The sequence below is a fragment of the Vombatus ursinus genome, unplaced genomic scaffold, assembly GCF_900497805.2.
Source record: "Vombatus ursinus unplaced genomic scaffold, bare-nosed wombat genome assembly UNPS02014818.1, whole genome shotgun sequence".
In the NCBI taxonomy this organism is placed as follows: Eukaryota; Metazoa; Chordata; class Mammalia; order Diprotodontia; family Vombatidae; genus Vombatus; species Vombatus ursinus.
In genome coordinates this window covers 57,419,653-57,491,741 of record NW_020954596.1, presented here as the reverse complement: position 1 = coordinate 57,491,741, position 72,089 = coordinate 57,419,653, and the positions used below count along the sequence as shown (strand labels likewise).

The following is a 72,089-nucleotide window of genomic DNA, read 5'->3' as shown; positions in this document are numbered from 1 at the left end:
CCTAGTATCCTTGCCCCACTTTCCAACTCTAGCTCCTTTTTACAAGGTTGAGAGCAGGGTCTGTCTTATTTATATTTGTATCCCCAGAGCTTAGCACAGTAAGTGCTTAATAAATGCTTTTTCTTTTATTCATTCACATTGGGAAGTGGGTTCCCCTTTCCCCTCTCCTTCAGCTGGCATGAGCAGAAACCACCCTCACCCCCTTAGTCCATGAAAAAGGTCTTCTCTCTTTTCTTGGGATGGTTACCCACCCAAGGATGTGGAGGCCACACATGACCACAGGCAAAGTAGCACCTCCCCCTACTTCTCAGAGGAAGCGCTGTCCTGGAAGTGACACCCTCACCTCAGCTGGCCCAGGCCCAAGACAAGCCACCTCATCACCACCCCGCTCCCCTTTCACATCCGCTATTACTGCTAACATTCAAACTCTCAAGAAAATCCAATTTCTCCTAGTCTCTTCTAGACCTCGATAAACTTTGTTAATAAGATCATTTTCTAGGAAGATTTGTAAATCAGTTTCTTAAAGAGATGATAATTGCTTCTGCTTCAAAGCAGTTCATAGGTAATCCTTGGATAAGAGTCTGAGAGTTAAGTCAATTTTTTAACAAAGGCTAACGTTTTATAACCTGCTTTTACAGTTGCTGGTATCTTGGGATTTGGCTTGGGAAAGGTGTCATACATAGGAGCATGCCAGAAGAAATTTCACACCATAGAATTTGAACTCCGTGGGGCAGGTTTTGGTCCAGGCCATAATAGGTAAGTGGTCCATCCCACTGAGGGAAGGTACTGGAAGAGAGGAGTGATGGGGTGGCAAGAATTGAATAAGAACTCACTGATCTTTTGCAGCCACCCAAATAGTTCCCCAAAACCATTTGTTCTCCCCTCTCCCCAAGATCTGGCCAAATCTAGATTGATCTAGCCCACATTTTCTGATAAGACCTCTTCTAGCCCTGTCCGCCCTCCCTTAATAGTTCCCTTCCTGCTAGAAAAGCAGGAGCCTCTATTTGTGACAATAATACCCTTCCAGCTACTTGAATTTATATTTATTTCATTTGATTCTTTATATGAACTCTATAAGGTAGGCAGACAATTTTAATTTCCCCCTTTTACAGATGTGGAAACTGAAACTAAGAAGCTGTCACTTGTCCGTGGTCACACTAACAAACCAGAGCCCAGAAATTCTGACTTCTAGCACAGTAGTTTTTTTTTTTCAAACTTTGTTAATTTTTTGGTTTTGTTTTTGAGATTGGATATCCCTATCTTGTCAAGGCTGGAAGTTCAGCAGCCACACATAGACTGATCCCATCTCTGATTAACACTAGAACTTTGATCTACTCATTTTTCCAATCTGGGTTGGTTCACCCTTCCTTAGGCCACCTGGTGGCCCTCTGCTCCTGGGGATTCACCATATGTATCACAGCTGGTCGTAGTGTGGACCCCTGATACGAGGCAGCTTGGCATTCCTGAGCTTGTGCAATGCACCAGCCTTACCTCCCCCATAGCAGGGATTACAGGTGTACACCAGCCTGCTTTGCTACAGTCCTTGTTCTCAAGGAGCCTACATTCTATCATGAGACATGTATATACATGTATAGGCATATGCAAAATACACATTTAAGCATGTATAAAATATGCATATAGGCATATACAAAGTGAACATGTGGGCACATACGAGGTAACCTTGGAGAAGGGGTTGCTAGCAGCAGTGTGGACCAGGAAACCACCCGGATATCTAGCAGTTGGAAGCTCTGTATTGGCACAGAGTAGAAATGAAAGAACTACAGACAAGTATGGAAAGTAACACATTGTGCACATATACACATACCTGCATTAACTTCAGATAACTTTTGAACTGACATTTTTCCTCTTAGAAGAATCATTACTAAATAAGTAGCATTGTTTTTTGGTACATGGCATAGCATTATTAAGAATATCATATGTAACATCCTCAGTGTTACTTTGTATGTTGGGGAAGCTTGTTTTACACACACACACACACACACACACACACACACACACACACACAGAGCAGCCAGGTAGCACATGGATAGAGCACCGGGCCTAAAGTCAGGAAGACTCATCTTCTTCAGTTCAAATCTGGCCTCAGACACTTACTAGCTGTGTGATCCTGGGCAAGTCACTTAACCCTGTTTGCCTTAGTTTCTTCATCTGTAAAATGAGCTGGAGAAGGAAATGGCAAACCACTTCACTATCTTTGCCAAGAAAACTGCAAATGGGGTCATGAAGAGTCAGGCATGACTGAAATAACTGAACACACACATACTTACATATATAATACATGTATTGATTTATGGGTGTATACTGACATACATATATACTGTACATATATATGTATAAGCAGCGTTATATGTGTGTGTAAAATATGTATATATATATATATTTTCTGTATAATGTAGAAATGATTGCAGTTGTCTCAAAATAATTGGACAAGGATGGAATTAGAAGTGAGTTTTTTATTTTATTAATTTGGGTTTATTTTTATTGTATTATAAAGTTGATTAAATATAAATAGGAAAGTACAGCATTATTTAATACATATTTATAGTTCCTGGTTTTAGCAGGAGTTCTTAAAAATGTGAAAGGCCAGAGCATGTCCCTTAATGGTTTGTCAGAAGCAGAGGCTCCTGAAAGAAAGCTTGGACAATCTCTCTTTGTGCTTTCTGATTACAGGCATTGCCTCTACACCTGTGAAGACTGCAAAATCAAGCATGAATTGAGTCAGAAGGGTGGTTCACAGGCCTCTGCTTCCTAAACTGGTACCTGTGCCTTTAAAGCCTTCCAGGCCTTTGCATTTGTATTTCATCTTTTCTTTGCACTTCACATAACAGTGTATTCCAGACTGGAATGAAATGTATGCTATACTTGTCAATACTCTTGTCCTATACATTTAACCATGATATTAAATCTTAATCTAGTGAGACTTTCAGCTTAAGCTTTATAACTTTTCATCTGAGTGTTGTGGTTTTTCTGTTATCTAAAAGCACGTTGGACCAGAATTTACTGAGATAAGATCTTCTCAAGCTTTCCTTGAATAACGTTATCTGACTTCTGTCTGTCCCATGTTACTCCAGTGCTCAAGTACTCTGATAAAATGGGGATGAAGACGAGATATATAAAGATGTATAAAGATGTATAAAGAAATGTACCGGGGTGAGGGTGGTAATAAGGCAGGAAAAGGAAAAGGTTGGGAGGTACCTTGTAAAGTGTGAGAGCCTGAAGTTTTTATTTAAACCAATGAGCATGCTCTGTTGGAAAATTATAGTATAAAAACAGTGTACTCTGGACTGTTTAGAAGATTTTATGGCAAGATACTAGGATAGTATTTTCCTTCCTGACTTGAACTTCTAAAAATGTTTGTTCTCTTTGGTAGCCTGCTTAATGACTTTATGTCCTATCCAGCACTTGAGTTGCTATCTATCTTAGTAAACTATTATTTTGTTGCACTGCTAATGGACGGGGTTAAAAATAATTTCCAAAATATTTAGCTTATTTCCAAGGAAGTAGTTTAGGTCCTGGAAGAACTATGTACTGATTATGTGTGTATACTCACATACATATATACTGTACTTATATATGTGTGTGTATATATATGTATATATAATACATTGTATATGTGTATAAAGTATATGTATGTCTTTGCTGAAAAAGTCGCTTCCTTCCTCCAAGCTTCTTTAGACTCCTCTGCTGGGTTCTTAGTACATACAAAATAAACTGGCCTCTGGGAGATATTTTAGCTTATGACCAGCATCTCGTAGTTGTGATTCTTCACAAAAGGTTAAGTTTTTCATGTTAGTATCTGTAATAATGCATCTTGATAGCTTCACCACAAAGACAGAAAAATTTTATTAAGCTTTAATGAACTGTTTAATAGGGTATTTTAGAACAGAGGAAAAAATGTTGAACAGATATTTTTAAAAAAACGAGCCTCTTTAGACTGTAACCTGTTTTTCAGTAAATAAAGCTCTCTAAATCAGAACATGGAGCCAATCTCTTTCTTGCTTCTTGGATGCCACTTAGGACTTGGCACTGATAACTTGCACAGTGAGTCAATGGCAACTGACAACTCTATCTCTGGGCTGTTGGCACAGCACAGCATGTAGAACACAGTGTAGAACTGGGCATATTTTGTCTCCTCCTCCATAGAAAATAAGTACACAGGGACCAGAAATACTTAACACTGTTAAATAGCACCTCCAAGTCATGGGGCTAAAATTGGATAGGGGCATGTGGAGCACCAGGCAGATGAGACAGTTGGAAAAAGTGTCCTTTGCTAAAGAGATGTGACATCTTAATAGCTCTTCTCAATCAAATTCAGTTCTATTTTTGAACTGCCCTCTGTCCCCACATAGCCATGGTATTAAAGTAAACCTGGCATGGTGATTAGTTCTAGAATAGGAGTTCTTAATATGGGATCTGTAGACTCCCAAGGAATCCTGGTAGATTTCAGGGGATCTGTGCAATTGGATGGGGAAAAAAAAATCACATCTTTTTTTTAAGTTACTTAAATTTAACTTATTTCCAAGTTATTGGAACTTGTAACTTATTTCTCTGTTATTCCAAGAAGAGGTCCATAGGCTTCTTCAGATTGCCAAAGGAGTTCATGGCACACACACATACACACAAAAAAAGACCAAGAACTCCTGCTCTTAAGGATGACAGTCTAAAGAAGAGAAAAGGTGGAAAATATCCATGATTTTTTCTTTTGGAGGGGGGGATGTATTATGAATAACATCTTTCTACAAAAAGGCAACCTATATCATTTGTGTGGAGAAACACATACACACACATTCACTTTAAATGTATATAATTATATGTATGGTGCTAAGAGCCAAGCATCTCTTTTAGCATTTGGAAATTAACGCTCTTGCCTGAAAACCGGCCATGAACCTGGGAAACCAGCAGCTTCATGCTAAAGAAAACAAAAACAAAAACCAGGCAAAGAGCAGTAGACTATTACTGTAGATAATACTTACAAGAAGGAAAGGAAAATCTAAAGGAAGCAGTGAGGGAAAGGGTTCTAGCTGGTTTCTAGGAGGACCTACTGAAACCAACGATTCAATGTGCTCTTTGGTCTGTGATTATTCAAAATCATAGCTCATGAGCAGCTCTATCTAGTGTTTCCCATTTTTCAGACCAGAGGTCACATTTAATAGAAAGCAAAGGCATTTAAACAGAACAGCAAAGTGAGGAAGAAAATTACTTTCTCTTTCGCCGTTCCTGCTTCACCATATCCATAGGGACAGATTCTCATAAATGATGCCCATACCAACAGGGAGAAAGGAAGCTTATGTGGCCTTGGTATTTTTCCTAGTCTGAACACATTTTCCAAAGCTGCGACTTGCTTCTTCCTCAGAGTTGATGATATATTCTGCTAAATTACAACTACGAGGCAGCCTCTGTGCCACAGTGGTATGTTGACTACTCTTATGAGTTAGCCTATAATATGGGGGCACGCTATAATCATCTGAGCAGACTCACAGCCATACCCACCTTTCATATCAAGAGTCCCTCAGTTCAAAGATCTGACTTTTTACTGACTTTGCTTCACTCTCAAGGGGAAATCACTCAGGTCCAGTTGATATTTAGTTTGAGGTAAGTAAACTTTCAACTCCCATTATGCCTCTGGCTGCTAACATACTGAACAAATAGAACAAAATAATAGAGTTGATAAACAAAATAGATCATTTCAGTTACATAAAATTATAATTTTGGACAAACAAAATCAGTTCAGAGGGAGTAAGAAGAAAAATTGTCTAACGGGGAAAATTGTTTCATCAAATATCACTGATAAAAATCTGACATCTCAAGATAAATAGAATGACACAAATATATAAGACAAAGAGCCATTCTCCCTTCCCTGATAGTCAAGTGGTCAATGGCTATGAATAGTTTTCAAAAGCAGGATTACAGATTATCAACTGCCATATGAAAAGCATGTTCCAAATCTGTAATAATTAAGAGAAATGCAAATTAAAACAATTCTGAGGTTTCAGCTCACAGCACATCCTGTGGGCAAAAATGGCAAAAAAAAAAAAAGATGGGAAGAATCAGTGTTGGAAGAACTATGGAAGACAGGCACACTAATTCACTATTGGAACTGTGAATTGGTACAAATGTTCTGGATAGCACTTTTACTCAAGAAAAGTGACGACTGTTCAAACCTTTTAACCCAAACAATCTCATTACTGGATGTCTCAGAAAGTCAAAGACAGAAACAAAGTCCCAACATAGACCAAAATAGTCATAGTATCACTTTTTGTGGTAGCGAAGACCTGAAAACAAAATGGGTGCCTATCAATTAGAGAATGACTGAACAAACTGGGACATATGAATGGAATGGAATGTTATTGTGCAGTAAGAAACTATGACCATATGGAAGGGAAATGTGGGATGATTTGTATGAACGTATCCAGACTAAAATAAATAGAATTAGACGAATATATACTATCAATATAATAATGTAAATGAGAAGATCATTGAAAGGAAAGCAAACTGAATAATTCCTGAGAAATATATGTCTGCAGACCTGGAAGTAACCTTGTGATTTTGAGAGGTCAAATTTGTGAGTCAGGTCTTAGCTACCCTGTGGAAAGTTGTCATTAAAACAGCACCGCGTTTCTGAGGAAAAAGGAGAATGTCAGTGGTGGAAAGGTTGAAAAAAAGTCCCAAAGCATGCCATGGTGTGGTTGGGTTGGATATTTAGACCTTGTGAATTACTGTAGTTGTGGAGTGGGGATGGGAAGAATTGATCTGGACCCCTTAGATCGATGATTCTTTCCCATGAATGACTGAAGAGGTGAAAAAGCATTATTAAGTGTTTATTATGCCACTCATTGTGCTAAGTGCAGCAGATACAGACAGTGCCCTCAACGAGTTTATATTCTAATTTGGGAAGAGAACACCTATTATATTTTATTTTAGTTTGGAAAATTTCATGGATGGTGAGTGGAGCCATAGAGGTATAAATTAACCTGCTCATTCCAAGAATGATGATAAAATATTGGTTTGACCATCATTCTAGAACTGGAAAGTTCTGGAGGGAACTGGGAAAGGTAGAGGTGGCCACAGGCAGGGTGAAAGGGTTAAGTGCTCCAGGATGATTTCTGGTCCAAGGTGTCAAAGTAAGTGGTGCAGAAGTGTCAGGAGGAGTAAATTAAAGCATGAATGGAGCCCTAATCCTAAACCCCAGCCTAGTTAATGAAATTACAGAAGGGGCAAATAACAGAGACAATATATGTGTTACAGTCTTAACAAATGAAACTGAATCAAAACTGAGTTTTATGGGTTTAAAGGGTTGCTTGGGTAATTGTTAAATAATGTTTGTTTTAAGTGTATGTACAGCATCAATAAATTGTACTTTCCCTAGTTGTTATGTAATTTATATCAAAATTCAATTTATTACTGAAAAGGTCCGAATTTTGGAAGCAAAATTTCCTTTCCTCCCCCAGCCCAATAAGGAAATTGAAAACTGAAATGGAAAATGACATACATGGGTACTATTTGTATTCCAAAAAAAGTTAATCTCCCAGAAAACTTGTCAGTCCTTTTGGATTGTAATTTATTACTGTGTTTTTAATTATTTCAAATATTATAATTATGTCCACTTGAAAGTTCACTGTACCAAATGAAGACTCCACAGCATTTGTTTCTTATCATGAACTCTGAATCATTTACCATAGTGAAGAATTAGATGAATCACATGACTAGTTTCTTTTTAATTTTTATTTTAGAGTCCAGTAACTTTTTATTTTTTAATAGTAGGAAATAACATTTATTTAACATCAGGTGATTACCACATCAAACATTTTTACAGTCACCTAAAAAAGTAGCAATCATCTATAATTCTATAGTGTTATTTTGTTATTGAATATATAGAGAAGTAGGAATAAGAAGCGGTAGATATTAAGTATATCTTTAGAAAAGTTATTTGAAGGGCAGTGAATAGAGCAGTGGCCCTGGAGTCAGGAGGACCTCAGTTCAAATCCAGCCTCAGACACTTGCGACTTAATAGCTATGTGATTCTGGGCAAGTCACTTAACCCTGATTACCTTACCAAAAAACAAAACAAAACAAAACAACAATTAAAAAACTATTTGGAGAAAGAGAATTTAAGTTATGATTGATCAGTGTTCATGTGTGATTACAAACAACTTGATATGTTTAATTTCACTTTTTACATATGCCTTTATTCCTGCAACTTGAACATTAATAGCATAGTGTTTGGGGATGTTAAAGTGTTCTTTTGGGATATGTTTTATTTCACCCATGCTATGTGCATACATATCTGAGACTGAGGCTTGGAGAACCAAACTGCAGATAAACAAGAATGTTACTCATGCTTGAAACTATGACCCACAGGATTGTGTCTGTATTTCTCAGAGGCAGTTGATGTTCACAGTCAGGTTATATGTTGTTCAAATATTAGTAAACGTAAGGAGCTTCAAAAATTCTGCAACCCATGAGTATTTTTGCAGGCAAATGTTTTTGCAATTGATATTAGAATCAATGTCACTGAAAGTCATTTTGAGAAAGTAAATGGCTAATCACCTTGCCAAGTCCTATTAACTGTATGTCTTCAGCATCTCCAATCTGTTTTATCTTTTCCACTCCAATTGCTACCACCCAGATTGCTTTCTGAGTGTATTGGATTTGAGGGGTTTGTTGCACTGCTACTACCTTTCCTCTGACTTTTTAACTGTTTCTTGTATATGCTGCTACATTCTTTGTCTCTGTGTACTAGCAGTCACCCATGCCTGTCTTGTACTTTCTCCTCATCTCACTCTTAGTCTGCTTTGAGACTCTGCTCAAGCACTACTTTCTACATGAAGCCTTTTTCTGATTCTTCCAACTGATGGAGCCCACCTTGGATTTGCTTTGTATAATTTACATCTGTGTGAATCTAATCTCACATGGTAGAAAGTAAGCTTCTTGGAGTCAGGAGGTTTTTTTCCCCACTTTTATTCCTGAATCCCTAGCACATAGCGTAAAGCAGTGATTACTATACTAGTTTGCTTAAATTCTTCTGAGATTAGATTTTTAGGATCTCTAATTTGAGTATTTTGTGGTTTTGTAGGCACATTAATCTATTTTCTTTAAATTCTCATTATCTCAGACATAATCTGTTATTGTATTTATTTTCTCTTTTTTATGCATTTACTTTTTTCACTATTTTTGCAATTTACTTTTCCTCTCTTTAAAAAAAAATCAAATTAATGGTTTACCAATTTTCTTAGCCTTTAAAAAATCCCAAATGCTTTCTTTACCTTACCAGTTAATCTTTTTGATTTTTATTTCTGCTTTTATTTTCAATTTTTCTTGAGTTTAATATTATTAATTTGATGATTTTCTAATTTTTAATTGCATGCTAACTTCATTACTCCTTCTTGTCTTTTTTGTTAATGTATGTTTTCAGGGATAAAGTTTTTTTCCCCCAAGGACTACTTTAGGTACATGGTACATATTTTGGTATGTTGTCTCACTGATACTCTCTTTAATATGACTATGTATTGTTTCAAAGATTGTTCAGTGACCCACTCATTATTTAGAATATAATCACTTACTCGCCATTTAGAGATAGACATTTTATTATTTTCTTCACAGATTATGTTATTTCTGTTATGATTTCTATTAATGTTGTTTTTCTATTATATTATGATTAATAAAGGATGTGTTTAATCCTCCTCTCATTTTACCTTTACTCCTTGCACTGACTTTACGTTCCTTCCTACCCAAATCCAACTTAATAGCTTACCAGGGTCAACTCCACAGTCCTCCACTTTCACTCATCTTTTATCACTTTTCCACTCACTCCTCATGCCTTGCCAAATCCCAACGCTGTATCACTCCCATCATCTACGTCTTTGTTCTTACACATGCTGCTGAATAGAACTTGAGGAAGTAGCCCAACCAGGCTGACTGAGGACACTATGAATTTATGTAATCTAATCTCAAGGCTTTTGGCTCAAAGGCCATCTCCTACATAACAAAACAATGATTTTATAGCTGAAGAGTTTAAGAAAAGCTTTCAACATGGAGACTGATACTTGAACTGGGTTTTAAATGGAGGGGATTTCAGCAAGATGTTTGAAGAAAGTCTATTTTAGGTGTTTTCATGGGAGGAAGAAAATAAGCCAGTGAAGACGCCTAAGCAGGTGGACAGGTACGAGTAGAATCACTAGAGCCTATTCAGAGGCCATTAGAGGAAAGTCTAAAGATGGTTGTGGGCAAGGGGAGTGACTGAGCTGCGCAAAAGTTGCTGCAAGGTTGAAGATGAACAAAAACGCCAATCTGATTTGGCAAGTAAGAGGTCATCAGGACCTTGGAGAGCAGTTTCAGTTGAACAAAGGTAAAACAGATTGTAAGAGAAGTTTGAAATACTTTAAAGAGCACTTTATTTAGAGTTAGAAATAGTTCTTCCATTTAGCTAACTTTTCTTCCTTTCTTTTCTTATTTGTTAGAACAGATGGGTCACTAGGCAGAGGAGGGTGAGGGATATATTCAGAAATTAGGGTAATGTTTAATAGGTTAAATAAAATCAATAAAACAAAATGAGGGTTTTGCACTAAATTTCCACAATGATATAGTGCTGGATGTGTTCTGCTTTGCAACATCTATGAGACCTTGGTCAAATCAATCTGTTACTCCAGGCCTGAGTTTTGTCATCTGTAAAATAAGAGGGTTAAGGTAAATGATTTTTAAGTTCCTTCTATTTCCAAATTCAATGATTTATCTCCAACTTCCAATCTAATTCTAAAATATTATAGTCCTGCGTGTGACATAGAAGTGAAATTAGTAGTTGACTGTTCTAAAACTTTGGCAAGAAATAAAATGTTGAATACTACTTGAGTGAGTCAATCAAGTCAAAATTAAGTTTTTAGCATGGGGAAACTGGTCATGCTTGTAAGCAGAAGGGAAAAAAAGAGGTAGTGGAGAGATGGAAAATGAGAGAAAGGAATGCTCTACAGAACAAGGTCCCTGGGGGAGAAATAAGAGAACCAAAGGTATAAGTGGAAGGGGATAGCCTTGACAAGGAGAACCACCAGAGGGAAAGACAGGATAGATGGAGATAGAGTTTTAAGGTATAGAGAAAGAAAGATGAAGGAACTGGAGATATTCTCAAATTTCTCAGTAAAGCAGGTCATCACCTGAAAGAGAAAGGGTGAGGTTAAGTCAGGAGCTTCAGAAGGGAAGTTTGGAACAGTTCATGTGGGTAATGTGATAGGGAGTCAATCCAACATAAGATATTGTCTGGGCCTGATTGAAAATCAGAAGAAAACTCATGAATTTGCATGAATTCTTTTCCTTTCCCCCAAATCAGGCTATAAACTCCTTATAGTATATGTCTTACTTCATCTTTATGTCTCTAGTAGACTATGTTGGACAAAGAGCTGAAACTATATATTGACTTCAATTATGCCATACAACATAATCATCATGTTATCTTACTATAAGAAAGGCATTCAGAATTCCAACTGGAGATACCCAAAGAACAGCACATCCTACTGAAACCCTGAGATGGCAGGAATGAGTACAAGCACTTTTTAACATTCATTTTTGTAAGATTTTGAGTTCCAAAGTTTTCTTCTTCCCTTCCTTCACTTCCCTCTCCCCAAGACAGCAAGCAATCTGATATAGGTTATACATGTACAATCATATTAAACATATTTCCACATTAGTCATGTTATGAAAAAAGAATTGGAACAAAAGAGAAAAACCACAAGAAAGAAAAACAAAAAAAAGTGAAAATAATATATTTTGATCTGCATTCAGACTCCATAGTTCTTTCTCTGGATGTGGATAGCATTTTCCATCATGAGTCTTTTGGAATTGTCTCCGATCATTGTATTTCTGAGAAGAGTTAAGTCCATCATAGTTGATCATTGTACAATGTTGCTATTACTGTGTGTACAATGTTCTCCTGGTTCTGCTTAGAATACAAGCACTTTTAAAAAACTGCTAGTAATGCTAGAAAAAGGACAGAGTGGGTTAAAGACTACCTCCTTCACTTTTCATCCTTAACCTTTTTTTTTTTTTACTTAGTTTCTATAAGAAAAATTGCAACAGGTGCCAATTGGGTCTTTGGGTAGATAGTGGAAAAGGTTCATGTTCAATTTAAAAATAAAAGATTCACCGTGCGTGGTATTGATGAAGAAAGATTTGGTGACAGGGACAAGGAATAAGTGAGGAATTGTGCCTTGGCCAGAAGATTAGTTCTAAGAAGTGGTGGAGTATAACCTGGAATACTATCAGGTACTCATTATCCACCAAAAGAAAACTTCCTCAAACCCCAGTAGCACCTGGTTGAGGGAAACAGACTTCCATAGCCCTCAGGTCACCTGGCTGGGCTAGTTATTCCAAAATTAAGTTCACGTAAAAATACATCTCAAACTGCCTATACAATTTCCCCTGCCATCAAAGTTTTGGGGGTAATTCCCACCTCCTCTAATACATGACAGGTAGGATCTCCAAAGATTTCTCAATTAGGCTTTGCCAGAACACATCAGCTTCTTTACTGCATTATCATTATTACTGGAACATTTATGCAGAAATCAAAAGTTGTATTCTATGTGGTAGTTATACATGATCAACAATAGGGTGTGGTAAAACCATAAGAACATTTTTATCTGCCCTGAAACAGGATCACAAATTGGGTTTACAGCAAAGAATACGAGTGTGCCAAATTATTGTTCCCAAAGGACCTGTAAAACGTAGAGGGTTTTATTTCTAAAATATGCTTGCTTGGCCTTTTCTTTTAGCCATTTCTTTCCAATCAATATACTGCATAAAGATTTGTCAGAGCAGTCATTTGATGATAAGTCACATTTACTCTTAAAATTATTAAAAATGTTCTAAGATCAAGGGAGGTAACTTAGTCATCTAGTCAAACCCCATCATTTTATGGATAAGGAAATTGAGGCCTTTAAAGAGGATATGACTTTCCCAAGGAAATACAAGTAATCCAGTTGATGTTTCAACCTAGGTCTCCTTATCCCAAAGTCAATACTCTTAATAAAATAGATGACCAGAAGTTCTATTTCCTATCCTGGTGCAACTCTATCTGCCTGTAAATATATGCTCACAAGTTCACTATAAGCTAGGACAGAACCACAAATTCAATAAATACAGGAATGGCTGCATATTGTTTTCAACTTTAATTGACAGGATATACATGAAGACATAGCAAACTTTTTAGGAAAAAAAAAGTAAATTTTTTCACATGAGGTTTTAATACTTAACATTTTGGTTGCTTTGCCCATATGTGCACAAACACACATTATAGTACTTGATCTGTCTATGCCCATTCCAGTCCATCAGAGTCTTTTGATGATACTTTAAGAGTAATTTAACCAATTTTTGTAAACGATTTTATCAACTCTATAAAATCATAATCCAGTACCTTCATTCATCTAGTTTCCTAAGCAGTGTATGTACACTGATACAATATTAACCATAAAGTCCACAATTAATTTTAAACTTTCTGTTAAACCACACTACTAAAACCCAAGTTTCTTCTTTTAAATATGCTTGTGGAGGCTGCTTCTGCACTTTCCTGAAGACGCTCATGACCACCTAGATGATGGTGGTTAGCTGAAATTCTCTCCAGTAGACTCAACACAAACTTTCTTCAGTAGACAACAAATTTTTCACTCATCCCAAGTATCTCCATATTGGTTTACTTTCCCTAGGGAATTAAGCACACAGTCAAGACTTCTAAATAAAGAATTACATTTTTACAATACCATTTAAAAAATCTGCTAATAAAGAAAAGCCATGTTTTTTTCCCCCTCTTTTGTCCAGAAGCACAAGAAAATCTAGTAATTACATCTAATATTAAACATGAAATGTTTTATTAGTCTTAACTTGCCACTGAGCTGCATTCCAAAAGTTTATTCTTAAGTCACTTGTTTGAAATTTTAAAAAAACAAGCAAAAAAACCCCCCAAAAAACCAAAACAAAACATTTTCACACAGAAACAATGTCATAAAGACAAGGTTAGGTTTTTGGTCCATAAAAGCCTGTTTAACCTGTAACATTACATAAGCAACATAACAGAATAGAAAGAACATTGGATTTGGAGTGAGAGGAACTGGGTTCAAATCCTAGTTCTGTACCTGTGGGACTTTGGGCAAATCTCTCACCTCCTCTATGTAAAATAAGGAGGTTGGAGAGGATGCTCTCTAAGGTTCATCCCAGCTGTATCAATGTTCTATTCTTACATGTGCTCATGTGGTCTCCCCTAAAATGAACTGTAAGCTCCTTGAGAACAAGGACTACTTCCTTTTTGTTCCAGCATCCCTAGAATCTAAGATAGTTCCTGGCAACTAAGTAGATGCTTAAAAAATGCTTGTTAATGTAGGTAGTTAAATAACATTAGTTGATGTAAGGCCTGACTTGGGAGTCAGGAAGAGTTAAATCCTGCCTTAAACACTAGCTGTGTGACCCTGGACAAGTCACTTAACCTTTGAGTCTCAGTTTCCTCATCTGTAAAATTAAAGAGTTGGACTCAATGGCCTCTAAGCTTCTTTCCACCTCTAAATCTATGATCCTATGATGGCTATGATTCCAAATTATAGTATTACTCATATGCCTTCACTAATTGGATTATAGTTTCCCAAGGGACATGTTGGGGGTAGAAGGCTCTCGTCAGAGAAGGGTCTCAAGATTGGGAGAGGAGGGAAAGTAGACACAATGTAACAGTGTCCTTTCAGTTTCTATAACAATCATTTCCATTGAGTGGGATGGGGTAAGATAAGGACTTAGGGAAGAGGGTAAAAGGTCATATTCACTATCAAGTAGTATTGAAGAAATAAAAAGTATTCATTTTCAATGATTCTCAAAATAAAAAAGCTTAAATAAGATTAGGAAAAAGTACAATGAGACAAGAAGACAAGGAAAAAAGATGAGCTAGTTCTTGAAATGGCTAGCTGGCATATAATCATATCACAATAACTCAATGTCTTACATCTCCAACAAAACTGTATTACAACAATATATACTATGAAACCACAAATATTTTGTGTTATCATAGAAAGACAAATTGCTTTGAGTGTGTGTGTATATATATGTGTACATATATATACACATATATATAAAGACATATATATATGTTGTATTAGTAAATGAAAGTAAAATCCCTTTTTAAAGACAGTTACATATCACTTTACACAACAGACTTTACATAACATATATTACTGAAAAGCTGCATGAAAATAATACTTTAAGAAATTATTCATATGTGAAATGCATTAGAGACCTTTCTATTTAAAATAACTAAATCCTCTTACAAAGGGAGGAATCCTTTTGTAATGTGAATTATCACTCTCTAATTTATCTGTTTTATAAATCTGGATAGTGCCTTGCACATATATAGAAAACACCAAATAAGCATTAGTTGAATTGAATAATAAAACTGTCTTAAACTGGGGACAAGCCTGTACTTAGATGATGACAATTTTAAAGAACTAACGGAAAACAAGAGTGCTGATGTTTTATAACTGTTTGGAAATCTCTGCTATGAAGTTTTGTTTGCCCATCGAGAAATGACTTCTAAGTTCAGTGCCAAGGACCTCTTCCTTCCTTTCTTTAATTTATAAAACAGAATAGTAAACTTCTGAAAACAATGACACATCCTTTTAAATTCCACAACTTAAAAAACACTGAATTCTACACTGTGAAAACAACTCAAGAAAATAGCAATGCCATTCTATTTTGAGAGAACAATGCTATTTAAAATATGCCCCAAATAAGGACTAACTTGTTTTGACCAGAAAGTTTGATTGTTTCATGTGCTTTGTGCAATGCCCAAATGCTAGAGGAAGAACTAAAGGCTAAAATAAACTGGAAACAAAGTTTGTCCAATTGTGTCTAAAATGAAGAACTAGATGACATATTGAAGTTATAGAAATTGTAGCTTATTAGATATGACTATGACTAAAAGATCTATATTAGAATGAACATATCCAGCAAAGTCTTGTCCTTTTAAAATCATCACAGGACGCCATATATATTTCTCCATGTCATTGCCATTGCTCAAAACATCTTTAGAATTCCAGCCAAACTGATTATGGTCATGAACTGGCTGTGTCCAGGGTTCTCATTCATCTCAGCTAGGCTTAACTCCAAATGAGCAATTTTTAAAAAATCATATCCACTCAAAGGATAAACAACTCTGAGAACATGCAAAAGAATGTGCTGTGGGCACTAAAAAAAAGTTAAGAAACAATCAAAACAAAAGGCTTTGTACAACAGTCACAATCAATTTAACTCCTTCAATCTCCTTCCTGATGAAATGGCATTCTTAGTTACCCCCTCTGAGGAGAGAGCACACTTTCACTCATACTCCAACTCACTGCTCATGGTGGAGGAGTTAAAATACTCCACGCTCCCCAATGCTACTTCCAGACTCTCCATCTACCTCTACCTAGGAGGAGGTAACCTCCTCCTTCTCTTCAGAGGATCAATCCATATTTCTCACCCAATCAAGATTCTGGTAGTTGTTATATATCAATGCCCAGGACATTCTTCTTCTTTCCTTCATGAGTTCAGTGTCTGGCTCACAAGACTTTCTCTCCTCCCAAACTCTTGCACGTTGTTACTCCCTCAAGCACCTTAACTTTCCAGGTCCTCAATTTACTCACTTTCAATGACCTACTTCTCTGCCCCACCTCACAGCTATACAGAGATGGTTACACATCCTTAATCTTGCTATTACCTACAAATGCTTCCATGTTCAAGAACCCTAAAATTCCTTTATCTCATAGTATTTTATTATTCTGTCTTTCCCTGCCTTATAGCCCCTAATCCTATTCTTTCTTCTCACTATTACCTCCAGCCCCTCCACCTCTCCATCTTTTCCAAGCCATCACCCCTTAATTGGCTACACTCTCTTCCCTTCTCCATCTTGACCCTTTGGTGAACCAGTTGAACTCTACACTAACCTCCCTACTCTTGAATACCTTGCTACTGATCCCATTGCCAATCCTGACCTGCCAAGTCACAGTCTTGGATTACTTCCACCAGTTGCTGCTGTGTCTGCTGTTCATGTGCTCCTGAATGAAGCGAGGGAAAAAATCACAAAACCATGCTAACTGGGTCCACTACAAATTCTTGTTTCATCTCAACTGGGTCCTCACTGCAGCAAAATGATTCTTCACAGACTCCTAACCAATTCGTTAATAACTCTTACCATAGCAACTTTACCAAACGTCCCATGGGTCTCCCTCTACCCACACTCCCAGCTCGTATTTGCTTCATATTTCACTGGGAAAACTGAAGTCATTTACTGAGAGTTCCCTTTTCTCCCCTCCTCATCTCATACTACGAGCTTGACTTCTGCCATTATTTCTTCCCTCACCCCTCTCATGTTATAGAGGCGACTATTCTCCTTGCTAAGGCAAATCCCTCTCTCTGTACATGCAAGTAATCCCTTTCCATCCTGTCTTCTCTAGCAGATCGAACCCCATATCAACTCATCTCTCTCACTTATCTTCAATTTCTCTTTGTCTACTGGCTGTCTCCCTACTACCAATGAACATGCCCTTGTCTTCCCAACCTCAAAAAACCCTCACTTGATCCATCCATCCCCTCTATCATCCTCTATCTCTCTTGTGGATAAACTCCTTGAAAAAACTATCTACAGTAAGTACCTCCCCTTCTTTTCTTCTCACTCTTTTTAACTCTTTATAGTTTGGCTTCTAACTTCACCATTCAAAAGAAATTGCTAGCAATCTTCAAAGTTACTAACAATCTCTTAGTTGCCAAATCTAGTGGTCTTTTCTCCATCATCATCCTTGTTGAACAGCCTCTCTCATTGTGAATCACCCGATTCTCCCTCATATTCCTTTTCTTTCCAGGTTTTCAGGAGACCGTCCTTTCCTGGTTCTCCTCCTCTTTCATGGACCACTCCCCTTCTGTCTCCATTGCTGGAGCTTCATCTAGGTCACACTTGTTAACTATGGGTGTCCGACAGGGCTCTGTCCTGAGCCCGCTTTTCTTCTCCCTCTGTACTAGTTCACTTGATGACCTCACCAGCTTCCATGGACTCAATTATCATCTCTTTTTACATGATTCTGGATCTTTTTATACAGTCCCAACCTCTCTCAGGACCCTTCTCAGATCTGCCACTTGTTATTAAATTCAATATGTCACAAACTGAACTCATTATCTCCTACCCCTCCCCTTCAACCAAATCCTCTCATCTTTTAAAACTTCTTTATTACTGTCAAGGGCACCACCATCCTCCAGTCTCCTAGGCTTACAACCTAGGTGTCATCCTTAACTTCTCACTCAGTCTCACCCCTTATCCAATTTGTTGCCAAGGCTTATTGATTCTACTTCTATAACATCTCTTACATATGCCTCCTTCTTTCCACTGACACTGTCTCTACCCTTGTACAGGCCCCATCACCTCACGCCTGGACTATTACAAGAGGCTTCTGGTTAGCCATCCTGCTTTAAATCTCTGCCCACTTCAGTCTATTCTCTACTTAGCTATCAAAATAATCTTCCTAAAGTACAGGTGGGACCACAGATGTCAAAACCCCTGAAATCCTGTTTTTGGCTTTTAAAGCCTTCCAGAAACTGGACCCTTCCTATCTATCTAGCCTACTTATACTTTATTCCTCTCCACATACTCTACAATCCAGTGACACACACCTCCTGGCTCTTCTGCTACAAGACGCTCCATTTCCCAATATTTTCACTGGTTGTCTGTCTGGAGTTCTCTCCCCCCTGATCTTTGCCTCCTTCCTTTAAGCCTTAGCTAAAATCCCACTCTCTGCAAAGCTTTTCTCAGTGTCCCTTAATGCTTGTACCTTCCCTCTCAGATTACCTCTAACTAATCCTGTACAGTGTTATTTATATGTTCTCTCCCCCATTAGAATGTGAGCTCTTTGAGGGCAGGGACTGTTTTTGCTTTTCTTTGTATCCCCAGTGCCTGGTACATAGTAAGCACAACAAGCAACAAATGTTTGTTGAAATAAGCATGTAGACTTCTAAGGTGATTACACTGAAGAAGACAACTGTCATTTGTATTTCTAAGTTCTGCTATGGCATAGACATATAATTTCTACAGTTGTGGAAACTCCTATTGTAGAAGTTTCCTCTAATGGTGCAAACCAGCAACTCATCTGTAAGTTAAGTTCAGGATACTAAGAACTATTAAATTTTAACACAACCAAATTCTAATTTAAGATGTAATATTCCATTTTAAAAATTTAAACATAATTAATTTATAAAATTTAATTTCTATGAAATGAAAAAACAACAAATAGTGGAATTAATGCTGCAATTGACAATGCCACTAAGAAAAATGGCTGCCTAATAAGCTACCGTACCTTGTTTTTTTGGTGTTCTTTCCTGCATGGGTTTGAGTGGGGTGTCACCCTTCTGTGACAAGGTTACTTCATATGTTTCTCTGTTCTTATTCCTTAATTCCTCATACGTAACAGCTTTTCTCTTAGGACTTTCTTCCACAGTTGTATCAGGTTCTAAAACAATGAAAGGAGATAAATGATCATAGAAGGCATGGTATAAATGCAATGTAACTCAAATGATAAGTCCCATTTGATCATACATTATAGCAAATAAACAGTTCAAGTTTTTGCCACCATGCTTTTGAAACACATCTTATTAAAAAAAAAGTAACTGAGAGGAAAATCAATTCCTCTAGCATTTTAAGACTGTTTAGCTTATTTCAAAGCTTAAAGCCAAGGTCTGTAACTGCTAGGGATTAAATCGAGCAAGAAAAAGTATGCTGTACATTATCATAGAAGATACCAATTTAAACTCTTTAAGATATTATGAAATGGAAAAATACTGAGAGTATACACAGAATTAAAGAGAAAGTATGACTTACCAAAAAAAGATTTGAACTAAAGCAAAGCCAAAGTTTGCATTTATATATATCTAGCTATTAACTTTTATTACTACTTAGCATTTCTATGTATTTAATACAGGGGTCCTTAATCTTGGGTCCACAAACCCACCTGTGAAAAGATTTCAGGGTATCTATGAACTAAGTTGGGGAGAAATTACATATATCTTTATTTTCACTTACTTCTAACTGCAATTTAGCATTTTCTTCGATTATGAATATAAGCAATAGATATCATTCTGAGAAGGGGTCCATAGGCTTCACAAGATAGCCAAAGGAGTTCATGACACAAAAAAATAACATTAAGAACCTCTGGTCAAATACAATATTTTTTATCACTTTTGCTAATTAATAATTCCATAAGATACCTCAGAGATAGAAACTGCATCCAATTCTGGATAATCAACTAGTACTTACTGATTATGTATAGGGAATAGAATGTGCAAGTTTTAAAGATGAAAAATTTTATACCTGGAAGTACTTAGGTTTGCTTAGTAACCCAAAGACAAATGACAACTCACAATTGTAGAATTTCTGTCCACAGCTAAGTGTAATAACCAATATATACTTAAATATTTTATGTTTATATATGTATATATAGCCCTCACATACATATATGCATATGTGCATCGGGCATATACATACACACACATACATACAGACATACATATGTATGTTTGTATTCAAAATAATACCAATCCCAACAATGGGTCTTCAAGAACAATTTTTTTTTACCTGTTTACTTCATTCCAAAATACATGCCAAAGATGAGGTGGAACCACAAAAAGGTGTCATCTAAACTTATATTTTTATCAAGAAATCTGCAAAATGATTCGAGTAAGCACCAACATTTATAACTTTACCTCCCTCAGACGCCATTTCTGAAAACACTAGCACTATACATTATCTCTAAGATAAGTAGTAGTTTGAAAGAAGTAGAAGTGGTTACAATTAGTACTCACTGATAGAGCAAAATAAAAGTAAGCACTTCACCTCTGAGATCTTCCTTCAGGGCAAAATCAAAATAGTTCATCAAAAACTAAGGGAAAATGTCTATATATATACATTACTACAGAATTTTTTTTGTTACCAAAATTACACACTGCAAATAACCTGAATTTTTTATGTAAATCCTAAAATACTCTTCAAAGTTGTTTTGACTTGAAGACAAAAAGGGTATGATTTATTTTGAATACAACTGAAAAAATCAAGGAAACTGAAAAAAGACATATTTCATAAATGATGATTCTGATTAGGAGCTCAGGAACAAGCCCTAATTAAACTTTTTTCAAAACAAAAATAGGTTCATAAAATGCTGGAAAAATACACACGATATAGCTACAAGTCTTTTTTTCTCTCCCTTAGCTCAATGCTTTGTACATAGCAGGTACTGAAGGTTGGTGAATATTTTCTCTTGTTCTTATTATGTTGCTATTTTCTCACTAAGGTCCTACACTAATGTTTCAATAAACCATTTCTCAAAAGGCATCCCAGTGCAGTACAAGCTCAGGTAGGTACAATGGAGGTAGAAAGGCTCCCAGCACGGGTGCAGACCTAGGATGCACATTGGTGTCTATTGGTCAAAGTCAAGACTGAAGAGGCCAGTTTATCAAAAGAAGGAATCAGAAGACCTGAGTTCTAATAATCCTTGCTCTTCCACCAATTAGCTTTGTAAACTTAGGCAAGTTTCTTAAAATTCAAGGCTTCAGATCTGAGGTGAGATTACTAGAGAATAATACTGTTCTCTAGAGAAACAGAAAGTATGGAGGAGAGAGATGTATTAAAAAAAAAAAAGATGATTTGTTCCATTTCAGACAGGATCAGGACATCAAAGACTTAGGGCTGCATTTGATCTTTGAGGTTATCTAATCTAACCTCTTCATTTTACCTAAGACCCAGAGAGGTTTAGTGAACTGCCCAAAGACATACATGGTTAAGTGATAAAGAAGGGATTCAAAATAAGGTTTTCTGAAACAAAATCTCACACTTTTGCCTACTCACCATACTGCTTCTCATAGAAGCCCTATTTGCACTGCACAGAACACAAGATTTTCTCAAAAATAGTTTAGGAAATGTTTTGTTAGCCTACTTATAAAATGTTTTTCAAAGGGCAACAATGTATTTGCACAAATACTGTCTCAAGTGCTTTATAATCAGAAGCCAAAAAATGTGAAGATCCCCATGAAGCTGTTGGAGATGTTGGACTAGAATTCATTAGAGAGATATTGAGGCTAACTATATAGATTTAGGAGTCATCAGCATAGAGATGATTACTGAACCTATAAAAGCTGATGAAATTATAAAAGGAGAAAGTGTAGCGCAAAATAGAAGAGTCAAAATTTATAAAACCTAACTCACTACCAATGTCAGAGAAGAAAAACAATGAGAAACATAATGGTTATGTAAAAACAAAATTCTATTAATACAAATTTTTTTTTCAAAAAATTCAGTACCAAAATGGTAGATCAATAAGCAATTTTTGGCAGTAATGAAAGTTTAAGAAACACTGCTTAATAAAATTCTAAAACCTGTGATCATGTAATAATATTTTTGGGAACTCAAAAATTATGATGGTTAAAAAATATATAGAATTAAAATATTTCTGCAGTAAATTTCCTGCGATCATCAAAATCAAGCTGCAGACTTCTATCAAATGGTAGTAATAATACTTGTGCTACCCACCTCTATGGGACAAGTGAGAAAATGGATAGAGAACATTTCGTAGTGAAAAATCATTGTAAAAGTGCATTATTCTTATAACTAAAGATTATTACAAAGTGAACTATAACATAATGAAATTCATTTCAACATAAATTATACCTTGTGTATTATAATCAGTAATACCGGTAGGAGTAGATTCATTCATGGAAGCACTGAAAGGGACTGGTTCATAAGGAGGAAAAGGACCTTCTTTTGCACTGCTTTCAGATGTGGGAGATGTTCCAAAAGATGAATTTGCAGGCATTTTTGACTCAAATCCTGGCTTTTGTGAAAAATATCTGAGAAATGAAACCACAATAAAAAAAAATAGTGATATGTTAGTTACCCAGAACAATCTTATTTTAAAAGTACTCGCATGAAAAATTTTAATACAGTAATTTTAAACAACATAATCAAATCTATGTTTAGTACTAAGACATAAAAACAAATGGTACCTCTAATCTAACACTCCTCAAACTTTTACACTTTAAATGAGAAACATAACAGGGATCAAAGAATAATCTAGTAATTAAAGTGTTTTATAGAACTTTGGGAAGAAAAACACTAACTAAAAATTAGGTCCAGTTCTATATAACATTATCAGTACAAAAATGTGACTAAATCAAATCTTATAGAACAGATAAGTTCCACAGATGACACCAAGTCTAGCATCAACTGAATCCTCTGAACCTCTGTGGCACCTGTGCCTATGACTCGTGTAGCCTTTAGCCTATAGTAGTATAGTGTAAAAAACACTGGATTAGGCGTTTGAAGGTTGAAGTTCACGTTCCAGCTCTGCTACTTACTACCTATGTAATATAGGGAAAGTCCCTTGACATCTCTGTTCATTATATTAGCAGTTTCCTCATCTATAAAATGAGGTCAATACCTGGACTACTCCTTTCACAGGTTTGCTAAAAATTTCAAATAAGATAATATATGTAAAATATGATACAAATGTCAGCCACTATTATTTACCTTTTTATAACTGTTTCCTCAACTAAACAAATAGTAAACCTCTGGAAGACAGATACTGTTGGAGTATACCTCTCTAATCCTAGACTCCAAGCACAGTAAGAAATATGTGTTGAGAAATGTTTGTAATTAGTAATGATGATGACAATTATTGATCAATGTAATAATATTCTTTTGGTGAGATCTATCATAGTATGTGTATTCTAATACTTAACAATACTAAGCCTTCTTAATATGATTTGACATATTTGACCAAAGAGAATTTTTTTTTGCCTTTCTGCCTACCACAGTGCTTGGTGCATAGTAAGCACTTATTAAATGCAAACACAAGCACAAAATAAATGCATATATTGATCTATATATATTCACACTGTTCATTTATTTATTTTGGAGGGAGGAGCAGGGAGACATACTTCCTGGTCTTTGGTAGGCGTTATAAAATGACAGGAAACCAGTGAGCTCAGGGTAGAGATAGAAATTCCAAGGACAGCTTTTTGAATCAGTATATATATTTCTTCATTTGGTGAACATTTATAAATGCATACTATGTATAATATATTGGGTACTAGAAGAGATAATATAAATAAGACCTGGTTCTCAGGCTTCAAGAGCATACAATTTTTAGAGAGGACATATACAGAGTCAAAGATAATATAAATCAGAATTACTATAAGCACAGAAAGATTATAAAATTCTGTAAGAACATGAGGGAAAAAATTTTTTATGCTGATAACACTTCACAAAGGAAGTAGCACTTAAGCTGAACTTTGAAAGATGAGTAGATACTCAATATGGAAATGTGGGAAAAAAGATACGTGACAGAGTTAAAAGCATAGGCAATGGCACAGGGTAGGAAAGGCATGGAACAAGTTGTGGGGCACCTGAGTATTTAAGGGAAATAGTGTGCAAATCATAGATTCAGAGCTAGAAGGAACTTAGAAGCCATTCAGTCCAACCTTCTCACTTAAGAGATGAGGAATCAAAGCCCAAAGAGAAGTAGAAGAAACAGAATTCAAACTCAGATCCTCTGTTTCCAAATCCAGCACACTTTTCACTGTATACTAGTTGGAGAAGCAGAAGAATTAGAACCAAGTCTTGGCTCTAACACTAGCTATGTGACCTTAAGCAATTTACTTAAAATACTATTCCTTCATCTATAAAATGGTGATAATATTTATATTATCTGAGATAATATAAATATTAAGATTGTTGAGAGGTTGTTTCAAAACCCTAAAACATTACATTAATATGAAATAAAGCCAGAAAGCTACATGGAAGCCAGATGACGAAAGGCCTTGAACTCTAGCTAAAAGCCAATGGTTCCTAAGCTGGGGCCACAGTGTGTTTTTTTCTTTCTATACATAAGCAAACATAACTGCTGCAAAATGAATAAAAACTATCTCATACATAAATACAAGTTTTCAGTAATGCTACTGTGATATAGAAAATACCAATTCACTTTAAAATGTTACTAAAGTTATCCACTAATAAGCCCTACTTTGATGTTTTATCATGGTATGGAGGTTCCTCAGGGTTCTTAATGACTATGCTAGTTCAACATAAGCTGACAGTTCCTAACAAGCTGAAAAAAGTCCTACATCTACTTTCTGAGGATGTGAGAAAGCTTTTTGAGCCTAGCTAAATATGGAAGGGCTCATCACCAGTAAGTGTTGAGTGATGAATTATTTAGTCATGATAATCTATGAAACAAAGAAAAATATAAATGGTGCTTCTTTCTGTGCAGTCCCTTTTTATTTATGCAGCGATAGTGACAATGTCATGGAAGAGAATAGTGATAAGAAATCACAGCATTTAGACTGTCTATAAACTGACTCAGCTGTTGGTGCTATAAATGTGAGATTCTCTTCCAATCACCAATGAGTGGACATTGTACTGAAGAAATGAATTATCTTAATCTTGACATTCTCATTATACACAACACTAGAATTTACTGTAGCTGAACTAAAAGAAGGCTTATGGGTGGTTCTTTGAGTAGCAAATAAAGGAACTAGTAGTTTTATCAGGCTCCCAAAGGGAAGAAGTGAGAGAATAAGCACTTATTAAAACGTTATGTTCCAGGAACTGTGTTGAGTTCTTCACAAATGTTATCTCATTTGATTGCCCAAAGGCATTAAGAGACATATAATGGAACATATTTTGTATTGCCTTTCTCATGATAGGTATTTGCAAAAAGATATCCATAAAAACAATTGCAGATTATGTACCAACATCTCTTACAGTGGATGAAAAGGTAGAGAATTCTACAAAGAACTTGATAATTCCTCTCCTCCAATTATATCAACAAATACTTTGATATTTAATAACTTCAATGCAAAGGTGGAAATATGTGAAGATGAAGAGAAATACACTGGAAAACATGGTTCAGGAAAAAGGATTGAGAAGGGCAAAAGATAAGCCAACCACAAAGCCTTGTGCTTATATATTACTGATAATTTATTGAAGAAAAGAACTGGTAGGCAAAGGACATCGAAGAACAGAATAAAAATGTAACCGATTATGTTTTAACAGACAGGAAAATACTAATTACTGATGGGAGTAATGAAAACCACTGTCAATCTATTTAGACTTACTAGAACAAAGACAAAAATTAATAAAAACCTAATAGAATAAAAATGCACAGAGATGACAGATAATTGAAACAATTCAATCTTGACCTAGTCAAACAAATTATGCATAATGAGAAATGAGTAACCAATAGAGGAATGCAGACCATAATGGATTCATACAGAAATCCTAGACTCCGCCTTCTCCCTTACCCTGTATTTCCAATCAGTTGCCAAATCTTGCTGTTTCTACTTCTACAACATCTGAACTTGTCTCTATGCACATAGCTACCCCCTTTTTTTGGGCCTTACTACCTCTCACCTGGACCACTGAAACAGCCTCCTTCTTCATATCCTGGCCTTAAGTCTCTCCTCCCTCCAATTCATCCTCCACAGAGCTGCCAAAAGTGAAAAATCTGACTACGTCACTCCCTTATTCAGTAAATTCCAGTGGATCCCTATTGCCTAATAGGATAAATATAAACTCCTCTGTTTGGCTCTTAAAGCCCTTTAGGACCCAGTCTCAACTTGTCTTTGTAACCTCATTATATGTTACTCTTCTCACACTTTGCACTCCCGCTAAATTAGTCTTTTTCTATTCTTGTTACCGGGCCCTCCATCTCCTGTTTCCACGCTTTTGCACTGGCCTTTCCTCATGTTGGCAATGCATTCTTTTCTCACCCTGCCTCACAGAATGCTCTCTTCTTTCAGGATAGACCAAGTACCACCTTCTACACAAAGTCTTTTCTGATCTCATCAGCACCCCTTCCATACTTTTCCTTCCCTAACTGCTTTGTACACAACTACCTTCTATTTATTTGTGTGTGTATATATATACATATATATATATATATATATATATATATATTTTCATTCTGTATGTTTAAACAGTGTTGCTTTGCCCAATAAAATATAAGTTCCTTAAGGGCAAGGATTTTTCTTTGTATCCCCAGACCCTGCAGGTACCTAATAAATACTAGCTGACTGACTGATACAAATCAATTCTTATAACAGAAAGATTCAATAAGTTTAGAAAACAATTTAGTCAGCAAATGAGTCACACATTTTAGTCAAGTGGATAGCCCAAGTTACCACTAGTTCAGAATATAAACTCTTAACAGAGAGGAAGGGAAGATTATAAACAGGACCACATCAAAACATCAAAGCTATGGAGAATACAAACAGTTTTTTAAAAAAGCTTAGCAAGAGACTCAACTAAGCAAAGACATTCTAAGGATACTTAGAAATGAAAATGGGAGAACAACAAACATAAGAAAAATGGAAAAGATCTGCAAAGATTTTTATAAAGAAAACTTTTCATCATCAAGCCACTATACTTAAATTTTGCTAATAGAGAAAGAAAAGACATTAAAAAAACAAAGAGAGGGATGGAGCCAAGATGGTAAGAGTAAAAGCAGTGACTTGCTTGAGCAGACCCCTCCAAATACCTGTAAAAAATGGCTCTAAATAAATTCTAAAGCAGCAGAACCCACAAAAAAGACACAGTAAAACAAATCTACAGCCCAAGACAGCCTGGATGGTTGATCAGAAAGGTATATCGCACTGGGCTGGGAGAGGAGCGCAATTCAGCATGGGCACATAAGCAGAACAGGCCTCAGCAAACCTGGAGCAGACCTCAGAGGACTGAATCATGGGCAGCTGTGGCAGTTTCCAGACTTCTCAACCCACCGACACCAAAGACGACTTAGAAGGTGAGTGGGAAAAGTCTGTAACTGTGGTGAGAGAGAGAGAAGTGCGGTTCCAGTCCCAGTCCCAGCGCAGCCCCAGGGCAGCGGCTGCTTCCAGAGCTTCCTGCCCACAGACTGAGGAGGAATTGAGTGGCTGATCAGAGGACGACTGCAGGGATCTCTCTGCTGGTGCAGGATTCTCTTGCTTTTCCCCTGCTTGGATCTGGGTCACAGTTCTGGATGGCGGTCCTGGGGCGTGGAGGAGAGCTGGCGTGGTGGAGCTTGTAGTGGCAGTGGAAAGGAAATCCTCCTCACAGTTCCAAGGCAGAAAAGAGTGCTTGTGGTTACTCATAGACCAGAGCACAGTCCAGGAAAGGAGTAAACACCTCGCCCTTGATCATAGCACCTTGGAAGAATTGAAAATTTACAGGTCCCTACAAGTATCTCTGAAAACAGCTGCACAAAAAACCCCTGAAGCTTGGGACAGTACATTTTCCACACTGGAAGCAGAGCCCTACCTTAACACAGAGTTTAAAACTCAAGTAATTGGCTGGGATTATGAACAAACAAAGGCTCAAAAAGAGTCAGACCATAGAATCTTTCTTTGGTAACAAAGAAGATCAAAACATACAACCAGAAGAAGACCACAAAGCCAAAGCTCCTACATCCAAAGCCTCCAAGAAAAATATGAATCAATCCCAGGCCATGGAAGAGCTCAAAAAGGAGTTTGAGAAACAAGTAAGAGAAGTAGAGGAAAAACTGGGAAGAGAAATGAGAGTGATGCAAGAAAATCATGAAAAACAAGTCAACAGCTTGCTAAAGGAGACCCAAAAAAATACTGAAGAAAACATCACCTTAAAAAATAGCCTAACCCAAATGGCAAAAGAGATCCAAAAAGCCAATGAGGAGAAGCATGCCCTAAAAAGCAAACCTGGGCAAATGGAAAAGGAAGTCCAAAAGCTTATTGAAGAAAATACTTCCTTAAAAATTAGAATGGAGGGGCAGCTAGGTGGCACAGTGGATAGAGCACTGGCCCTGGATTCAGAAGGACCTGAGTTCAAATACGGCTTCAGACTAAACACTTGACACTTACTAGCTGTGTGGCCCTGGGCAAGTCACTTAACCCCAATTGCCTTAAAAAAAAAAAATTAGAATGGAGCAGACAACCCTGGCACTAGTCCCTAGCACTCTGTCCAGTTCTATAAATTATCCCCACGGTCATTTATTTGGTATAGCATTAAAATTATAATTATAATTAATTCTGGTAGTATTGTCATTTTTATTATATTGACTTGGCCTAGTCATTAGCACTGAATATTTCTCCAGCTATTTAAGTTCTTTATTTCTTTAAGGAGCACTCTGTAATTAAATCTATGCAAGTCTTCTGTGTACTTTGAGCAGGTTGATCCCTAGATATTTTATACATTTCATAGTTATCTGGAATTGGATTTTCCCTTCTGTCATTGTTTCTTATGTTTTGTTGTTATATAAAATGCTGCTGATTTTTGAGGATTTTGTAGCCTGCAGCTTTGCTAAAGTTATTGTTTTAGTATCTTTACAGATTTCCTAGGATTTTCCAAGTATCATATTATCATATCATATCATATCATCAGCAAATAGGGATAGTTTAATCTCCTATTTACGTATTTATTTATGCCTTTTAATTTCTTTCTCTTGTCTTATTGCTGCTGTTGCTAGCAATTACAGAACTATATCAAATAATAGTGGAGATAGCGGGCATCCTTGCTTCACTGTCATACATTTATTGGAAAAGGTTCTGGTGTATTCCCATTGAATATGATACTTGCTTTTGGTTTTAGATACTTCTTGTGATATTTTAAAAAAAGTCCCTATATTTCTGTACTTCGTAGAGTTTTTAGCATAAAAGAGTGTAACGTTTTGTCAGAGTTTTTTCCGTATCTATTAAGATGATCATGTGGTTTTGGATGTTTTGGTTTTTAATAGATTAATTATGTTACCAAAATTCATTTGGAAAAACTAAAGATCTAGAATGTCAAGAAAAATGATGAAAAGAAGTAGGAAGAACAGAGAATAGCACTTCCACACTTCAAACTATATTATAAAGCATCAGTCATCAAAACCATCTGGTATTAGTTAAAAAAATAAGACACAGATCAATGGAACACATTGGACAAAGGAGAATCAGAAACAACAGAATTCAATAACCCAGTGTTTGAGAAAGTGGAAAACATAAATTCTGTAGTAAACAAACTCCTTATTTGACTAAAAAAAAAAAAACCAAAAACAAACAAAACCCTGGGAAAATTGGAAAGCAGTTTGGCAGAAATTAGGCTAGGACAACAACACCTTAAACCATATTCCACAATACATTCTAAATATTAAAGACCAGACTATAAAAAAGTTGAAAGAGAAACAAATTATATCTCTCAAAGCTATGAGTAAGAGATATATTCTCAAGAGATAAAAGCAATCACAGAAAATAAAATAGATAGATTTGATTACTTGAAACTGAAAAGCTTCTGCAGAGACAAAAGTAATATACTTAGGATAAAAGGAGAAGTGGTTGAATGTAAAAAAAAATCTTTGTATCAAGTTTTTCTGGTAAGGATTGGTATCCAAGAGACAGACAGACAGACTGACAGACAGACATAGACAGACACACACACACACAGACGGTCAAAGGATATGAACAAATAGTTCTCAAAAGAAGAATTTCCAAATTTTAAAAATCACATGAAAGAATGTTCCAAACCACTAATAAGACAAATGTCAATCAAAACAACCCTGAGATTTCATCTCGTACCCTATAAACTGACAAAAAATATCAACAGTCAACAATGGAAGGGTTGTAGAAGAAAGACACACTAAGAGACTGTTGGTGGGCTCCTCCCTTCCTGACATCTACTCTTCAATCCAGTGACACAGGTTCCCTAGCTGCTCCATAAACAAGACACGCCATCTCTTTGTACCAGGCATTCCTGCCTGTCCCCCATTCGTGGAATGCTCTTCCTCTTTGGCTTCCTTTAAGTCCCAACTAAAATTTCACCTTTTATTGGAAGTCTTCCCAATTCCTCTTAATTCCAGTGCCTTCCCTCTGTTAATTATTTCTTATTTGTCCCATTGTGTAGCTTGCTTTGTGTATTATTTGTTTGCACATTGTTTTTGCAGTTGGATTGTAAGCACCTTGAGACAGTCTTTTGCCACTTTTTACACCCAGTACCTGGCACATAACAGATTGTTAAAAAATGTTTACTAAATGACTGGTAGAGCTGTGAAACAATACAGCCATTTTGGAAAGCAATTTGGAATTATGCAAACAAATTGACTAAAATGTCCATATCCTTTGAGCCAGAGATTCCATTACTGGGCTTATATTCCAAGGAAGTCACTGATGAGAAGAAAGCCTCAATTTACTCCAAGATATTTATAGCAGTGTTTTTGTGATAGCTAAGAATTGGAAACAAAGTTGATGCCCTTCAACTGGGAAATGGCTAAACAAATTGTGGTACATAAATGTAATGGAGTATTACTGTGCTGTAAGAAATGATGAATGTGATGAAAACAGAGAAGCATGGATAAGATCTTCATGAAATGAAGCAAAGTGAACTAAGTAGAGTTAAGAAAACAATATATATAGTAACTATAATAACATTAATGGAAAAAACAATTAACACTAAAAAATCAGAAGCAAATTTAACAAAATCATAAAAATTCTGAAGCAGGACTCAAAGGAAGAGATATGAGAGGATACCTCCAAAACCTGGTTCAACCATCCCCTCCCCTCCATGGCGTTACATATTGCAGATGTTTTCAGACTTTTTAAATGTATTTTTAATCAGTTGTGTTGATTTTTTCTTCTTCTCCAAAGATACTATTTGTAATATGGAATGGCTCTCTGGGAGGGGAAAGGAAAGGACACTTGAGATAACTATGATGATGTAAGAAAAGGAAAATATCAATTAAAACTTACTTAAAAAATAAAAATAAAAGGAATGATATAATTGCCTTTTGGGTATAAGTAAGAAGAAAAGATCCTTACTCCACTGAATCAAACAGTTTCAGTTTGTAGGTTTTTTTCTTTTTAACTCTTAAGATAACAAGGGAGTAACTAAAATTCTCACTAGAGATGTGCATTTCATTGAATTTAAAGCAATCTGAAGTGCAAAATGAAGGAACTAAATGAGTTTGGCAATTCACATCAAGATAAAAAATTATATCCTGGGACATGCAATCCCTGTAGGATGCTTCTCTATATTTTAAGGTGACGGTAACTAAGTCCTGTTCCATTTTATGCAAAATTAGATTCAGCCTGCAGCAAGTGGAAAGTTGCCAATGCAGTCCTAGGCAAAGTTGTCATGCCCTTGAACAATGGCAGCATTTACCTGACTTCCTATAACTTTTAAGACAGGAACTTAACATTTTTAAGAAGTTATTAAAAAAAATCAGAATCTTCCTTACCCAGGTGAAGCAAGTCGACGTCCCTGTCCCAGACGCAGAGCTTCTCCAAGAGGAGAATTTTCAAGCCGTTTAAACTTCTCTTGGCAGGTTTTCACATAGGAAATTTTTCCAGCAAAGTATCCCATTACACAAGCAACTTAATTATAAAGAAACAAATTTGACTCACAACGTGCCTATTGGCCAAAACCTTTTTTCAAAATAAATAAATAAAATAATAAACACGTTTTAAAATAGACTGTAGTTCTAATTATGCCTTTCGTTCAGAAAGGAATATGAAGTCCTAAGAAGTAATTCTGCAGGCAATGCAGTGAATAAGCTTGACATGTTTTTGTATCTCAGACCCAAAGATGTGATCAAAGAAAATGAACATAACTGAGATTTTTAAAAGGGTTTTGGTCTTAGTTCTACTATTTATAGTTCTACTATTTATCAGCTATATGATCTTGGAGAAGTCATTTAAGTCAATCATCTCACTTTATTCATATATAAAATGTGAATGATGATGATGATAGTAAAATCAAACCTATCTTAATTGTTGTGAAGATCAGTAAGATAACACATGTAAAAAAAGTTTAAGAAAAACAAAACTGTAAAGTACTATACGAAGGCAAAATATTTATACTTTCCACATTTTTATTATGATAAAGTCCACTTAGTACATCTATATAAAATATCTGAGTCTTCAAGTATAATTAGATTAATTCTTATAAGAAATTACCAAACATATTGCACTATGGATATGTTGTTTTTCTCTTCATTACATTTAAAGATTTGGTGCTAACTAAATAGTTTTGGTTCATACTATGTAAGTCGACCAAATTTTCTCATAGGAGAACATTTCATGAAAGGAATTATTTTATGGATTAAAATGACAACAAATTTGATAATGTTTAAAATTTCACTCAGAAGAAAATGATGCATATTTTTAGAGAATAAGACCCAAACAAAATTACCACCAATGATTGTTTTATACTTACATACAAGTTTAGGGACAGAACCGTATTTAGGGTGACTGGAAAGAATTCCTAAAAAATAAATGTAACTTCTCAGTAAATAACATCCAGTTTTTGAGGGGTAGGAAGGAAGATATACATTTACATAAATTATATGATGTTTAAAAGGTTTTACTTTAATTGTAAGGATTTAAACCAGGATTATACAGAATGCACTACGTAAGAAAATTTAATAATAAAGTTACAAAATTTTATCAAAACTTATCTTTAAAATGAAATACGTAACTTTACATATTAGTAGAAAGCAAGAAATTGTTTTGAGCAGTATAAAGCCCCCTGAAAAACTGGTACTGATAAAAATTTAAGCAAATTAGACTTGTTTTGAACAAGAAGAATTTTTAAAAGGCAAAATATAAAGTTTAACAGACATTTATCTCCCTCAACATACTTTAAAGATTAGAAAAAGTCCAAGGAAAAAACCTCCAAAAGTTCTAAACTGGTCACTGACAGGAGACCAGCATTAGGATCATAGCAGCTGCTTTTCAATGCACCTGTAGGCTCTTGATCTCTTCATGAAAATTCATTCCTTCTACTCACTCCTAGTCCAACTCTAACAGAAGACTCTCTTCATGTCGGAAACACACTGTCTAGATCCCAAATAAATGATCAGTTTCCGTCTCCACCAAACTATCTGTACACCAACAACCTTCCTACTTTCTAGCACTTCTAAATACTCCTTCAAACATCATAGCTCAATCAATGTAATCAATCAATCATTCCCACAGCTGCTGAAGAAAAAGCAACATCAATACACCTCTTCACCTCCAGTCCTGATGTCATTTAGGCCTGATGTCATCACTAGATATTTTCTAGGTATGAGTGCTGGATCTTTGAGACGCAAAATATTTATTGTTAATGACAATTATGATGATTATGGGAGAGCCCCTTAAAGCAGAAGCCCTGAGTTCTAGTTCTAGTTTTGCCACTAACTCTGAAGTTACTAAACTCAATTCAACCAATATTTATTAAGCACTTACTGTATGCCAGAGCCTGTGCTAGGCAATGCAGATATCAAGAAAAATGAAAAAAACTGCAATCTTATTGTTCTGAGAATATATAACATATATACAAATAAATAAAAGTAATTTGAGAAGGGAGAGTCTACTAACAACTAAAAGGATTAAGAAAAACTCTGCTTAGGCAGGAGTACCTAAGTTGAGCCCCCACACTTTATACTCAAAAGGCCCACAGAGGCAAAATGACTTATCTTGCATCAAAAAGCTAGTAGTGGCAGGGCCTGCCCTAGAGCCTCTCAATCCACTGCTCCTTTAACTAGACTACTTTACCTCTCTCCAATTAGTTGTCTGCATCTTGAGGAAAGGGTCTGTTAACCCAAATGAACTTGTATTTGGTCGGACAGGAGATATCCTTGAACAGGGAGGACTTCTAAATGTTTTTTGCCTCTTCCTTTTCAAGCAATAAATAGTTCAACAAACATTGATTAAGTCCTTATGTGCCAGATATTGTGCTACTCTCTGAAAACACAATTCCTTCTCTCAAGGAACTTATAATCTGGAGAGAATTATGTACATCTATAAGTACATACAGGATAAATACAAAATAAAAACAAGTTAGTTAAGAAGGAAGGGCACTAGCAGCTGGGATAAGGAAAACTTGTGTACAGAAGGTGGTGCTTGAGCTGCAGAGGTGGGAAAGGACTGCATTCCAGGCATAACTAATAGCACATACAAAGGCATGGAACCAGGATTTGGAAGGCCCCATGTAAAGAACAGAGATAAAGCCAATTTTGCTGGAATGCAAAGTGTGAGAATAAGAGTAATGTGTAATAAGGTTGGAATCAGGTTGGAAAGGACTTTAAAAACCAAACACTCATCTTTCAAGAAATTATCAAGGAAAACTGCCCTGATATTTTAGAACCAGAGGGCAAAATAGAAATTGAAAGAATCCACCGATCTCCTCCTGAAAGAGATCCCCAAAGGAAAACTCCTAGGAATATTGTAGCCAAATTCCAGAGTTCCCAGGTCAAGGAGAAAATATTACAAGCATCCAGAAAGAAACAATTCAGGTATTGTGGAAACACAATCAGGATAACACAAGATTTAGCTGCTTCTACATTAAGGGACCGCAGGGCATGGAATATAATATTCCGGAGGCAAAGGAGATAGGATTACAACCAAGAATCATCTACCCAGCAAAACCGAGTATAATCCTGCAGGGGAAAAAATGGTCATTCAGTGAAATAGAGGACTTTCAAGCATTCTTGATGAAAAGACCAGAGCTGAATAAAAAATCTGATTTTCAAATACAAGACTCAAGTGGAACATGAAGAGGTAAACAGGAAAGAGAAAATCATAAGAGACTTATTATGGTTGAACTGTTTACATTCCTGCATGGAAAGATGATATTTGTAACCCATGAGACCTTTATCAGTATTAGGGTAGTTGGAGGGGAAAAAATTATATGTAAGTATATATAGATATAGATAAATAGATAGAGGGCACAGGGTGAGTTGAAAATGAAGGGGTCATATCTGGAGAATAAAATTAAGGGGTGAGAGAGGATTATACTAGGAGAAGGAGAAAGTAAGAGGTAGAACAGGGTAAATTATCTCACAAAAAAAAAACAGAAAAGAAAAGGCTCTTACAGTGGAGGGGAAATGGGGGAAGGCGAGAGGGAATAAGTGAATCTCATTCTCATAGAATTTGACTTAAGGAGGGAATAACATACACACTCAATTGGGTGTGGAAATCTGTCTTACCTTACAGGAAAATGGGGGGGAAGGGGACAAGAGAGCAGGAGAATGATAGAGAGGAGGGAAGACTGGGAAAGGGAGTAATCAGAAGCAAATACTTCTGAGGAGGGACAGGGTCAAAAGGAAGAATAGAATAAATGGATGGGTGGGATAAGATTAAGGGAAATAGAGTTAGTTTTTCACAGCATGTCTACTATGGAAGTGTTTTGCATAACTGCACATGTATAACCTATATTGAGTTGCTTGCCTTATCAATGAGGGTGGGTAGGGAGGGAGGAAGGGAGAAAATTTGGAACCCAAAGTTTTAAAAACACATGTTTAAAAAAATGTTTTCACAGGCAACTGGGAAATAAGAAACACAGGAAATGGGGTACAGAAATACATCGTGCCCTACAGGAAAACTGAAGGGGAAGGGGATAAGAGAAGGAAGGGAGAGACAGAAGGGAAGGCAGACTAGGGGAAGGGGTATTTAGAATGCATGCCATCTTGGGGTAGGGGGAGGGGCGAGATGGGGTGAAAATTTGGAACTCAAAATCTTGTGGAAGTAAATGTTGAAAACAAAAAAAAATAAAATTGCCATAATAAAAAAAAAACAACAAAGAAACAACAAAAAACAAAACAAAAAAACCAAACACAGTCCCTAGCACATTGTAGAGTTCTAGAGCAGGATTCAAGAGTCAGGAAGACTTCAATCTGTCTGGCAAGTCACTATAAAATGGGGACAATAGTAGTTCCCACTTCATCATATTTTTGTGAAGATCAAATAAAGTAACATAAGGGGAAGAGAACAGTCATTTGTATTGTGCCAGGTACTGTGCTAAGTGCTTTTAAAAACATTATCTCATTTGATCCTCACAACAATTCTGTGAAGTAGTCGCTGTTAGTAGGTTAAGTGACTTGCTCAAAAATGCCCGAGGCTAAATTTAAACCCAGGTCTTCCCAACTCCATGCCCGATGTTTTATCCAATGTGCCATCAGGTACCTATACAGAATACTGCAAACCTTAAATCAATACATAAATACCGAGGAGGAGGAGAAAAGCAGTATTTCAAAAACCCAGAAAGAGGCAGTCAACATTATTTAAACCAGTGCTTAGCACAACGCATGGCACATAGTAAGTGCTTAAAGAATGCTTTATCTAACAGAATTAAGTGCAGCAGAAGGTTAAGAAGGATGAGGACTGATAAAAGATCATGAGATTTGGCAATCACAGGTTACTAGTAACTTGAGAAAGAGCAGTTTTAGTTAAGCAATAAAATTGTTAAGCCAGCTTCCAAAGTGCTGAGAAGTAAAGGAGCACAGAGAAAGGGAGAAAAGAGAGAGGAAAACAATTTGAGGGGAAATCAGGGTCTAGTGAAAGAACAAAGCTGAAGGAAAGTGAGAGGATAAAAGGCACATGGAGATGGGATAACTTTGGTAACCAGGTACCTTCCCCTTGCCTAGCAGGCCTGGGAATAAAATTAATTGAATCATAATGGCAACTAGGAAACCACAAATACTCCATAAATCTCACTCTTCAGAAAAGCCTTTTGCCTTCTCTAAGTCTCAGGGCCATCATCTGTAAAACAAGGCTAATATTTTTATTCCCTACTTCATAGGACCATTATGAGGAAAATGCTTTGCAAATCTTAGACTCGCAAGATTTAGACACAGAAAAGCATATAAAAAGTCATGTAATTCAACTCTATCTTTTATAGCTGAGGAAACTAAGGTCTAGTGGGAAGTGACTTACTCAAGGACACACGACTAAAAAAAGTCATATAAATAAGAGCTATTATATTAACAACTGCCCTTATATAGGTATCTGTATTAAATGCTAAGCTGTTAATTTGCTCACTCAAGCTCCAAAGCTTATTTAGGGTCTCACTTACTGAACAAAATAAATTTCTTTTACCTTATATTTTTACACTACATAACACCACCAGGTCCAGCATTTATTAATAGTTTCTCGCCTCTGAAAATAAGTTTTCTTGCAGAAGGAAGACCACAGAGAAGCACAAACAGGGTAGCTTTGAAAGTATGAACTTCAATTATAACCTCTAAAAGAAAGGGCAGCAGTACATAAGAGACCTGAAGTTTTCTGTATAATCCCCCTTTTCTGTTCTATTATGTATATGAAAATACTAATTTTATTTGGTTTAAAGTCAGAAAAAAATAAACCAAAAAAAGAGAGAAGAAAATACTTCTGTTGCTATTGTATAAATGGAAATCAGAATGTAAGTTTTTTACTATGTTGGAAATACAAAGCTGGAATTTATCAAGACCTTAATCAATCTCTTTGTACTTAAAAATTAAGAAAGTATTCAATAGGGGCACCTCTCTACTGATATCCAAAAGAGAAGGGTGACTCAATAACTAAGATTAACTTAATGACATTTTTTAAGGAAGGGAATACACATTTATATAGTGCCTACTACATGCCAGGCACTGAGTTAAGTGCTTTTTACATTTGATCCTCACAACAACCCTGTGAAGTAGGTGCTTTTATTATCCCCAATTTACAGTTGAGAAAACTATGAGAAATATTCAATGATTTACCCAGAGTCACACAGTGAGTACATTTCTGAGGTCAGGTTTGAACACAGATCACCCTGATTCTAGGCCCAGGGCTTTATCCATTGTACTATCTAGCTGTCTTATTTCAATATCATGAACAAAAATGCTGCCAACTTTGCAGTGCTTAAATTAAAGAGTTTTAGAGAAAAATTATTATGGTCATATAATAACAAAGGCAAATAACATATTAAAAATTAAAATTCATCTTAGTTATTGACTTGCTCATATTAATCTTAATAAAAATAAATCAAAGTTGCATGTTATCAGATATACCCACTGCAATGAATGTTCAATCTAATAAAGGGCTGGGAAAAGAGGGGAATGTCTTTGCACAAATGAATGATGCAAAAACAAAAAGGCATTCATAAATTTTTTTTAAAATTAAGAATAAATCCAAATATTCAATACTTACCTTTAGCAATTAATCCCTGAGTAACTAACATACTTGTTGCAGAAAAGGGAACAGCTGCAGGGGAGGAAAGAACAATTTGTCACAACAAAAGAAGTTGCAAAGATTTTTATTCTTAGGAAGGTTAATTTAAAAAGTTAGTATGAGTTAAAATGATTAACTTTTAAACCTTTTCAAAAAGAGTGAAATGAATAGAACTAGAATTCAATAACAACAACATAGTAAAGACAAACAACTTGGAAAGACTTTACAAACTTCCCTCCCACTTAACAGTATTTTACTTTTTTCCAATTACGTGTAGTTTTCAACATTCATTTTTATAAGTTTTTGAGTTCCAAATTTTTCTCCCTCCCTCCCCTCTCCAATACAGCAAGCGATCTGATATAGGTTATACACACATAATCATGTTAAACACATTTCCACATTGTTCATGTTGTGAAAGAATCAGAACAAAAGGGAAAAACAGAAAACAGAAAACAAAACAAAAAAAAAAGTGAAAACGGTATGTTTCAATCTGCATTCAGACTCCAAAGTTCTTTCTCTGCATGTGGATAGCATTTTTCCACCATGAGTCTTTTGGAATTATCCTGGATCATTTTGTTGCTGAGAAGAGCTGAGTCATTCATAGTTGATCATCACACAATGTTGCTGTTACTGTGGATTACAATGTTCTCCTGATTCTGCTCACTTTACTCAGAATAAGTTCATCTAAGTCTTTCTAGGTTTTTCTGAAGTCCTGCTGCTCATCATTTCTTATAGCACAATTGTACTCCATTACATTCACATACCACAACTTGTTCAGCCATTCCCCAATTGATGGGCATTCCCTCGATTTCCAATTCTTGGCCACTACAAAAACAGCTGCTATAAATATTTTTGTCCATGTGGGTCCTTTTCCCTTTTTTATGATCTCTTTGGGATACAGACCTAGTAGTGGGATTGCTGGATCAAAAGGTATACAGTTTTATAGTCCTTTGGGCATAACTCCAAACTGCTCTCCAGAATGGTTGGATCACCACCAACAATGCATTAGTGTTCCGATTTTCCCATACCTCCAACATTTATCATTTTTCTTTTTTGTTCTTATTAACATAGGTGGTACCTCAGAGTTTGCATTTCTCTAATCAATAGAGATTTAGAGCACTTTTTCATATGACTATAGATAGGTTTAATTTCTTCATCTGAAAACTGTTCATATCCTTTGACCATTTATCAATTGGGGAATGACTTGTACTCTTACAAATTTAAATCGGTTCTCTATATATTTGAGAAATGAGGCCTTTACCAGAAACACTGGCTGTAAAAATTGTTTCCCAGCTTTCTGCTTGTCTTCTAATCTTGGTTGCACTGGTTTTGTTTGTTCAAAAACATTTCTTAATTTAATACAATCAAAATTATCCATTTTGCATTTGATAATGCTCTCTACCTCTTGTTTGGTCATAAATTCTTCCCTTATCCATAGATGTGACAAGTAAACTATTCCTTGCTCTCCTAATCTGCTTATGGTATCACCTTTTATGTCTAAATCATGTACCCATTTTGACCTTATCTTGATATAGAGTGAGATGTTGGTCTATGCCCAGTTTCTGCCATACTATTTTCCAGTTTTCCCAGCAGTTTTTGTCAAATAGCAAGTTAGAAGCTGGAGTCTGTGGATTTATCAAATAGTAGATTACTACAGTCACTGACTACTGTGTCTTGTGTATCTAACCTATTCCACTGATCCACCACTTTATTTCTTAGCCAGTACCAAAGAGTTTTGATGATTGCCGCTTTATAATATAATTTTAGATCTGGTACAGGTAGCCACCTTCCTTTGCATTTTTTCCTATTAATTCCCTTGATAATCCTGACCTTTTGTTCTTCCAGATGATTTTTGTTAGTTTTCTAGCTCTATAAAATAATTTTTTGATAGTCTGGAATGGCACTGAATAAGTAAATTAATTTGGGTACATACACACTGTAATTTTTATTATATTAGCTCTGCCTACCCATGAGCAACTGATATTTTTCCAATTGTTTAGATATGACTTTATTTGTGTGAAGTGTTTTGTAATCATGTTCATATAGTTCCTGGGTTTGTCTTGGTAGCTAGACTCTCAAATATTTTATACTGTCTACAATTATTTTAAATGGAATTTCTCTATCTTACAAACTTTGATCAATATGATAACCAACCATGATTCTAGAGATAATGAACAATCCCCACCTCCTGAAAGAGGTGACAGACTGAAGAAAGATTACAATTGTGAACATGGATAACATAGGAATTTCTTTTGCTTAATCATGTATATTAATAATAATCAGCAAGTTATAGACTTAGCATTGGGCACAGAGCGGTTAAGGAACCTCTGAAGGAGGGATGCTGATCTGCACTGATAGAAACAGTCTCTTTAAGAGCTCTTAACATCAATGAAATCATTGGTGCAAACAGCAACAAAACATATATAGTGTACATGCTATCTATATGTGGGCATGTACCTATATCAATATACTTTATATACTACTTTACTGAATGCTACTTTATAGGAACACTTATTAATAATATCAGTAAGTTAAAGCAAACTGAAAAAAACTTTGGGTATATTGTCAGATTAAAACTCTTTCTTTTAAGAGTAACTTTTTTGAGTATCAGACATACAGAAAATTGGGGGGGGGGGAGTTCAATGAATTTCTAATGAATACGATGAAATTACAGAGCTCAATTGGATATTTATATCTTCAACATCCCCCCCCAAAATGTCACCCAATATTCTGAAACCGTAAGCCTTTTAATGACAAGAAACATACTATCTTAAAAAAAAATTTTAATGAACAAAAATTGTTTCACTTTCATCTAACCCAATCCTTACCAATAAAAAAAGAAAAAGAAAACTTCTGTGACAAAAACTCCTGGTCAAACAGAACAAATTCCTGAAGTAGCCATGTCCAAAAAACACATCTCATTCTGCACCAAGTCCATCACCTCTCTGTAAGGAAGAGGACAGGGTACTTCATCATTGATCCTCTGGAATCACGGCTGAATGTATTACCTTCTGAAATACTCACTGTGTTTGGGGACATCTCTAATTTTAAAGAAGTTTTTCCCTATGCTGAACAAAAACTTAATCCTCTATAGTAACCACCCAGTGGCCAGGGACATTCTGGGATCAAGCAAAATGAGTCTAATAATTCTTCCACATGATAACCCATAAAAACATAAGATAGCATATCTTATCTTCTCCATGCTAAACAGCCTCAGTTCCTTATTGATTTTCAGCTTGAGGAAGATTTTACAATTTTACAACCCCATAAACTTGTTTTTTCCCTTGGTTTATTTTACTATTCATTCTAAAAAAAAAACAAACACCATTTTATGGATTAAAACTTACATTCCCCCAGAAGTAAGTAGATCCTAAAGTCAGAGTGTATGAGTATGTGAGTGAGTGAGTGTGAGTGTGTGTGTGTGTGTGTGTGTGTGTGTGTGTGTGTGTGTAAAAAGAGAGAGTATGGATATGATCATAGATTTAGAATTAGAAGGGATCTTAGAGACTGTCTGGTCAAAGCTCTCTCATTATACAGATAAGGGGAACTGGGATACACCTGTTCAAAGACAGAAGTGCATCATGATGGACAGTGAGTTGGCCTCATAGACAAAAAGACCTGGGCTCAAATCCCACATCTGACATAGACTAGCAGTGTGACCCTGGGCAAGTCACACATAGAGATGGGGTGGGTGGGTGGGCTGTGTGTGTGTGTGTGTGTGTGTGTGTGTGTGTGTGTGTGTGTGTGTACAAATGGTCCTCCTCATCTTTATTTGAAGACTCAGCTAATTAATAAGTGTAGGTCAATGTATAACCAGGAGCCCCCTTCTCAATCTTTATGCATAAAAAGGCTCTTTTTAAATGCTGAAAATGATCCATTCTCACCATTTAATGTACAAGTTATCAACAATGTACAGGTTACATTATCAATCAAGCATTTACTAAGCACTTACTATTATGCACTAGAGACAGATAAAAGTGAAAGCCCCTGCCCTCAAGAAACTTACATTCTAAAGGAGGATATAACATATAAATATATATACATAACACAGTATACACAAAATGAAGACAATTAATTTGAGGAGAGGATGCACTACCAACTGGGGGTGTGTATAAGGAAGAAGGTATAAAGAAGAAACAGAGAAACCAGGCAAAGTTTCATGAAGAAGTTGGCGCTGAGTTGCATCTTGAAGGAAACCAGGGATTCCAAGATGTAGGTAAGGGAGGAATGCATTCTAGGGATGGGGAAGACTAGTTTAAAGGATTAGAGAAGTATGTGTGGAAGGTCAAAATGGCTAGACTGTAGAGGGTACAGAGTGCAGTAATGTGTAAGATGACTGGAAAAACAGGAAGCGGTAGATTATGAAGAAATCTTTTTACCCATACGGATGATATCCTTTATACCACTTCTTGTAGTCCTTGTTTTTAAAGTGATATAGCCTTCTTATGTCACTCTCTATTAGCCTCTAGTTGATCCTCAATTTCAATTCTGACATTTTGTTCCATGACTCACTGATACTTTTAAAATGGGCTTTTGATAAAAGGATCTTTTAAAAATATGATTTTAAAATATATGTATCTAAAACCAAAAGTTGCCACTATATGCAATGAGGGAAATACTAGAAGCATTCCCAATAAATACAGTAAAGGACTATCTTTTTAGCTGATGGTATTTGACATAGTTCAAGAAATAAGCTAGCAACAGCATAAAGAGATAGAAATTAAGGCAAGATGGGCAGAAAGGACACAAAACTATTCCTATCTGCTGACATGACAGATTACTTAGAAAACCCAAGAGAACCAGTGAAGAAACTAATGGGAACTTTTCAATAGCTTCAGTAATGTAACAGGATACAAAATAAGCCCACAAAAATCAACATTTCTATATAACAATAACAAATTACAGGAGGAAATAGTGAAAAGGGAAGTTGCATTCAAAATAAATTAAAAATGCACAAAATATCTAGGAGTCAGTCCACCAAGGAACTGTCAAGACCAGTATAGACAGAATTATGAATTATTCTCTGAAGAAATAAAGGATGGGGGCAGCTAGGTGGTGCAGTGGATAGAGCACTGGCCCTGGAGTCAGGAGGACCGAGTTCAAATCTGGCCTCAGACACTTAATAGCTGTGTGACTCTGGGCAAGTCACTAAACCCCAATTGCCTCACAAAAAAAAGAAAAAAAAAAGAAAAAAGAAATAAAGAATGAAAAATAATTAGAAGAATTTTCAGTGCTCATGGTTGGGTCATACCAATATAATAAACATGATACTATCTAAATGAGATTCAGATTTAGTGCTATGCTAAACTATCAACGGAATGTTTCCATAAGATAAAACAAGTTAAAACAACAAATTTTATTAGGAGGGACAGACAGTCTATAGCTTCAAGGGAAATAATGAAGAAAAAAAAATAGAAATGAACACAGAATAGTATGTCCAACTCAAATTATACTATAAAGTAGTAATAATCAAAACTACTTGGTACTGGTTAAAAGAAAAAAGCAAAGTAGATTAGCAGAAGACATTAGATAGGAAGACTCAGAAACAATCAAACATAGTGACCCAGTGTTCACTGAGTCCAAGAATGTAAATTACCTGTGGAAGAATTCCCTATTTGACAAGACTTCCTGGGAAAACTGGAAAACAATTTGGCAGAAATTAGGATTAGAACAAGATCTTACATCATATATCATAAGCTCAAAATGGACATGAATGATCTGAATATTAAAAAGAGTACATTTTCAAAAAAAAAAGCAAAAGAACCAGATGAGATGCTTTTTATAGCTATAGCTATAAAAAAAAAGGGGGGGGGCTATCAAGATAACCAAAGAAGGGACAAAGGTAATCACAGAAGGGAAATAGATAATTTATATGAAACTGAAAAGCTTTTACACAGACAAAAGAATTCCAACTAATATAAGAAAGGAAGGATTGGGGGAAAAAAAAATGTCTTCATCAAACACCTGTGATAAAGATCCGTTAGCCAAGGTATATACGAAACTAAAACAAATATTTAACATTTTCCCCAATAGATAAGTGGTCAGAAGACATGACCAAACAATTCTCAAAAGAAAGGAACTGCTGGTAAATTTTAAAACAAAACAAAACAACAAACTTGTAACAACCATATGAAAGAATACTCCAAAGCACTAATCGGAGAAATGTAAATCAAAGTATCTTTGGGGTTTTACCACATATCCAGCAAATTGGCAAAGATAACAAAAGATGGGAATAGTCAGTATTGGAGGGGTTGTGGGAAATGGGGCATTTTAAAGACTGTTGGTAGAGCTGTGAACTGGTCTAACCATTTAAGAAAATAATTTGTTACTGTGTGGAAAAAGTGACAGAAAAGTTAACATAATAAGAGGGTGATGGAGGAGAAGAGGGGCAAGGAGTATGAGAAGGCTGTCATATTGTTGTCTGCGGTGATGGCAGCAAAGGAGAAAGAACCCAACCATAGATGATTATTATGGGGGTAGAGAAGATCTGGGTTCATACTCATTAGACAGTGAAGTTATAAAAACCACTCCTACTTTAAAGAAAAATGTCCTCAAATGGTCAAAAGCCCAAAAATAATTCTTGGAAAAGCTTTTACTTTAAAAATCAAATAAGAGAAGTTGAGGAAAACTTAGGAAAAAAAATAAGAGCAAACCAAGAAAACAAATTGGGGAATGGCTAAACAAGTTGTGCTATATGACTGATGGAATACTACCATGTTGTAAGAAATGATGAGCTGGTTGACCTATGAAGGAAGATACTATCGACTTCCAGAGAAAGACACATTTCTGTAGTAGCCTTCTCTTGGGTAGGGTAGGGAGGAAGGGAGAAAAAAAATATACAGCAGAGAAAACATAGAAGAAAGCACAGAAAACGATGTAACATGGTTTCATATTGAATTTTCTTTTTGTGTTGTGCTGTGTACATGAAAATGTTCTTTTTTTAGAAGTGTAGTAAGTGGCCGGGGTAGCTGATCCATGTCTTAAGAGTCTCTTGGGGAAAAAAAAAAGTTTACTGGCACATCTGTTGTTGGATTCAAAAGTGACTCTACACATATGGGCCACAAGGAGAAAGTTAAGAGATAAAGTCCTTACTTGTTTATGTTTATATAATACTTCTGTTGAAAGTTATGTTGACTCAGTTACCCATTGTTCCCAGCCCTCCTTTATCAAATACTGTTGGGGGGAGGCCCTGGTGAGTGAGGAGACACCCAGTCTACAGTTTTTGTATCAGCTGCTATATCATGTATCCCCCACATGCAAATTGACACATTCTTGCCACCCTGGGGAGGAACTGAGATGCTGGAACTTTTTTTGCTGAGGTGGACCTATCTGAATTGTCTTAAAGTTACCTATAAAAGCTGTCTCTACCTTGAAGTCACTACTGATCTTCAGTGATCAGCCTGACAATGTACTGGAACCTTAATATATTCATAATAAAATCTTTTAATTCTCTTAAAAAAAAAAAGAAAATGTTCTTTTTGGTCATCTTGTATTTAAGTTCAAGGATCTTTCCCTTCCTCATAAAGTTTAAGAATTACCTTGTAACACCCACACAAAATTATACTGCCTCCAGCATGGACTTCCTCTGTGTATATTTTGTGTAAGCCAGTTACTTTTCCTAATTTTGTTTTCTCTAATGTTCTCTCCAATTCCTCTATTAGCACTTCCAGGGCTGTGAGGTTAAGAGCACAAATGTGGTGGTGGTTCTACTGTCACAGAATCACAGAATTTAAGATTTGGCAGTAATTTCATTGGCTATTCAATCCAATCCATAGGGGAACTACACCACTTCTAAGAGAAACCCATTCCACTTTTGGCCAGCACTGTTAGGAAGCTTTTCTTAACATCCAATCTAAATTTGCCTCTTTGCAACTTCCACCCAGTATGATTTTAAGCCTACTGGGGCTGAACAGAAGAAATCAAACCTCTCTTCTACCTGACAATCCTTCAAAATACTTGAGCAAAGTGAAGATCTCCATTTATCTTCTCTAGGCTGAACCTGTCCAATTCCTTCACCCAAATCATACATCACACAGACTCAGAGCACTTTCCATCTAGTCTCTCTTTTCTGGATTTCCTAGTCTTCCCTTCCTCCTCAAGAGAGAGAGCAATGTTCTTTTTAAAATATGGTGCTCAGCATCGAGAGAAAGAACTATGGAGTCTGAACGCAGATCAAAGCATACTATTTTCTCTTTTTTTTCTTTCTTCTGGTTTTTCCCTTTTATTCTGATTCTTCTTTCACAACATGACTAATGTGGAAATGTTTAATATGACAGTACATGTATAGTCTATATCAGACTGCCTACTGTCCTGGAGAAGTGGGGAGGGAAAAGAGGAAAAAAAACTGGAACTCAAAAAACGTTGAACACTATCTTTACATGTAATTGGAAAAAATAAAATACTATTAAGTTGGGAAAAAATATGGTGCTCAGAACCAGCACTTCAGAGGAAGACTGAGGAGAACATAGTACAGTAAGACCACTATCTCTCTACACCTTCAAGCTCTCTTAATGCAACCCAATATCCCCTTAACTCTTCTGGCTGCCTCTGACTGAGTTGTAATCCACTGAAGCTTAAGATCTTTTTCAGACCAACTGCTGTCTGATCATGCTTTCCTCATTTTATAATAGGGAAGGTCTTTTTTCTTTTACTCAAGTAGAAAACTTTACATTTATTCCTACTGAATTTCATCTTATTAGATCTAGTCTAATGCTCTAGTCTGTGAAGATCCTATTAGATCATGACTCTGTGATGCAATGTATTGACTGCTTTTCCAAACTTTGTGTCATCTGCAAATTCAATGAATGTGGTAATAATATAGCAATAATAGGTAGCATTTATAGAATGTTTATTATGAGCCATACACTATTCTAAGCACTTTATACATTATATATGTTGATCCTCACAACAACCCTGGGAGATAGATGCTATTATTATCTTCATTTTACTTTTGAGGAAACTGAGGCAGACAGAGGTCAATTGACTTGTCCAGAGTCACACAGCTACTCAGTGTGTGAGGCCACATTGGAACTCGGTTCTTTCTGAGTTCAGGTCTAGCACTCTTTCCACAATTCTGCTAGCTGCCGCTTAATGCCATCTCTGCCTTTATCCAAGTCACTGACCAAAATGTTAAATAGCTCAGGGCCACTATTCCACTGAAACACTCTTGCCACATTGACATTAAAACATTAACAATTACTCTGAGTCCAGTCACTTAATCAGTCTGTCTAATTCTTTATTTTGAAACTCTCCATCCTCTCTACAAGAATAGTATGGCATACTTTATCAGAAGCCTTGCTACATTTGGCAGGTAAAATTACATTCATAGCATTCATACTTATTTAGTAATCCTGTCAAAAAAAAAAAAAAAAAGAAATGAGGTTAGTCTGCAATGACCAGTTCTTCATAAAGCCAAGGTGGCTTTTAGTAATTTTCACTTTCCTTTCTACACATTCACCAACTCTCTTTAATGATCTGCTTTAGAGTTTTCTCAGGTATTAAAGTCAAGGTCAATGACTTATAGTTTGCAGATCCTATTCTAAAATTTTTCTTTTTTGAAAATCAGGACATTTGCCTTTCACCCATCTTATATCATCTCTCTCATTTTTCTTGATTTTTCAAATATCACTAACAGTGGTTCAGCAATCACATCTGCCAGTTCTTTCAGTACTCATGAATTCCTCTGGGCCAGATGACTGTAGTCATGAATTCATCTGAGCCAGATGACTTGAATTCATCAAGGACAGGTAGGCACTCTTATTATAGTCCTGTTTATCTTGGCTCTTTGATAATGAAAAGTTTAGGAACAGGTACTGGATGAAAAGTTTATTATTAAAAAAAAAATCTTTGCAGATCTTTTCCATCCTTGTTGGCTGTCCTTCTAACTTTCATCTTCAAACTTCCTGAGAATTACATTGCTTAGTTCGGCCTCTTACTGAGCCATTTAAAAATTGCTTTTTCACACTACAGCTTCTGAACGTCTTTTGAAGAAATACTATTAATAATACCACAATCCGTCTCTTTAAGATTTTGCAAACACAGAGGACTGAGAACTATTTTCCTTATCATTTGTTTCACCAACTGCTATATTCAAAAACTAATCACTAAGTGGCTCTATGTTTAGCTATGCTAGTCTTTCAAAAGCAGAAAGTCTGCCAGAGCTACTCAAAACATTTCCAGAGCAATAAAATTCCTATCATTCCCACACAATATAGTCTTTGTTTCAGTCAGGCCAGTCTGAACATTTTCCTTTGAATGTGATATTCTCATTGTCTTTTCTTACCTCCCCTTCACTTCCAATTTTATCTACATGTTGTCTTTCCCTATTAGAATTTAAGCTCCTTGCGGGCAAGAACTACTTTGTTGGCTGGTATTTGTATACTCAATGTTTAGCACAGTCTATGTTTGGCACATAACATGTAAACGGTCTTTCATTCCAGTTCTGTGCCTTTCTTAATAATACTTTAGCATGAAATTCTCTTTTCTCTATTCTTTAGATCTAGAGTCCACTCACATGCCACCTTTTCAATGAGGTCTTTTCCAAATACTTCAGGCCAAACTAATCCATCCCCTCCTTTTTAAAAATTTATTTACTTTTAGTTTTCAACATTCACTTCCATAAGATTTTGACTTTTAAATTTTTCCTCTTCCCTCCCCTCACTTCTCCCCAAGACAGCATGCAATCTGATACAGATTCTACATATACATTCATATTAAACATATTTTCCCATTAGTCATGTTGTAAAGAAGAATTAGAACCAATGGGAGAAACCACAAGAAAGAAGAAACAAAACAACAAAGAAAGAGTAAATACTATGCTTCCATCTGCATTTAGACTCCAAAGTTCTTTCTTTGGATGTGGATAGCATTTTCCATCATGAGTTTTTTGGAGCTGTCTTAGATCCTTGCATTGTTGAGAAAAGCTAAGTCTATCAAAGTTAGTCATCACACAATGTGGCTGTTACTGTGTACAATGTTCTGGTTCTGCTCACTTCACTCAGCATCAGTTCACGCATGTCTTTCTAAGTTTTTCTGAAGTCTGACTGCCCATCATTTCTTATAGCATAATAGTATACCATTACATTTATATACTACAACTTGTTCAGCCAGTCGCCAATTGATGGGCGTCCTCTCAATTTCCAATTCTTGGCCACCACAAAAAAAGCTGCTATATTTTTGTACATGTAGGTCCTTTTCCCATTTGTATGATCTCTTTGGGATACAGTCCTAGAAGTGCTATTGCTGGGTCAAAGGGTATGCACAGTTTTATAGCCCTTTGGGCATAGTTCCAAATTGCTCTCCAAAATGGTTAGATCATTTCACAACTCCACCAACAATGCATTAGTGTTCCAATTTTCCCATACCTTCTCCAACATTTATCACTTTCCTGTTTTGTCATGTTGGCCAATCTGATAGGTGTGATGTGGTACCTCAGAGCTGTTTTGATTTGCATTTCTGTAATCAATAGTGATTTAGAGCAGTTTTTCATATGAATATAGATGGCTTTAATTTCTTCACCTGAGAACTGCCTGTTCATATCCTTTGACCATTTGTCAATTGAGGAATGACTTGCATTCTTATAAATTTGACTTAGTTCTCTTATATGTTTTAGAAATGAGGCCCTTATCAGAAACACTGGTTGTAAAGATTTTTCCCAACTTTCTGCTTCCCTCCTAATCTTGGTTGCATTGACTTTGTGTAATATCTTTTCAATTTAATGTAATCAAAATTATCCATTTTGTATTTCATAATGTTCTCTATCTCTTGTTTGGTCATAAACTGTGTTCTCCATAAATCTGACAGGTATACTATTCCTTGCTCTCCCAGTTTGCTTACAATATCAGCCTTTATATCTAAATCGTGTACCCATTTTGACTTTATCTTGGTATAAGCATCTCTTTTCTAAAGGCCCAATGCACTACAATGCAGTTTAGCACTTAACCATCCTGTTTATCTTTTCATGTGTGCTAGCTTTATGTTCACATTATATACTGCCCTTAAGAGGATTATATTACAAAGCACTTTTATGATACTCTTAAAAACTAATGATACAGTGCCTTGTCTAATTCCTCATACTGTTATTTTGTATTTTTACCTCACTTTTCAGGTATTTTTGCTTAGTCTCCTTCACAAGATAGTATCTTTAGGGCAGAGTGTCATAATCGTATCTTGTAATTAACAGGATCTTTTGTGAAACAGATTCCTGCCAACTGCTTACTTCTCTCTTCTCTGATTATTCCAGCATTTTTACAACCCCCAGATCCTTGCTTTGTGGCACTCTCCCCTGCAAACACTGCCTTTATAACAAATAAGCACAGTGTAACAGGACTTACAAGAATAAAATTATACAAAATACTATATAGAAATAAAGATTTAAATAATTAGACACTATGGATGAACTGTAAAAATATAATAAAAATGACAGTTCTACAAACTCATTTACAGATTATTGCCTGCCAGGTCAATTAGCATAAGGGTTATTTTATTATTATTATTGTCATAATAAAATGAGACATTTGAAAAGTGCTTAGCATAGTGCCTGGAACACAGAAGGTGCTATAGAATGTTTATTCTCTTCCTAGTAATAATTAGCATTTATATTGTACTTTAAGGTTTGCCAAGCATTTTACCTATATTATCTCATTTGATCCCCAACACAACCCTGTGAGGTGGGTGATATTATTATCCCCATTTTACAGATGAAGAAATTGATGCAAATACTGTCTGAGGTGGAATTGGAAGTCTTTCCTCCTAACTCAAGGTCCAGCTTTCTATCCCATGGGCCACCTATCTACCCTGCAGAACTAGATAAAACAATGAAATTTGTCTGGAGGAATAATAAGATAAAAAATTTCAACAGAAATATTGGGAAAAAGAAAAATGAGTGGGGCCTTAAACTGTAATATAAAGCAGTAATGATAAAAATTATTTAGTACTGGCTAACAAATAGGCAAGATGATCAAGGAACTAACTAGATAAGCAAGACCTAGAAGCCACCCAGCCTAGTAGCATAATATGCGATAAACTAAAAGATACAACTGGATAAAGACTCTTCCAGAAAAAACAAAAACATAAAGTAGTCTGGCAGAAATTAGGTTTAAATCATCTTATACCTATATAGCAATTAAAAAAAAAGTTTTGCATGTAAACATCACTACCATTTTAAATATTAAATATTAGATGAAAAAATGACTTCTAAAATTATAACAAGATTTATTATTAGAAAGGTATAAGAAAGTCAGTTAATAAATTTTATTATATTTATCAATACAACATTAGCCAAAATTACTAAGTCCTGAAATACCATAAGGAAATAATTATGTTAATTAAACTATAAAAATTTACCTCTTCACTAGTTCTTCAGTAAGAACTGCACAAAACTGTAAGAAACTTTACTTTGATAACACTGATCTTTTCAGACACTACAATAATTACTTAAAATGTAATAAATAACTTGACTTACATCTGTACCAGAAGCTCTCTCGATTACATTCAGCAAAGACTCTTCTTTCCTCTTCTGTTGGGATATAATCCATTCCTATGTCTATTTATCAAAGTTAAAAAAAAAATCAAAAAACCTACAAGAAAAAAGCTCTAAATATTAACAATATTCATCAACGACACAACTAAAATATATAGAAAGTATTTTTTCAACTTCTGACAAACTTCTATTTCAAATATGTCTTAACCTTAGTATCACTCATGACAAAGAAAAAGTTAACTACAGAAAGTTTCAGCATTTACAAATGTTCAATAAATACTTACTAGGCAGTGGTGGTGAGACTTCTGCATTCTGTTCTGTCCCAAAATCGGTCCTTCCATTCATCTTTCCTGTTGTGAGAGAACTGTATTAGAAGGCTAAGGAATCATAAAATTATTTAAAAACAGATCTTGACATTGAATCATAAACATATGACATCACAAAAACAACTATCAGGATGAGTAGAAAAAATTATAATTTTGTTTTGAGTAGGGTGAAGTTATTCCCTTATTAAAATACTATGTCTATAAAATGGCACCAAGGATGAAATCTTACAACCTCACAAATACTCGTCATCTGTGTTGCCCTTTCAATCATGCAAAACAAAAGAGAATGTTTATCTTGCTAAAGTTGATTTATTTCACATAATTTTATTTCTTTTTCACTAAGTTATGGAGAGTAGGACTACGTCAGTTCTGAAATGGAAGGAGACATGAAAATGGAAAATTCAAATTCATCCCAACGCCTCACAAAATATTGGTACTAGAAGCAATCTTAGGGGCAGCTAGATGGCTCAGTGGATAGAGTGCTGGGCCTAGAGTGAGGAAGAGCTATATTCAAATCCAGTCTCAGATAACTTATTAGCTGTGTGACCCTGGGCGAGTCATTTAACCTCTGTTGCCTTAATCTACCAGAGAAGGAAATAGCAAACCACACTAGTATCTTTGCCAAGAAAACAGTGGACAGCATGGGTATGGTATGGTTCCAGGGGTCATGAAGAATAGGATGCAACCAAATAACAAAGAAGCAATTTTAGACATCATGTACTCTAACCAATTCATTTTACTGATGAAGAAATTCAGGTGGAGGTGCTAAGTTACTTGCCCAAGGTCACACAAAGGAAAAAGGGGATCCTTAAACTGTAATATAAAGCAATACAATATAAAGTAATAACCGAAATTATTTGTTACTGGTTAACAAATAGAAAAGGTGACCAATGGAACTGATTATATAACCAAGACCCAGAAGTCATCTAAAACAGTACTATATATTTAATAAACTGAAGGACACAACTCCTAAGACATGGACTCTCCATTTCTGGAAAAAAAAATATAAAGCAGTCTGGCAGGAATTAGGTTTAGATCATCTTACACCTCTATGTCTATCTTTTAAAAAGTTTTTGCATGCCAAAATACTAAATATTGTGTGGGAAATGGTACTTCTACTAAAATTATTCCAAGATCTGTTATTTATCATTTATGCCAATTATAATTGGTCGAACTCGGGACTCCACTCCAAGTCTTTTTATTTCTAAATCTAATGTCCTTTCCTCTACACAAAAAGCAGGTGTGATCATAAAATACTAGTCGACTTCTTGGCAAAACAAAACAAAACAAAATTCCTTGGGAAAAAATGAAATGGCACACATTCCATTTCTTCCTACTTATTCAAATTCATCATCAAATTCAAATATATCATCAAATCCTATGCCCTAAAGAAAATCCTTGCTTTTCAACAAGATATTGAAGAAACACTCCTACATTATATAATTTTTAAAAAGCTAAATTAAAAAAAGATGAGCAACAACATGGCACAAAAGATAGAAGGCTGACCCAGAAGTAAAAAAACAAAAACAAAAAATAGAAAAACCTAATACTTCAACTCCTAACTGACAAAAGTGGCTCTATGAACCTAGGTAAATCATTTGAACCTCATGGTGCCCTTGAGTTGAAGAGCAAGGTGCAGCCCTGCACTGGTACAAAGTTTTCTCATGTGGAGTTCCTTACAGAAATAAAATCATAAATCTGAGTAAAAAAAAAAAAAAAAGTTAAGGGCCTAACAGACCTCCAATGTTTCCTCCACACTTTACAATCCAGCTAGCACTCCGCAGCTACTCGGAAAGCAATGCTTCTGCCCCCTCCCCCCAGAAAAGGAAGACAATACGTAGGTCGCCGAGGCCATCCAGCAGGAGGCAAGCCATTCATCCTTCAAAAGGCAGGTGGCAAAAAAGGCTACATTACACAGGATGTCCCAAAAGACACAATGAGAAAAAAAAAAGCAGGCGATCCTCCCCACCCCGCCCCCAACCGGAGTTCCCATGGCCCTGGGCACTGACGGCCCCCCATAGTCCTGGACCCCCTGCACACCACCCCGGGCACGAACCAGGGCCGGACCCCGGGCTGCCGCCCAGTCCGGCGGATGAATGGGGGCGGGGTAGGAGGTCACAGCTTCTCGGGATGGGGCTCCTCGGCCCCGGAGACCCTGGGTTCCCTCGCGGTTCCCCAGCAGGCCATGCCCCCTCCTCTGGGGCAGGAAGGCCCCTCACCCACCTCCCGGCAGCGGCGGCAGCGGCAGCAAGGGCGCACGCGAGGCCCCCCTCAAGCTGCGGGAGGGGGAAGGGGGAGGGGACGAGGGGACGGGGACGGGTTGGGGGGCGGGGCTGGCGCGCGCTAGCCGGAGCGACGCCCGGGGAAGGCACGGGAGGCTGGCCGAGGGGGCGGGGTGGGCACTCAGCGTTTACAAGAAAGGACAATGACCCGGATACTTACGAGATCAGGGAGCAGGAAATGATCTCAAGACTTCTCGGCCAACCACCACCGCCCTCTACCACTCACGCGCAAACAGAGGCCGGCTTTGGCTGGGCTTTAGTCCCTAACCTGCTTTAGTCCCGCCTCTCCCCCTCCACCCATCTCCGGGCCTCTCATCACTGCACTTGCGCACGAGGAATCGTGTTTAGCATCTAAGTTCTAGAGCGACACCCTTCTCCCCACCTTCCGGTTTGGAATTGAACTTTTGCCCTTTGTGACCCATCTTTTCTTAAACGTAACTGAAATGCTGCACGGGCAAAGAATTCCGGAACCTTCCCGAGCACTTTGCACATAGTATTCGTAGGAGCCCACCAGAATTCAAAGGGTGGCGAGGGAGAAAAGGGACTCTTTAAAAGGAATCCATGTGTTACCTTTCCTATTGTTTTTCGAAATCCATACTTTTTTCGTTTGCACTGTCTGCCACATAATCCAGGTTCCATTCAACAGCATGTGCTTTGCATGCACCACCGTAGACCCTAGTGACACCAGGGGCAGAGGCACGCAACATGGTAATAGAACATGGGATTTGGAGTCAGAGAACATGGGTGCTAGAGCCACCCAGTAGCTGATGACATTAGGCCAGGCACCACCTCTCTGAGAAGTCAGTTGCCTTAGCAGTAAGTATGAGGATTGGACCAATATGACCTCCAAGGTCCCTTCTTTTTCTTAATTACCTAATGAGACTCAATAATTCACTCAGTGGGCATTTATTAAATATATACTATGTGCTTAGTAATGTGCACTGTAGGAACAAAAACCAAACAGTCTCTGGGGAAGCAAAAGTATGTCCCTTACAACACCCTCTCAAATTAAAAGAAATAAGTTTTGAGATTATTACTCTATAACATTTTTTCATTGTATTACTTTTACTTCCTTTTCTTATTTACTCCCAGTAGGATGCATGTGTGTGTGTGTTGTCATGAAGGTTAGGTGGGTTGTCTAAATGTGGCTTATCAGGAGGGACAAGTAGATCTCTCTGGAATATCTTCCAACCTTCTCCAAAGGAGACTATGATTCCTACCTGGAAGGGAGCAGGAGATTGGAGCCACTAAGTTCTCTTGTTTTGCTCTCCTCAGAAAGGGGATACCAGACTAGAATTGTGTCTATCTGATCACCTCCCTCAAGTTTTGCTAGGCTAGAGGAGATAATTGTTAGGTTCAAGCCTAGTTACTCTCATTTAACAGGGAAGGTGGCCCCCAAGCAATATCTGAAGGCTTAACTCTTTTCATACTAAAAGATAATTATGAAAAAAACATCACAAATTGTGAATAAAACCCATTTATCCAAGGCAACAGGAAACAAAAATCGGAGTTGTACAGATTAGAATATATTAGACAATACCCAGAGTGAGTAAGCTCTTCCACTGGAAAAAAGATACCTCAACTCAACCAAGAAAGTTTCCAATGTCACCCAGAATGAAATACACCAAAGTCCCTGGTGTAGCATGCTGGAAATCAGGGACATGTTGAGCTACTGGCTCTTCTACATGTTGACTTTTTCCCAGAGTCTTTTTTTCCCTCCAGGGGCCTCTACCTGAACAGAGCCTGGAATGGTATGTGTCCTCTCTTGAAGCCAGGTGCTGAGGACAAAGGACCTCTCCTGTCCCAGACTCTCACCAACTCTCCCCCTCACAAAGGTATGAAGCATCAGGTAATCATTCTCTCTGCCAATGAAGAGAACCTTAAGAAAATCCATCAGCCTTGAATCAGACCATGTCATAATTAATCTAACAGTTTCTTTTCTGTGGATGTTTCCTTGTTGGATTTGTTTCCTTTCCCCTTTGATGTGGTGTTGTTTTCTTTTTAGTTTGGTGAATTTTTAGCTGTTTTGAGGTTCTTAATAATCTGTTTATGCTTACACAAAACCGTTTCCTTGGGCTTCCTTCCTGGAGTCCCTTCCTTTATTCTAAATAGCATAAGAGAAGTCCTGGTATTGCTGATCCCTTCTCTCCAATTCTGTCTCTATTCTCTCTTTCCTAGATCCTTAGTCCTGGAAAATCCATAAACTTCCACCTGCTAGGGGGTAAAGTCTGATTGGATCATACTGAGGGAAAGAATCTAAGAGGCACATAGAATTGGCCAGTAGATGCCCTTGGTGGGGATCTGCCTGCAACTGTAGATAATTCCAGCTGCTTTCTCTCTCTGTAGCCAGGCTGTCATGTGGAATTTGGAACTGGGAGTGGGTAGCTCAGATATTGGCTTTTTCTCAGTGTGGACTGTCAGACTCACCCAACACACATTTGCACCAGCAAGTTGGGGTTCAAGAGTAAGGGTAGCCACACTGCCACAATTCACTATCTCAGAACCTTAGGGGTAATCCTCCTGTGTGGAAGATATTCGCGAGCTTTGCTCCTGAGTCCCCACCAGTATACTCTCCATTTAAGCAAATCAGTCAAGATGATACCATTAACTCCGAATCATGAAACAATTAGAATGCAGAATACAAAGCAGTATTAACTGTAACATAGCAGTCCACCTCTAAATTCGAGTAACATCCCCACTAATGCATATAGTTTCCATGGGAAAAGTGGACAGACACAAACTTAACAGAATTCTAGCAAAGAGGCCCATTAGTAAAGAAACGTAGCAGGAACAATTGAGAACTACAGGAATTGATGCTTTTGGCTCCTTAGGGAACAGTCTGCACCATGAGGCACTAGGTAAACAGGACTGCTTCTGGTTGCTCTGCTGGAACTGATCCAAGACTGGTCTCTAAGGCAGTATTACGCTCTTTTATCCAAATCATTTCCTATAAGCCTGGGATTTGTAGAACTATTCAGGTCTGCTTTTTCGGCAGGGCTCTGTGGGATTTCCTCTTTCTTAAGCCACAGGTGTTAGTAAAGGGCAAGGTAGCTTCATCTTTCCTCACCAGTTGGAAACACAAGAGTGTGCTGGTACCAGGTACTGGCTTGTGAAAGCCTATTGTTAAATTTTCAGGATGAGCTTTTATACCTTGGAAAAATTGGCAAGCCCTACAAATAGGGACTTGATTTATTATCTTGTTTATTGTCAAATTAATAAAATGATTGAGGAAAATATTAGTAATGCAAATTAGACTTAAAAGTATATCTTGCATAATATTCTTTAGAGAAGTGGTTGTTGTGCGTTTACCAGCACACCCCTGGTTAAGCAGCAAAGGATTCTTCTTTCTCCAGTAAGCTGCTAGCAGTAATCATTTTCCTCCCATCAGTTCAGCTCCTAGGGATAGATTTTAAGTCTTCATCCAGTCAGCCCAGAAGAAGGGCAATGCAGTCTCCAAGCTCTTCTGTCTGCTCTTAGTGCGAGTGCTTTTTTAGGAACCATCTGCTGTGCTGTGTTTGGCTGTGCTGGACTCATCATCATCATCATCATCATCATCATCATCATCATCCAATTCTATTAGTTCTCAGTTGTTCCTGTCACATTTCCTCACTAATGGGCCACTGGCTGGAATTCTGTTAAGTTTGTGTCTGTCCATTTTTCCTATGGAAACTATATGCATTAGTGGAGATGTTACTTGAATTTATAGGTGGACTGCTATGTTATGGTCGTGCAGTCTTAATTCTGAGCCCACTTCTCAGCTAAATTTAACTGAGCTGCTTTGTCTTCAACCTTCCAGGGGACAGTCCTGCCTTCTCCCTCTGTTTCTGTCTTCACTCAGCTCCTTCAGTCTTCTCTACTTTTGTCCCTCCTGCCTCATAGCACATTCTCCTTGTATGAAGTTCCTCATCTCTGCCTTATGGTAAGATCTCCACATCTCCATTGGCCCACCACAAATATGTAATATGTGGTTGTCTCATAGTTACCAAAAAGTTTTAGTCATTAGGATTTTCCAACTATAAAATTCAAAATCTTCATAATAGTTACATATAAACTGACTTCTGGGAAACAAGACACTTGGACCATCTTTGTCTTCAGTAAGTACTTTTCCCTGAGGATTGTTTTCTGTCAGGTCTTCTCAGAGCTATCTGTGTTTCTCCACAAGTAATTTTCTCTGATGGGCTTCTTTCTTTTTTTCTTTTTAGTTTATTCTGAACTTAAAAAATACCAAATACAATGAGCATTTCCATAAACAGTGTAGAGTAGGAGGCGAGGACTCTACATGTAACTGTAAATCTCTATTCTGTAGAGCTTGTTTTTCTTTTCCTTTGCTGTTGTTCAGTCATTTTCAGCTCTGTCCTACTCTTTGTGACCCCATTTGGAGTTTTGTTAGCAGAGATACTAGAGTGGCTTGCCATTTCCTTCCCCAGCTTATTTTACAGATGAGAAAACTTAGTAACTTTCAAAGCTGTCCTGCATGTCTATAGTCTTCTTTTTGTTCTCTTCTTTCTTTTTGGGGGGGAGGAGGGAAGGCATTGAATGAGAACTCTATCCCTCATTCTCCTCTTTTTCTCCCCCCAAAAAAATTGCAGAAGAAGAAAAACAAAACTTTTGGGACAAAATTGTGTAATTTTTAAAAAATTTCCACATTGATCATATCTAAAAATATATGTCTTTCTGTATCTTAAATCTGTCACCTCCCTGTCCAAAGGTGGGTAGGATGCTTTGACATTTGTCCTCTGGAACTGTGGTTTGGCACTACATTGATCAAAATATTTGAGTCTTTCAAAATTGTTTGTATTTACAATGTTATTGTCCAAATTGTTCTCCTGGTTTTGTCCACTTTCCTCTGAATCCATTCATATAAATCCTATCAACAGGTTCCTTTGAATAGATCCCCTTTGTCACTTCTTATGGTGCAATAATATTTCCATTATATCCATATACTACAGTTTGTTTGGCCAAATTGATTGACACATTCATACTTTCCAGTGCTGCTATAAACAAAGCTACTATAAATATTCTTGTACATATAGATCCTTTTCCTCTTTCTTTGATATTTTTGTCTTAGTACTGGTATAACTGGATCAAAGGATATATACAGCTTAGTGTCTTTTGGGGCATAGTTCCAAATTGCTTTCCAGAATGGTTGAACCAATTCACAACTCCAAGTCAATTCTAGTCAAGTCAGCAAGCATTTAATAAGGACTATGTGTCAGGCGCTGTGCTGAGTACTGGGAACACAAATACAAGCAAAAAGAAAGGCAGTCCCTTACCTGGATGAATTTACAATCTAATGAGGAGGACAACAGAAAGGAAGCTGAAAAAGTGGGCGTAGGAGGAGAAGGTACCTGAGCCAGGACATGATGGAGAAAGAAGTCTGGGGATGCAGGAGGGGAGCTTAGTAGAGGCTTGAAAGAATGAACATGGGCACTTTCTTCTAATGGAGGTTCTGTTAGGAACTGACCTATCAGAAGAAGGAGCTGTAGAGTGGAGGTATCTTCCAGGATGAGAAAGCCACAGAACTGAGGGATTTTTCAGGGTGATAAGACTGCTGGAGAATAGTAGGGGAAAAAATTTGGGAATTCACAGGTGGAGCCTGGAAAGGAATGAAGGCGAATGAAGCTCCAGTAGTAACTCAGTGTGCCTATATTCCCCAATCCTCTCCAAAAACTTTGTTTTTTGATCATCTTTGCCTATCTGATCATTGTGAGGTGGACCAGAGGTGTCATTCTCATGATTTGCGGCTATAAACAGCCCACAAGACTTCTCAGTGTAGACCAAACCAGATTAAAATGTCATTGAGAAATGTTTCACAAAATAAAAATATATAACACAACATAATTTTAATTTGTGTTTTTCTAAATCATTACTCAGTTCACAGGAATCCTATTTGAATTTGACAGTGAAGACAGTGAGGTAGAGCTTCAGGGTTACTTCAGTTTGTATTTCACTAAGTATCAATGATTTGGAGCAGTGTGTGTGTGTGTGTGTGTGTGTGTGTGTGTGTGTGTGTAGTTGTTGTTGATAGTTTTGTGTTTTTTTTTAAACCCTCCGTTAAAATATTAAAGAGCATTCCCCCATAACAATATTCCTTATATGTTGTACTCAGTGTGGTTCTCTGTATTGTTGCAGAATCTCAGAGCTGGAAGGTGTTTCAGAGGCATCTGGTTCAACCAGTGTCTGAGCAGGAATCCCCTCAACAACATCACTGACAAATTATGATTTAGATGTTGCCTGAATACCTAGATTAGGCATTCTTAGCTTTTTGTTTCAATGGACCCCTGTGGCAGTCTTAGACTAGTGGTTTTAAGTAATTAAGGGAAATTTCTAATTTCATTTAGAGGTTAGTGAAAATGAAATTGTAAATGTTCATGGATCTCCTGAAATCTATCTGTGGACCTTCAGTTACGAACCCTTGAGTTAAAGTAACCCATTACCTCCTGAGGAAGCCTGTTCCACTTTTGGACACCTTCAACTGTTGGGAAGTTTTTCTGAGTATAACATCCTAGCAACCCTTTCATGTAGGGTATCTTCTAGTTCTCACTGGTTTTAGGAAGTGAGAGTTTCTCCCCTTAACTCCTCCTGGAAGAAAGAGCTCATCTGGAAAACAGTAGAAAATGGCAATGGTGCAGAACTAGCCAGAGGCCCAGAGGAACCCTAGTTAGAGTCCTTATGTTAAGTTTTTCCAGAAATGGGTCAAGTTGGGGGACACCTAATACAGAAGAAGGAGCATTCCAGAGACTGGTAGCATCATGTGGGCATTTATGCAGTGCGGGTCTATTGGTGAGACTAGTTTTGGGGTCTCCCATATGCTCTTGTGGAACAGAAACCCTCTGCCTTCACCTACTTCCTGCCTTTTGCCCATCCTCATAGAGAATGGGGAGCAGGAGGAGGGGGAAGGGAGAGAAATCCCTTGCCAGCTGCAGACTGAGTAACTAGCATTAGGCTTGTAATCTCTTTAAGTGATATTTTTGGGTTTCCATATTATGTGTTTAAAACTGTATTACAACCAGGTAGCTGTACCAGTTCCATTTATTAATATGCAAAAAAAGGAAGGGGAACAAATTGAAAGGGTTGAGATGTAATTATTAAAGTTTTTATAAAAGCAGTGTAGATTTTAGGGGGTATGGGCAAATTGGGTCAGGGTTTGAGCTACAAAATGAGAGTTTTTTGAAGGCAGCATGATCCCCTCCTAAACCACACTGGTCTTGAATAGTACTGGTCCTACCAAGTTCATGTCTAAAGCTGGCATCACCAGCTTCTGCTAGCTTGGAAGCCCAGGACTGTGCTGCTCCTCTTCACGAGGCTAGGTGCATCATCTAACTTAGATTCTTTGACTCTTAGATCCTTGTGGATCGAGCTCTCTACTTCTTGCCTTAGAATGGAAGGACAAACAGACCAGACTCAAGCCCCTTTTTTTGTTGCCAAATGGCCTCAGGAAGGGTAAGAGCCTTAAGACACTCCTCCTTCCCCCACCCCTGCCTCTTACCATATGGTATAAGTGAAAAGAGTAAATTTCTCCCTAAAATGAGAATACAGCAGAAGCTGTGTGAAGGCAGGACATTCTAAAAGATCCCAACGATTTTGGTTATATAGCCACTGGGAAAGTGATTGCTCCCAACCATTAGTAAGTAGGTCAGCACAGAACATTGACATGTGCTCCAGTCCTCTAGTCTCCCTGAAACTGCTCCTTATTTCATGGGTATTTCATGGGCATGACATCATCTTAGGTGTTCTGGACATGCACCACACCCCCATTACACCTTCGGATATTGCACAGGATCACAGAATTTGGGAGTTGTCAGGAACCTTGGTAGCTATATAGTCCAAGCAGGTAGAAACTTGCCAAATCTTGAGGCAGTCCATTCAACTTTTTAAGATATTTGAAGATAGCTATAGCATAATGCTACACTCATCCATTGACTCAACTGTTAAGTCTCTTCTTCTGGAGGTTAGATATTCCCAGTTCCTTCACCTGATTCTTACATAGTATTACTGTCTCTAGTCTTCTTTTCTTTAGATGCTTTCCAGTTTGGTAGTCCTAAAAGGTATTAAACTTTACAAAACCCTTTGCATACATCATCTCATTTAATCATTACCACAACCTTGTGAGGTATGTATTAGACATATTGTTTTATCAATGCTCTGCAGATGAGGAAACTGAGGCTCAGAGACACTAGGTGCATTGCCTACAGTCACACAGTAGGAGACCAGGGTTCTAGTCCCTATTCTCAGTCCAAGTTCAGATCTTTTCCATTGTGTTATGCTGCCTCTCAAATTTTGTCAAGTCTATTTTCATACTTTCTCTTTGTAACATTAGAACTTTGTGCTACAGATACAGTCTACTTACTACAGTGGAGTACAGTGAAAACAAACAAACAAACCTCAAAACCAAAAACCTCACATTGTATAGGAGCCTCCCACCTCTCACCTAGGTGTGTAAGACACCCCCACTTCTCTCTGCGTTTGTCTCACTCACTCTAACCTGATTGCATACTATGAGGTCTAAATTCTCAAAGACTGTCCGTTATCTCATGATTTCTTTCACCCTTAGGGCCCTAGGGGTGACCCAATTGATGTGAAATATACTTCCTCTACCCACCACTCTAGCTTTTGAGTCCCCATCCAATGTATTTTTGATCTATACAACCAGTCACTCGTGCTTGTGACATTTTTAGATTTAAAAAATAATCATTTAATAAAACGAAAGAATGCTATTATAGGTATTAATGCAGATACATAAATAATAAAATGCATTCATATATGTATATGTATATGTGTATGTATATGTATATATACCCAGATCACATTCTTCCATGAATGAACCCGGTGTTGAAGAGTGGCCACATAAATTATAGCACTCTAGCAGGGAGACACATGAGGAAGGAAAACGTATGTGTTTAAGATAACTCACAGCTCTATATATTGTAGGCTTTGCTGCTAAATCGGTCCATTCAGAACCATCGCACCACACCAACTGGCATATTTGTTCACTGCTTGACTGTTGATCCTTGTTCTTTAGCTAGGGAAAATCCTCTTCTGTTCTATACTCAAACATAACCTTTATAAACTTTCATTTAACCATCACCCTTAAAAGGGTTTTTACAAAGTGATAACTCTTAATGTGAGTAACAGTTCTCTTTAAGCAAGAGCCTAATAAAGCACATCAAATGGGTTATCTATGGGCTATACAGACCAGCCCAGGCAGTCATTCATTCATGATTCTGCACTGTCCAACCAGAGGGGAGTTCAAAGCAACATGACTCCAACTCGCTAGATAGTAAAGTAACTGGAAACCACCAACTCTCCTCCATGTGCCCCCCCCACCCCGCCCCGCCCCGCCCCGCCCCATACCTTTTCCTTTTCAAACCAGGGAGAGCCTTTATGAAAAGTTTCACTTTTGCCCAGCTCCGACTTCCTGAAGGGCAGTAACTGTCCTTGGAGCTGCTGGCCAGTGAAATCAATTTATTCTCCCTCCATTCAGGAATCACACAGCTGAAGCCTTCTTTCAGCTGATGGCTTCTAACTGCCAGGGCTTCAAAGCATCTTTGCAGCCCCCTTGTTGCATCTTCAATTCATTGTAGGTTACTCTTCCCCTTCCACTGCCGCTGTGTTCAGTGGCTTAAGTGAAAGAATCATGATTTCCAGTGAGTCACCAGTGACTTAAAAAGTCACAGCTCCCCATATTTCCCCAGATTAATAGTACTTATTTAATCATATTCCAATATCCAAATGCTTCTGTGATTCTTATTGTTTTAGATTTACCCTCTTTATCAATGTAATAATTTTTAAATATATGTATGCATGTTTACATTCTATAACAAGCAATATTGATTCACTTACATACCTCAGAATGAAGATGGATAGCACGTGTAGTTACAAAATTATAAAAAGAAAAACCATGTCCTTAAACATGGAAAAAAGGATCATAGAAACCACAAGTCAGACATTAGGTACAGTTTAACAGGCTCTACAACAATGAGTTTATATGCTACTAATATCATGTCACTGAGTGGTACATCAGTGTCCCAAAAATAAAAGTCCAAACTCCTTAGTCTGGTTCCATCGGCCTTTTTAGTTCTATTTCACAATCCTCCCCCTCACATTCTATATACTCCAGCTAAACTGGATTACTTGGCATGCTATGACATGTACTATGCTTTCCATTCCTTTGCTCATGCCATTTTCTACATTTGAAACGGTCTGCTTACATCTCTATAAATAGCTAAGTGGCTTAATGGATAGAGTGTAAGACCTGAAATCAGGAAGACTCAAGGTCAAAGTTTTGATTTGAAGGACCCTCACATCTAGTGATGTATGACTCTGGCCAAGTCGCTTAACCTCTGTCTACCTCAGTTTCCTCGTCTGTAAAACAGAAACAAAATAGCACTTACCTCCTAGGGCTGTTGTGAGGATAAAATGAACTGCCATTTACAAAGCATTTTGCAAACCGTAAAGCACCATATAAATGCTAGTTATTATCATCATTATTATTGCTGTTATTATTATTATTATCTCTGCCCATTGAGAACCTTTTATTTGTTCTTGAAAGTCTGGCTGAAATGCTGTCTCTCCTTCAGGAAACTTTGCTTCATTCTCAAACAATTGGTGTTCTTCTGAGCTCTTAAAACACTTTGTACTTTTCTTATGTACTTACACTGTTCTAGTTTACATTATAGTTATTTTGTACATTTCTAATCTCCCCTGTTAGACTGTAAGATGTTTGAAGGAAGGGACCATGTCTCTATCATATTTAGACTTCCCCTAGTGACTAGCATAGTTCTTTACATTTATTTTTTAAAATTCAATTTCCATTTATTTTCAGCTTCAATATTTTGCTTAAATAAATCTGATTGGAATTGTTTTATTCACACACTGTATCTTCTTATTGTTATTCTTTCTTCAAGCAAGCCAACAAGAACTTACTAATCACTTACTATGTACCATTCTTCTCTCTGCCCAGCTTTGCAACTGAAGCCTCTGAGCACTAAAGTATATGTTGACTTAATTTGGAGGATCTTACTCAGCTCTTCATTGAATTTTTCTAGCTCTTCATTCTCTGCAACAGATGCTAATGTATAAATAAGCTACATCTTTATGGTGGCCTTTTGCAAATGTTTATCATGAACACTGAAATGCAAAACAACCAATATGTCTCATGAAATTTTTTTCTTCTTATCATCCTTGGATGCATAATTAAACCAACTATTCCAACTTCTTTTTTTGCCACTCTAAGGAAAACCTGTGAGCCTTCCTTCCATTTAGCTGCAACTTCTTGTCTTCTGCTTTCATTTACAATAAGGTCAAGATTGATATGATTCAGATCCTAAAGGACACACACGGATCATTCAACAAATAGGCTAACAGTGTTCAGAAATAAAACTAGCCAAAAGCAAAGAATATGATCCAGTTTCTTTCAAGCTATCACTTGAAAAGTTTTCATTAAATGAGCTTATATTTGAGCAGTGACATGTGGATCTAGAATATGCCAAAAGACTATCCCAACTAAGTTCCACATGATCCATGAAGAGTTTTCCATAGCAGTTTCTTTTCACCACAATACTATGTTCTGAGGAGCCATTTAAAAAAATTCTTCTGATGCTTCCATGTCATAGCTAATTCTGGATAGGCCTGCTTATAGCCTATTCAAACTTATCTTCTGTCTGTGCCAACTAGTTTAAATGTGGGAAACTCAACTACAAGTCTGATTTTCTGTATTCTAACATAGTTCAAGGATATGTATTTTCATCTATGTAGGTCCTTCCTCCACAATGTAGAGCTCACGGTTTCAATTGTGTTACTAATTACTAAATGTTTCTTTAGTAATAAAAAAAAAATCATTACCTCTTATATAACCTTCTGATGCTGAGATTCTATGAACTCAGCCGGGATGGTCCTCACACACGCAGTGTCCAGGCTTGTGGAAGAACTGGTGGCTCAGGAAAGCGTGAGCCTGAACTATGCGTGCATAGAGAAGAGGGTCCCACGTGTCTCACAGTCTCCTTCATTGATGGTGTGAGTAAGGAGAAATGTTCTGAGCTATCAAATGGGGGAGGAACAATTGTTGTATTCCTTTATCTGGCTATCATGTGTCTGTGAGCACATTACTAGTATCTCTGTTTCTCTCATGTTCATTCTTTCTCAGTCTTAGTGAATGAATATTCCAAGATAGGAGTGCCCAGGTGACTTGGTGAGTTGAGAAGATCCAGAAGTCATATATGAAGTCCCACTGATAAACTGAGGTGGCAGCAGAAGCCACTGGAGTGATAGTGGACAAGAACTCAGGAAGTACCTGCAGAAAGACGAGGAAACATAGTCACCAAAGGATGGTGACAGCTTCAGGGAGCATGACCCTTAAAGAAAAAATGCTGGATATGAACTCTAAAAGGGCATCAATTCTTGGAGCCCAACAGAAAGCTATATGAGGACTCTTCAATGGGGAAAAAAAGGACGTATTAGGCCAGGAATCAAGAGATGCCCCTTTGCTACATGTGTCTCACTACCACGGTATTTTAGTTTTTGCCCACTCTTCTCAGAGACCTTGTGCATGTGAAGGGAGAGTGTGCCCCAATTTAGGAGAAATGTTTTGTACCAACTGTTCTTACTGTGTTGTTCTGTCATTTCTGTCATTTTCAGTTGTGTCTGACTTTGTGAGGTTTTCTTGGCAGATACTGGTTTGCCATTTCCTTCTCTAGCTCATTTTACAGATGAGGAAACTGAAGCAGATAGGGTTAAATGACTTGCCCAGCTAGTGTCAGAGGCCAGATTTGAACTCATGAGATGAGTCTTACCTGACTCCAAGCCTGGCACTCTATCTGTTGCACCACCAACCAGCCCTAGGTTCTTGATATATCTTCTTAGTAAATCCCTTTTCTAAAAGTCAATGGAGTTCATCTGGTTGATTATTAATGGAGAGCATCTCATGGAGGCCAAGGGCCTATAATACTAGAAACTCAAGCCCCTCTGTGTTACCTTTAGAACCTTGAAATGAGTAACAATCAACCAATCCTCTGGAGATACCAACATGTGAATGTGAGTGCTAATTGAGGGAGTGAGGCCAGAGGAGGGTTACATATGTAATAAATTATGGTGTTATTATTGGTCACTTATTTACTATACAGCTATGCTTCACACTGTCTATATATATTTTTTGAAGTGCAGAACTACGAGAAGATTATGTACGCATGTGGGGAGGGGCGACGACCCTAAACTGGTCCCTGCCCCCACAGCTAGCACTCCACTCAGTTTCTTTGCTATTGATATAAATTCTGCAGCTATTTCCCTAGAACAGGGGTTCTTTATTTGTGTTCTGTGAACTATTTTGAAAAAAATATTTTGATAACTACATTTTAATATAATGCATTTCTTTTAACCCAGTCATTTTATTGTATACGCTTAAAAACACTTTTCTGAGAAGGAGTTCATAGGATAAAGTGGAAATGAATAACTGGGTGTGTGTGTGTTATATTCCTGGAGGCAGTGTGTGCAGGGGAGAGTGCCATAAAGTAAGGATCTGGGGTTGTAAAAATGCTGGAATAATCAGAGAAGAGAGAGGGAACAGTTGGCAGGAATCTGCCCAGTACCCACATTCTTAGGGGCTGGTTTAGTTCCAAATTCACTTTTGTTGAACTCTGAGCCCCTACAATATTTACTTGTTTGTTGCAAGAAGAGGCTTCTCGAACAGCAAGGAACCCACGTTTGGGGGTTTACATGAATTTGAGGAGAAGTGGCTCAAAAAGTTTTGAGGAGACTCCATTTATAATCAGGGAAGTTTGCCAGAGGTAATGCCATCAGAGGAAAGCTTTGAAAAAAGACTAGAGAGGTAGCCATGCAGATAATGTGGCCTAGAATTTCAGTTTAGAACTAGTGTTGGCCTCACATAACAAATAGCTTGTCCAGATTCCTAGTTAAGATTCAGAACTGAAGTTTTAATGGCTGCTTTCTAAGGGACTTCTTTAACAGATTTCTAATGGATTTCCAGGGATTAAAGAAACCAGTTCTCAGTCCTACTATTTGGTACTTGGTGAACTCAGCTATATAATTTTTTTTTTAATGTCTTCAAAAATCTCTGCTCCATCTCCTGTCCCCAAATGCTGGATTGCTAAATCAGTCTAGGATCAGTCTGGTAGTACTGCCAGATCAACATAACCAAATGTTTGCTGTGAATTTGAGGGACAGAATGATCTCTTCCTCATTTCTAGGTGATTTCTTCATTTTCCAGAGTACTCTCTCACTGCACTATTTATGGAGAGAATTTCTGAATAACCTCTGCTTTTTTTTCTTCTTTTCACAATTTAATTTTCAGGACAGAGGTGAAAAATAAATTCCATATGGGATGACCCTTGTTTTAGTCTTCCACTGCCCTACTGCCAGTCAACCAAGGAACCATCTGCTCCACTCCAGGTATCAAATGAGATCTCATGCATCAGCTGTGCCTTTTCTATTACAGAACCCACTTAAGTTGGTAGAATGGTTTAGGGGAATTGAAGTGTAGCTACATGTAGCTGCTTTTAGAAACAGTGTCCTACATGTCAAACTGTGCTTTTTTCAGAACCAAGTCCTTAAAGTGAAAAATGAATTCCCTAGGAATGACTCTTAAGGTCTTACTATTTTCTTCTTTGGAAATAAAAACAATACAAATATGGACATGATTTTTCAGTCCATAGTGGTTCAAAAAATCACATCATCATTTTTTATAAATGTCTGTTTAGAATTTTGTCCCTTCCCTTCTCATAACAATATGAAAATAAGGAAAATCACATCAGTTTTGTTTTGTCTGATGCAGAAATGAGTTTGTTGTCTGCAAAAGAAGTTTAGAAGCCTGTATTAATAGAACAATGTAAATTATTTATGGCTCCAAGCCAGCATCCCCCCATTGACCTCAAATTGGCAAAATGACAAATATGTCCTGAGTCACTTTGTGGGAGATGAATAGTTTCAAACATTTACGAAAGCGATTTTTTACCAACCTCCGATGTTGTTGGTGCCTGTTTAGCATATATACTTCAGCATTTTGATGGATCTTTGATCTCATTGGTGCAGTACTCCCTCATAACTCAAGCACACTTTCTGACCCTATGTGAGTCCTATCTCTGTCCTTTCAGTGGATCAGGCGCCTTCCTTAGTTATTCCTCACTCTTGCAATATGGGCAACCCATCTCTTTGATCGTATCTTTTATAACTTCTTTTGAATAAAACTTCTCTGGTAATATGCTACTCATGCCAATCATGAGTATCTACATCACTCTTTGAGTGACTAGGAATGTTTTTTAAAATATATTTTATTTCCCCTCCCAATTACATATTAAAACAATTTTTTTAAAGTTTTGAGTTCCAAATTCTATCCCTCCCTCCATAGCTCTCTTCCCCCTCCCCCAGAGAGTAAGCAGATATAGATTATACATGTGCAATCATGTAAAACATTTCTATATTTGTTATTTTGTACAGGAAGACTTAAAAGAAAAAGAATGAAAGTAAAAAGAGAAAAGTAGCATGCTTCAATATGTATTCAAACAATATCAGTTCTTTCTCTGAAGGCAGATAGCATTATGCTTCGTCATTAGACCTTTGGGATTTTCTTGGATCATTGTATTGCTGAGAATAGATAAGTCATTCACAGTTCTTCATTGAACAGTATTGCTGTTACTATCTATAACATTCTCCTGGTTCTGTTCATTTCACTTTGCATCAGTTCATGTAGTATTTCCAGGTTTTTCTGAAAGTATCCTGCTTGTCATTTCTTATAGCACACTAATATTCCATTATAATCACATACCACAGCTTATTTAGCCATTCCCCAATTGATGGACATCCCTGTGATGTCTAATTCTTAGCCAATACAAAAAAGAGCTGCTATAAATATTTTTGCATTTTGGTCCTTTTCTTTTGTTTTTTTTCTTTATGTCTTTGGGATATAGACCTAGCGGTGACATTGCTGGATCAAAGGGTATGCACAGTTTTATAGCTCTTTGGGCATAGTTCTAAATTATTCTCCAGAATGGTTGGATCAGTTCACAACTCCACCGACAGTGCATTTTTGAGTGACTGGAAATTTTGATTTCTTAGGTATAATCATATGCCATAATTTGCAACATAGAGCATTATCAGAAGGATATTGGCATTAAAAAAGAATTTTTTCAAGGAGGAAGTGTTATGAACTGTCCTAATTTCAGTCTACCATGTTTTCCTCTTCAATTCTTGACCCCGTTTTTGTCCATCTGAAGTATTTTTCCTAGGTGTAGATATACTGATAGACCTTGAAAAAAGTATTCTTCATTCACTGGGTCTTTCCTGTGTGGACAGTTAGCCTGAGCTCTTTGGAATGATTGATTATAACTTTGATTTAGGCAGCTCTGAAGTGTTCCGTGGCTTGATTTAATTAGTAAAATGTCATCTACAGAGAGGAGCATCTGGAGGACTTCCCTCTCTATAGGAAATTCCCCTTCTGTTTACACCTTGTACTAGCTATTCTTCATAACAGTGGCAGATACCTTTGGCAAACATGCATGTTATTTTTTTGCCTGGCTTGGCAATAATCAGAGGAGTGTCAAAGTTTTCTATTGTTAAAATCTGACAAGGAATTTTGTATGATGATCTACACACATGGAGACATTGTTGGGGAAGAGACTTTGAAACAGCATTTCAGTCTACTGCACAAAATTTTTTGTTTTTGTTTTTGCTTTTCATATTCCACAAACACTTGGCAGTGGGGTCTTTTACTTTTTGCACACTTCAGATAGCTTTGATACTGTAAAGATGTGGTCTGCAACAGAATATAATTTTCCAAAGCCTGTCCATTCTTTTCTCATACCTTCATCATGGATGCCCTTGATACATGCATAAATTATTCTCATAAATATTTTATAGTGATGAGAAAGTAGATATATCATCCTTTTGGTAGAGACTACAGATGCATAATGAAGTATATGCTGTCAGGCACAGTCATTGTGTCATTTTGCCTTGCTTAACTGTCCCTTTTTATTATAAAGGAGGACTCTATTGATGGCGGGGTAGGGAGGAAGTTTG

General features: G+C 36.9%; 2 protein-coding genes across 6 annotated transcripts in view; one reads left to right on the top strand and one right to left on the bottom strand.

Moving 5' to 3' along the window:
* OCIAD2 (OCIA domain containing 2) overlaps positions 1-3,997 on the top strand; it is a 24,436-nt gene extending 20,439 nt beyond the window's left edge. For all 3 annotated transcript variants that reach the window (XM_027836348.1, XM_027836347.1, XM_027836346.1), the window contains exons 6-7: positions 639-756; positions 2,692-3,997. In XM_027836348.1, the coding sequence (XP_027692149.1) occupies positions 639-756; positions 2,692-2,773 (200 nt within the window). In that variant the 3' untranslated portion in view covers positions 2,774-3,997. The remainder of the gene's footprint in view (positions 1-638; positions 757-2,691) is intronic.
* Positions 3,998-13,149: 9,152 nt separating this feature from the next.
* On the bottom strand, positions 13,150-55,096 carry OCIAD1 (OCIA domain containing 1). Of its 3 annotated transcripts, none has more exons than XM_027836650.1 (9): positions 55,006-55,096; positions 52,741-52,806; positions 52,439-52,519; positions 38,956-39,009; positions 33,239-33,286; positions 32,262-32,397; positions 22,715-22,893; positions 19,356-19,508; positions 13,150-13,702 (listed from the first exon to the last, which is right to left on the bottom strand). In XM_027836650.1, exons 2-9 carry the CDS (start codon positions 52,799-52,801, stop codon positions 13,665-13,667), a joined length of 750 nt encoding a protein of 249 aa, XP_027692451.1. In that variant the 5' UTR covers positions 52,802-52,806; positions 55,006-55,096; the 3' UTR covers positions 13,150-13,664. The 3 variants fall into 3 exon arrangements, with proteins under 3 accessions (XP_027692451.1, XP_027692452.1, XP_027692453.1); XM_027836651.1 differs by lacking the exon at positions 55,006-55,096 and adding an exon at positions 54,839-54,932; XM_027836652.1 differs by lacking the exon at positions 55,006-55,096 and adding an exon at positions 54,521-54,540.
* Positions 55,097-72,089: the final 16,993 nt, after the last annotated feature.

Coding starts and splice junctions, on each gene's coding strand:
- OCIAD1 (XM_027836650.1), bottom strand. CDS start 52,801: ATGAATGGAAGGACCGATTTTGGGACAGAACAGAATGCAGAAGTCTCA. Junction 39,010..52,438: donor AGAGAGCTTCTGGTACAGAT/GTAAGTCAAGTT, acceptor CCTCCCCTGCAG/CTGTTCCCTTTTCTGCAACA. Junction 13,703..19,355: donor AAGAACACCAAAAAAACAAG/GTACGGTAGCTT, acceptor TTAATTCCCTAG/GGAAAGTAAACCAATATGGA.